Source organism: Quercus lobata, chromosome 3 (genome assembly GCF_001633185.2).
Source record: "Quercus lobata isolate SW786 chromosome 3, ValleyOak3.0 Primary Assembly, whole genome shotgun sequence".
Taxonomy (NCBI): Eukaryota; Viridiplantae; Streptophyta; class Magnoliopsida; order Fagales; family Fagaceae; genus Quercus; species Quercus lobata.
The window spans coordinates 25,551,469-25,623,557 of NC_044906.1; the positions used below are offsets into that span (position 1 = coordinate 25,551,469).

Sequence of the window (72,089 nt, forward strand, 5' to 3'; positions counted from 1 at the left end):
ATGCATTGTGCGAGGCTTATTTTCTTACATGTAACCATATCATAATTTTTTTTCTTACATGTAGTTTGGTCAAGATTTTTTACATCATTAATAGGTACTATGTGTTGTTTTAAGCCTTTTTTTGTGATAAATAATTATTTTATTAATTGTTCATTTTGTACAGTTTGAATAGATTTGCATCTTAGAGTTCCCTTATTTTTTCTACGTTATCTCAAGCTGGTTCTTGTATGTTCTACTTTCTCCTTTTTTTATGTGATCCTCATATTTCCAAGCCTTTTTAAAATTTGTATTTTTATTTTTTTTAATGGCAAATCTAATTTAGACCCCTATGTTGTTGATGTATTATCCAAAAAAAAATTCATTTCAAGAGCTTTTATATAGTGCTTCATGACTCATTAGAGATTAGACTAATTCAATAAAAAAAAAAATTTGAAGACATTTCAATAGGCTTGTTCAGTGTTTTCCCCAATGCATTGTGTGAAAGATTATTTTTTTATGTGTAAGTGTAACCATATAATAAATATTTTCCTTACGTGCAGTTTCGTAAGCTTTTACATCATTAATAAGTACTCTTTGTTGTTTTAAGTCTTTTTCATGTGACAAATATTTATTTTATTGATTGTTCATTTTGTTTAATTTGAATAGGTTTGTGTCGAAGAGTTCCCATATCTTTTCTGCATTATCTCAAATGCTGGTTCTGGTGTGTTCTACTTTTTCCTTTATCAAGTGATTTATTTCTAAGCATTTTTTCAATTGCTTTATGACAAATCTGATTTGTACCCCTATATTGTTGTAGCAGTATTGTCTCTCCAAAATCTTATTCAGGAGGTCTAGGTCTATGCTTATAGCCTTAGTGGAATCTTCATTGGCTGGGGTTTCAGAATTAAAATCTTCTAGTGTTAAGATATCCTCATTTACCACATCAAGATATAATTCCAGATTGTTGGCGGTAAAAGTATCAATAACTTGCATAACATCATGCCAACCCAACTCTATTGTCAACTTTAACATGACATTTTTGTATGTACAAGTATAAACCTTGGATTAACTAAAATGGCATGTCTAGCTTTATTGAATCATTAACTAGCAAACAATGATGGAGGTGAAATGTTCAGATAACCAAATAATTTGTTTTCCCAATAAATTTACCCACATGTAGCAACAATTTCAACAAATTAAGTATACTTGGTGGAGATATGTAATTGAGGATAGTATAAGGACTGTTGCAACTTAAAATCTCCAACTCTTCGCTACTAAATGCTCCACGCAAACTTTGACACAATCTATATGCCTTGTGATGAGTCATTGTCTAAAAGCATAACCCTATGCATTGTAATTATATTATCATTCCTTTTGCCACAGATATATTTGTTATGCTATCTATTTGAGATTGCTATATTTATTTTAGGAAAAAATGCCAAACTCACCCTCTAAATTTCACCAATTTTCATTTCAGTCCTATAAGTTTAAGTTCTGTCATTCTAGTCCTCTAAGTTTCATTCCTTCTCAATTAAGTCATCCATTAATGTGCAGTTAGTTTTTGCCGTTAACTTTTATTTTTTTAAATTTATTTATTTTTATTTATTTCTTAATTTTAGAAAAACGTTAATTAAAAAAAAAAACTGATTATATGAACGTTATGAGAAACCAAGAATGAGAAAGAGGGGGAAAGAGAAAGAGAGAGTGAGAGGTTGAGAGGGGGAAAGATGGAGACGAAGAGGCCTCCAACACTGCCTTGACAAAGTCTCTGCCAAAACTTCATCCTTATCCCTCACCAAATCGATCCGATGACCTCCCAAGCTCAGCAGTGTCGCGGCTCTGATCTAATCCTTCTCTAGAGCCTGAACCCTAGCTCGGGGACGGGTCATCTACATTGTAACCCAAGCCCATCGCTAATATCCTAGTGGCTTTGTTAGGATTGCCATTGGCTTGGTGGAAGACAGAAACGGCGTTGTTAAGAGAAACCAAAGAAAAGGCCTCCGCGAAGGCTTTGAAGATCTTACTTTATTCATCTTCTTTGCCAGTCAGAACAACGCCACCTTTGTTGCCGGCAATGGGATTGGAGACTTGAGGCCTCCTCTTCTTCTTCAAGCATTTTGTATTCAGCCACCAAAAAGTGCTTCCTCAGATGGGTCTCTCCATTTGTCAATTCTGCAAAGTGAAAATCAATCATTTTATGCTTCACTATGGTAGATATAGATAGATAGAGACAGTGACTTACACCCAAACGTAACGAAGGTCAAAAAGAAGGCTTTGGATGGTCATTTTTATAGGATTCTGCCATTGAAATAGCATTAACCTCAACACTCCAAGTGCTTTTGTCATTCACTTTGTTGCTGACGTGTTTCCTTGATTTTATTTGGCCTTTTTTTTTTTTTTAATCTTTATTCCTAAAATTAAGAAATTAATTAAAAAAAATAAAAGTTAACAGTGAAACTAACAGCACATTAGCTGAGAACTTAATTGGGAAGGAATAAACTTAGAGGACTTAAATGACAAAACCCAAACTTATAGTACTGAAATGAAAAATGGTGAAATTTAGAGGGTGATTTTGGATTTTAGCCTTTATTTTAAGTTGTGTACTGAAATGTAACTAGTAATGTTGATAACTTTCATTTATGTAATCCACTATGTAGAGTTGCATCCTTTAGGCATAGACAATATGTACTAATCATATGACAAAAATAGGGTTGCAATGGTATTGTAACTGATGCCATCTATAAGTGTACTGGTTAATTGTGTAACATGTTTACTGTTTGAATTATAGTTCCAAATGCTCAAATTCTGGATAAATAAGATTTTCTAGTGAGCTATACTTGGCATATTGTTGGAGGATTATTAATGTCATTAAGGGGTTGATGCAGATGTTTTCATCAGTGTGTCTCAATCCACACTATATCCTACTTCTTGCTAACTTAAAGGACAAAGCATTTGACTTTTGGATTCTATACCGTCAATGGTACATTAGGCTGGGATGTAGTTGGCACATATTATTACTACACTAGACACACCTACACCCATAGAACATGCACTAATGCATGCCATATACGCTCTATAGTAGTCATACAGATAAAGTATGCAACAAGTAATTTATGGTTAAGTCACGATGTTCACTTCTTTCACATGTTTGTATGAGGTTCAACATACTCAATGATACCATATGTTGATAAACTACTTTTTCCTTCTCCTTTTCATTTGTTTATCGGGTTTTACAGATCAAATCCTTATTAAAAGTAGTCAACTTTGCATATTTCAAATATAGACATGGAAGATCAAATTTCTATTTGAACTTACCTCCATAAACCTAGGCAACAAGAAAAGTTTGAGTGTTATAGGTAGGCTATTGTACTTAGTTTTTCCAAGTCACAGCTACACGAACAATGAAGTAAAGAGTTGATACAAATGAATCCTGCATTTTCTAGTTGGCTTTTGTAAAATCTAGAATGTATCAATGTTAACATTGACAGTGTAGATGTGCATATATACTAATACAAGTTTGGTCATGTACAGGAAGTCATTGATATTGGTTTGCATGAAACAATATTTGGAACATGAAGATGCCAAGAATTGGAGCTCATTTCCATGGATACACTTCCAATACAAGATAAATACATTTAAGGTGCATAACCCACTTAATTCACATATGTTTATGTATTATTTATTTGGGCCGAGGTGATTGTGGTATATTTATGATAATATATATTTTGTTTCTCTTATTATTTGAAACATTGTTGTGCCCTTCCAAACTGAAAGTAATCTAAATCTCCAATGTTGTGTAAATTTCATTTGGGTTTAATTAGATCTGAATCTAATCTTAATATACCACAGGTGCTTGCAGCTTTTACATGTTTTGATCTCTTTATGTTATTGGAACTTGACACTATGGTTCATATTAACAATTCCCTTCTTTGTTCAAATTTATTTTTGATCTAAATTTCTTCTTTTTTTTATTTTTATTTATTTTTTAAAAAAACTATCTCTATTTCTTTGATGATTGGAATTTAGTTTGAAAAGCATGGAGTTCCCCATAAAATTTGTGATTTCTCTTTTGTTGAATGCTTTTATGATATATAGGTTTTATTCTTTAGGTGGAGAACTATATTTCAAATCTGAATTAAGGGTTAATTTTTTTTATCAGCATGTGAAATTTGACTTGTTTATCTATGAAGTTGTAGTTTGAGATATGGGTTTTTATCCTATTGGATTAGTTTAAGGAACATTGGGAAAGATTTGAGAAAGACCCAAGTTGAATAAGTGACTACAAAATTTTTTAGTAATAAGCAAAATTTCTGTAGTTTAAAATGAGACAAAGATTGTAAATATTGAAAATGAGATATAGATTGAAGATAGTTCTCTTTTCTAGTGCTCATTTCTGACCCAAAATGGGTTGGGTAAAACAAGTTATCTGAATAAGTCATTTTATTGCCAACCTAGGTGGTCATTTCTTAGGTTGTTAGAAGCTTGGATGCATTAAGAAACTTACTTGATTTTAAGAAATAAGAAAGCAGTTTTGGGGTACGAACATAGGTTATTTGATCTCTCTCTCTCTCTCTCTCTCTCTCTCTTATCATGAGTCAATAACATTTCTTAGATGGCTTTCTTTTTCTTGACCATTTAATATTATGTTAGCCTATTGGTTTGCTTCTTTGACCTACTTGATATGCCATCTCCTGGCCTTTCCACTTTAACATCTAATCTGGGTTTAACTTTGATTAAATGATATAATAATATGGTGTCTAATATGGCCAGAGTGGCAGGATGTTTTGCAGAGAGCTCATTAACCATGGAGACCATGATTCAATAGTCAAATATGAAGAGTTGGGTTAAACGGGTTAATTCTGATCCACCTTCAACCATATTGCACCTGGTGGGTGCAATGTTGGGAACTTGAGGTAACCCTTCTTTCTACACTTTCTTTCAAGTGGAAAGTTGGACGTCTTCTCAACAAGATAGTGAGAGCTTCTTTAATGCATGATCATGTGATGTAGCTTAGCTTGGTTACCAGAAGAAGAATAAAATTTGAAGTTGACTTGGAATAAATGTCCACATCGTGATCATCATGTAGTTCTTCTATGATCAACTTGTTGTGAGCAATCCTCTAATCAAGGGTAGGATTAGGTGCAATGTAGTGGTTTGTTCTCAAGATCATGTAAATAATAATTTCCCCAAAAAATATAGGATTTATTTTTGCTTATTTTTAATGATTAAATGTGATTATTGAAGAAAAAAGAATGGTGGGGACATTAGACATAGTTGGGTTTAATTAGGAGTTTCCATACTATGTAGAGTGGGGACGCAGTTGGATTTATATCAGATGATCAGCTTCTTATTTCAAAATTATTTATGGTTAAGATCTACTTGGCAGTCGCAGCCTGGCTTTGGCAGACAACTTTTGCTATGTCAAGATTGGTAGTTTCCTATCCTAGTTGAAGGGTGTGGCAAATAAAAATCTACTTGGCATGGCACTTGTTTTATTTGTAAATAGAGAGATTGGTACAAGGTTCTTGCTGGTTGTTAGAATTGGCTTACTACTACTGATAGGCCAAAAACATATTGACCCCTTGTGATGAATTAATTGATTAATTAGCCAAGTATATTAATTAATCAAATTAACATGCAATGTACGTGGTAGCACAAATAAATCACCAATTAAACTAAGTATGCAGCGGAAATTAAATTGACATGGTTATTTGTTTACGAATGGGAAAAACCTACACGGCAAAAACCCCACCAAGTGATTTTAAGGTCACCACTCCCGAGAATCCACTATTATCAAAACAAGTGGTTACAAGTAAAGGAATCCCAGTACCTTATACCAACTTACAGTTGAACCCTTACCCCAATACCCAATTGGACTTATTTTGTAGTGACAATCTCTCCTTTCAATGCACGGCTCCCAATACATGACTAACCAATTGCGCAGATCCCAATACGCGACTTAAATCACCAACTAGAGAAGGTTGCTGGCTGAAAAGTTCTTCAATTCATCTAGATGATGAAGATCATGAAGTTGCTTGGTCACAAAACCCTATGGTGTAAAAACACAGCAGCTTCTTCAAGAACTAGGGCAAATTAGGTTTTCGGTCACACTCTTCTTCACTCTTGTAAAATTTGCTCTTGTACAACTTGTGTCACCTTCAATGGCCCTTAAAATAATCCTTATATATGTTTAGGGTTGTGAGAAAAGAAAGCCCAAACATACATTCATGAATTGGATGAAAAACAGTCTTGAAAAATTGAAATTCATAAACCTCGATAGATAGCCATCTATCGAGCTAGCTGTCGAGCTTTAATGAACAACACTTTCTGACTTGGTTCTTGGACAAACTTGTATGACTTTAACACTTGAACTTGAAATCTTGTTTCTTGAAGCATTAAACACATCTTAGATCTACCCAATTACAAGTAAAATGTGTTTTGTCAAAAGATTATCCAATTACATAAAATAGTGACATATGTTTCTAACATGTGAAACACATATGTCCTAACAACTACTGCTATTATTCTTTCCATTAAGGAGGCCTTTTTTAAATCTGGTGCAAAGAGGGTGCTGGTGATTTTGGTCTTGACAAGTAGCACAACTATATCAAAATTAATGATCAGTAAGGAATGTAATGGTTGGAATAAAAAAAAAAAAAATGTTCATTAGAAGCAGCAGGAAAAGTTTTTGCATCAAACAGGAGGATAGGAAGTTGTCTCTTGAGCAGCAGTGACATAAAGATGAAAGATTGATTGCTTTTTTTCCCCCCTAGTTTTGGATGTATTGATGTATAGATACTTAGATTTTCCAATGACGTAGTTTTTGTTTGATGTACCCAAAAAAAAAAAAAAGCACTATTTTACTTCTTTGATATACTGACTATAGATTTGCTTCTTTAGTGCTTGGTTGGCTCTAAAGATATTTATAGTCTTTGGTGTATTGTCTGTTTCTTTTCATAATACCTACTCCAGAGAAATCCAAATTTTATCTTCTTAAATCTGTGTTGCACTTCTGATAATTTGTGGTGATTGAAGTCAAATGAATTTTAAGTAATGACTCAACCATGTGTACATAGAACTTTTCAATTGGCAAGAATTCTCAAGTGTTTTGTAACGATAAAAGAGAGACTATGCAATGAGCTGACTTGAGAGTAGGGATTTTACAAGGAAACTAAAGAGCAAAACAAGGAAAGTGATTGCACTAGGCCACATGATCCAAGGGCTAAGCTTAATTTTGACTTAGTGGCAATATGTTGTGCAATAAAGAGCCCATAACCAGTCAAAATAGGCCCAAAAAAAACCTCACAAAAATGGGCTCTGTTCAGTGAACTAAAGAAGTAATACTATCCCAGGCCCAGCCCTTTGTAACTTATTGAAGATTCAGTTGAGCGTTATAATTATATACCTTATGGTGCTCTCTAACTCATGAATATATTCTCTTCAGCATTGTGATATTCTTCTTTATTAGACTATTTCCTTCTCTCTTTTCTCATCTTTGTACAAGACCTCAATTGGCAGGGAGTTCAAATTCCAGATTGTTGGATGCAAGGGTATCAATAACTTGTCAACTCTAACATTGCATATTTTGTATAAACAAGTACAAACCTTGTATTATTGTAATAACTTCAAGGGCATCTTAAGCCTTATTGAATCATTAATTGGTAAACAATGATGAGGTGAATTGTTCAATAACAAAATAAATGTACCCACATATGCAACAATTTCGATAGATTAAGTATACAAGGCAGAGATATGTAATTGCGGTTAGTATTAGGACCATTGAGACTGAAAATCCCTAATTTATGTTAACATTGAATCAACCACTGTACATTCATACCTCATCTACACTAAATGCTTTCTGCATTATGAATTTGACTTGTAGTATTGCTTTCAAATCTTTGTTGGTGAGATTGGATATATGGTATTGTTGGCATCTCTTCTGTTGTCAGTATTGAAACTGTTAGAACATGATTTGTTACTGTCATGAACCATTTAGGCAATATCAGAATTCATAAGCATCCATATTTTCTGTTTTTAATCCTTAGGTCACATCCTTCTTGTATCTGCCTCTATCCATAGTTTTGTATCCCTAAAAAGATAAATTTAGAAAATAAATATGGATACCATCTGAAGCTTTCAACTTGTTCTGCCATAATGATTCATATTTGATCTTTCCCTTACTCATCTAGTTTTTTGACAATTTCAATCTATTATTTCGAAATGACCTACAAAGTTGATGACTGATTGAAATAGTGAAACACCAATAGTTACGAGAGAAAAACATACTAAAGTGATATATCTAACCTTGATAAGCAAAATGTAAATAGTTTTGATTTTTATCCAACAGGCTTTCATTTTACATTTTTTTTACCATTAGTGAAATTAAGGTTTTGTAATTCGTCCAAAAAAAAGAACAAAGGATATGTTGCAGCTTTTTCACAGTTTATTACATTCCCTAGGGGCTGTTTCTTAGTTTGCTATATTATCACTTATCTGGAAAGAGAGAGATCATTTCATTGTCCCCTGAATCCATTACTGCTTACTTGTAAGTTTTTATTGTAAATGTCTAATTTTGTATACAAAGATATTACCACTTTTTAGCAACTTAAATGTCATTAATTTTAGGAAGACAATGACACATGGAAAAGTTGAACCCATAGTTCCTTTGAATTTTTAACAAGCTAATGTAAGAAAGAAAAAAAAAATTGACAAATTGATTGATATGCCACAGCAAAGAGGATTTGGACACAAACCATGCCACATTGTGTTAGTCATGGTCTTCATTTTTCATTTTTTTCTTAACTTGATATACATACTATTGGCTCAATTCATTATAGTTTAACTCAGAAACTATTTTGTAATTTGATATTACAGTGAAAATCTTTATAACTATAAGATCTTAGATTTTGAGACGTTGATAGATTTAAATATATAATCCCATGTCAAGATAAAGTTCAGATTGAACAGCAATAGTAGCCAAGGTGTCAAAGAAAATGATGAAAGCATTGTTACTTTCCATAGGAATCAAATGAGAGGTGGTTAACATTAAGAAAGAGATATGTTCACCAATCCGTCCATGACCAAAACACTAAGTTCTTTACAACCTTGACATCACTATCGTCCCCCAACATATCTTTGCTCTCTTGCCCTATCACCACTGCCACCACTACTTGTTAACAATATCTTGATGTAGAACTAAAATGCGCACATCAACAATTGATTTTATCAGATTTATTCTAATGCATCTCAAAATATATTGGATCTATGCAGTTCCTTTGTTTCAAAATCTCTATTTTCCCCCTTTCCCAGAGACTATATATGGTTAAGAAATTAGATAACTAGAATACCTGTGGCTTTCAAATGTCAACATGACAAATCAAAATCTTTCAGGGAATGTGCCCATTGTTCAGGAGTAAAACATTTTTATGCTTGAAATCCCTGTAAAATACCCTTGCAAGGAAATCATTCTAGATTCAGTAAAAGCATGAAGATGTAAGTCTGTATTATTCCACTTTTTACATTACTGATGCTTGTGCTACCAAACATTGAAATTGAATCTAAAATATGCTGGCAAATTTTAAGCAGAAGAAATTGCAGTATTTAGAATATTTTGGCTATCTGAGGTATGATTATGCATGTACGAGGACCACTCTTCCAAAGTTGTGAAAGAAAAGTTCACACAACAATCAGTGACATCAAGTTGACACAGGCTCATCTGGAGAAGCAAAATACTGTGGCATAATGGGATTTGTAAACTATTAGATAAAGTATTATATTAGTCAAGTTGTCTAGGAAAAGGTTCCTTCAACAAATCAATTATTAACTTAGAATATGTTTTGAATTCTCACTTATGAAATTCATCACTTTAGACATCATCAAGATTAGATTACCTTGATGGTGAAGGTACTCCAATGCAATTCTTACTTTAGGTCAGTTGGAAATTTGGAATAAAACTTAGCAACAATTCACAAGGAAAATAAGACCGTGATAGATTGAAAAAAAATATGTTTGCAATATATTGTATCTATTTGCTTGCACAAAAAAATTCTTTAAGTGTTCTGACGTTTGTAAAAGGAAATTATCAAAACAATTAATTGCAACCTATAAGACAGTACTAATAAAAATCTTCTTGAATAATTTTTTGGCTCAATTTTAAATCATGATCAGGCTCAGAACATGACTATGTAATTTTGCCTATCAAGATAATCACAAGCAATTATTTTCTACAGAGGTTTCGGATGAAAGAGTGAATATAGGCAAGCATTTTTGTTTTTTTTCCAAGTACATAATCATGATCTATAATCTTCAATCTTAATACAGCAGGCCCTTATCCATTTGCAACCTCAAGACTCTAATGAATAAGTTTGGGGGCAGCGTTATGTTCAAGCCAGGGGGTTCAAATGAACCCCCTGACTTGTCAATTTTTTTTTATATATATAATTTTTTTAACTTTTATTTTGACCCCCCCAAAATAAAAATTTGAATACCTTGATCCTAAATTTTATTTAAACCCAACTAAAATAAATTTGAATATGATCATCTTAATTCTATTTTCACAATAAATGTTATATGGCAAGTTGTAAGTGGTTTTTATTTGAACTCATAATTAACATCAATTTTTACCTACCATTAACAACTTGCCACCTAGATTTTGTTATAAATTTTTTGTGAAAGTATTGTGTATTGAATATTATTAAAAAAAAACTTTCATTTTTGCTCCTTTGTTAAAAATATATATGTATATTCTCTACAGGACTCTGGCTTATTTTACTGTTGACAGCAAAATGAAGCTGTTTTTTCATGCACTTTTTTTCTCCATAAGCAAAAAATTACATAATGTTACAACCAATATATCGCTATCTACATTTGTGGTTCTTTCCCATTCTCTTTATCTCTCTTTCTCTCTTCTGTATTTTCTTAGTTTTTCTCTTTATTTGATCAAATTTTCTGATAAATACTCTATAAATTTTCAAGTCCAAGAAGTTTTTTAGTGCTTGCTTAAATTCCAAGAGAGCAATCACATGTATGATTAAAAAGCCATACATGATTCTAAAAAAAGAAAACCATACACTTCAAAAGCAAAAGCTTATATTAGTTACTATTTTTTTCCTTTGTTTCACATTACTCTTAGTTCTACTCTTAGGTGTGTTAGTATTCTTCTTTATCATATATTTTTATTTAATTGATAATACATATTAATATAATAAGTTATTATTAATTTGAAAAAATGTATGATTAATTATTTATTTATATTTGTTGTCTTACTGATCTTTAAACTATTAATAACTTTTTTTTGTATTATTGTACAATATAGTTGTATTATATACTGAATTATATTTAGAATACTATTTTAGATTATTGTATATAATATGGAAGTTGTATGTACAGAAAAACAAAATATCATTTTATTTTTTATTTACTCCCATGACAAATTTCTTGCTCTATTATTGTTGAATCCCCTAGAAAAAAAAATCCTAGAGTCGCCACTGAATAAATTTACACAAAATACAACATGACTGTGTCAAATCATTGAATAAAAATCATACATTGAAGGCATGGAATCGTTAATTTTACCCTCTAAGATAAAAATATTAAGTGGATTTTTTTTTTTTTGGTTAAAAAATGTTGAGTGATCTTACAGCCCTTTTTTCTTGTGGTCTCTAAAGTTACCCTTTTTTTTTTTAATCTACTTTTGTTTGTAGAATTTAGATGATTTCATCTAAACACAAAAAACTCTTTATTTGGATTTAATATCATCCGATGCTTTAAGGTCTTCACAACTTTAATTTGTCTAAACTCAAGTCATGGGCAGTTGAAAAATATGTTATATTCTTGAATTTTACCTCATTTGTCTAAACTCGTTGATTTGACACCATCATAGTACACACAAAACAAACACACAAAACCAATTCCCATGCTGATCAAATCAGATTGGCGACAAATTAACAACAAATATGCATAGAATCAAACAGCTGACATGCACTTGACTAAAGTAAAGTTGAATAGGCAACGTTTCAGATTGGATAAAATTTAACTACAAAATTGGTTGTAACTTTACTTAATATCTTCTAATTAAAGGTGAATTTTGACAAATCCACTATTGCATTACATCTTCTTCTTATATTCTCTATGCTTACAAAATTTTTATGTCATTAATAAATTGTTTAAATTGCAAGTTTTTGTAATTAAAAATTATGCATAAAATATAAGTTTATAAATCATATAGTAAATAATATCCGATTGATACAAATATTGACATATATATTAAGAGCATAAAGATCATGCAATTTAATGGTTAGATTCTCAAAATATGTAGCAATGTTTATTTTATTAAGTGTGCGTTTGGGAACCTGTTAGGTTCTAAGACTTTAGGAACTAAATGTATTAGAACTTCAATTTGTAGTGTGTTGGTAAACAATGATCAAAACATTGAGTCTAGGTTTAAGCTTGCTCAAAGTGTGTTTATTTGTAAAATTGGAATCGAGTGATTGCAAGATTTATTGGTCTAAATCTGAAAGACTCGATTGATTGAAAATTAGACTCGATCAATCGAATCTCGTGTAGATTTAATTTTCTGCAAAATTTCCAATTCAGCTGAAGCTTATTTGACATGTAGGGTTTTATGTTTTACTCCAAGTATAAAAAGAAAAATCCTAGCTACGTTTTAGATGTCTTTGATGTGCTGTATGTTGAATCTCTTGTGAGATCTAGAGGTGTTTACCTTCATACACACCTAGGGTTATCAAGATCAAGATTCACATCAAGAACTTGGTGATCACTTCAGTTGCTGCATAAAGAATTTAAAGAAGATCTGAAACCTTTGAGTGGAGTCTTAAAGTCACAAGTGGGAGTACTTATGGTTGCAGTGGAACAAGGAAAGAAGTAGTCCGTGGACTCAGAGCTGTCACGTGGTCATGGTAGTAAGTTTTCTACTCGAGGTAGCAATATGATGTTTTTAGTCTAAGCCTTATTGTACAAACTTCAATTCTTTCATAATGGATCTGTTTTATCTTAAGGATAACTAGGTTAAATCCTCCCCAAGTTTTTTACCGGTTTAATTTTTCTAGGTTATCATAACGTGTGTTCTCTATATTTCCGCATTACTTACATGATATGATTTGAATATGTTAACCTAGATCTGAATAATTTATCTAAGTAATCACTTGACTAAATAACTAGGTTAAACAACTTGTGTTTTAAGGGGTCTAAAAACATACAAGTAGTATTAGAGCGGGTTAGCTCTTGTGTTTTAGATCTTTTGATCTAAGAATTGATCTTTGACCCCTGTTGTCATGGAACACAGTCACGCTCTTGTGATCCCACCTCACTTTGATGGGAACAACTATGCCTACTGGAAAGTAAAGATGAAAGCATTCCTGAAATCTATTGATGAAAGAGTTTGGAACTCCGTTAACTACGGATGTGAGAAATCGACTACTCCTATAAGTGAGTGGTCAACTTCTCAGAAAGAAGCAGCTGCTTTTAATAGCAAAGCCATGAATGCTATTTTTAATGCTGTTTCGATGGAGGAATTCAAGAGAATCTCTAATGTTGAGGTTACTCATACTACATGGAATATTCTCCAAACTGTGTATGAAGGCACAAAGGCAGTTAAGATTAATAAATTGCAGTAGTTAACTACCAGATTTAAGTATTAGAATGTCTGATAATGAATGTTTTGATGAATTTTATGCTAAATTGAATGATATTGTTAATTCTGCTTCTAATTTGGGTGAAATTTATGATCAACCTAATATTGTTAGGAAGATACTTAGATCCTTCACTAGGGACTTTAGACCCAAAGTGACTGTCATTATTGAAAGCAAGGTTGTGAATTTCATCCCTGTTGATGAGCTTGTAGGATCTCTTCAGTCCTATGAGCTAGACCTACCTAAGACAAACAAATCCAAATCAATGGCTCTTAAGTCAGTTGATGATGTTGATGGGAATAGATTTGATGATGACCTCTCTTCTACAGAGATTGCATATCTTGCCAAGAACTTTAGAAACTTTCTTAGGAACAACAACAAAAGGGCAAGAGGTAAAAACAATGTTGAACCTAGGAATTTTAAGAGGAATGAACCCACTAAAGTGAACAATACTAATAAATCTAAAGAGAATGTAGGTCAAACCTCTAATAATTCTTTGGGTTAACAATGTTTTGGTTGTCAAGGGTATGGTCATGTGAAATCAAAATGTCCTACATTCTTGAGATCAAAGGGTAAAGCTATGGCTGTAACCCTTAGTGATGATGAAGTTTCTGATCATGAGTCTGGTAGTGATGAGGATGGAAATTTCATTGCTTTCACAGCTACTGCTGTAGTTGATGAAAGTGTTTTGGTTAAAGAGAACCCTTCTGATGGGGAACTTTCTGAGAGTGCTGATTTACAAGAAGCTTATAATAAACTTTGCTAAGTTGCTGCAAAGGATGCAATGAATGTTGATTTAGGTTTAAAGAAAATTGCTTCCCTTGAGCTTGATAAGAAAAATTTATTGTTGAAATTTTTTGATGCAAATGAATTGATTGATAGGGTGAAGACTGAAAATATGGTGTTACTTGATAAGATAAAGAACTTAGAACTAGAACTATCTATTGCTAGAGAACAAACTAATAGGTCTGTTAGTTCTAAACGTGATCACATGTTAAGTATTCAGAAGTCTCCCTTAGACAAAATTGGTTTAGGTTTTGCAGATAGCATCTCTGTGTTTGAAACTCATTCCATAAATTTTGTTTCTTCTTCTGAACCCTCCAAGAGTGAGATTGTCAAACCAGTTGAAGTCACACCACCTCCTAGAAAGATTAGGGTTGATTTTAAAGAGTCTAAGCCTAAGAATCCTACCCTCCCTAAGGATAAATTGCATGATAGACCTTTATGGGTTTGTCATTTTTGTGGAAAGACTGGGCATATTCACCCAAACTGTTTCAAGTTGCAAGCTGCTAAGCGAGAAAATAAGCCAAAAGTACATGTGCCTCAAGCATAAGATCCTATGGTACTTATTGGTGAATTGGTAAAAGTTTTAAACCTTTATACCAATCCTAGAGTTGTTCATCATTCTAATATTAATAATAACTCCAATGCAAGAGTTGCATCTAAAAAGTTTTGGATGCAAAAGGCTCAATCTAATTGAGTCTTTCTGACATAATTCTTGTGCTTCATCTCAATATTCTTTGTGAATATTCTTCTTTTGCTTTTTTTTTTTTTTTTTTTTTTTTTTTTTTTGCTTTTAGGATTTGCATTGCATAACATTCATGCATTTCATGATAGTTTTTTTTTTTCTTAAAAAAAAAAAAAAAAAAAAAAAAAAAAAGGAAGGAAGGAAGGAAGGAAGGAAAAATGTGTTTTGTATTATTTTTCTTGGACTTGTAATTAAGGTTGGCCATATTATCTTTACATAACATGCTTGTGTACCTTGTTTAGCTTGGATGAGCTTATTTTACTACACTTTACTAGTTTTAGCTATATAGTGCATGTTGTGTGGGAGTTGTTTATAGTTTTTGATCACTTGATCTTGATTTTGACGTCACATGCTTTTTATTGTTAAGACTTGAACTTAATGAGAAATGCATAAATAACCATCTCACCACTATTTACTAGCCAATCCTGAACACCTTAGTGCATATCATAAGATTTTGTACTCGAGAAAGTGTAGCACATGCACAAAAAGAAAATAAGGTGTAGCCTTGGATTAAAACTAGAATTGGTGTGTACATTATTGGGCTATAATAAATTCAAAATGAAATAAAATTGGTATGTATATTATCTGGCAAATCAAATACTTTCACATTGGAATAAAATTGGTGTGTACATTATGAGGCAAAACAAGAAACTTACATGATTGCTAGCTTGTTTTCAAGGAGATGTGAGAGTTATATGATGTAACTCTTTTGGTGATAGTCTCTTCTAAAATTATGTGATGAATTTTGTATAAATTGTGATTGATTACTATCTACATATCACCTCATATGTATCTCAAGCTATTGCTAGTTGCACACACTACACAAGTTATTATTTGCTTAACTTAGTACATGATATTGTGTGTGATTTTGTTGTGGCCATCCAAGATTATATGTTCCTTGATTTTAATGCAAAATATGTTTAATGTTTGAGTTTTGAGGACAAATTGATTGAAAAACTTGAACTTTTAATCTCATACTCATGCATTTCATTCATGAAACACTATGCTTTGAGGAGTTTTTGCATAAAATTTCTCTGTATTTCAAAATTTTCATTTTTCCATATTTTCGATCGATTGAATCTATTGCTTGACCGACCGAAAATGCGATAAAAACTTTGGTTTGAATCTGCCTGGCTCGATTGGTGCTTGATTGATGCTTGATTGATCGAAGCTAATTTTCGACTAATCGAAAATCGGTTAGTGAGTGTTTTAAAAATAAGTTTCTCACGTGTTCTTCATACTTTTCAAACTTTTTCAAACACTCCTCTCACTGTTTTTTCTCAACGGATCCAATCTAAATCATTTTTGTTGTTTTCTTCCTCAAATTTCTCAAGGGTTTTTGTCTTCAAGCTTGAGTAAGTCTCTTTTACCCTTTCTTTTTCATTTAAATCACATTTTTCATGCATATCATGCATTTTCATTGAAAATTTCGAACAAAGCATTTTTTTTTTTTATTTGAGATCATTTTAGTTGTTTTTAATCAAAATAAATCAATGGGTTTTTGTTCTTAGATGATATTAACATGATTCCCATGCATTAATTTGATTAATTTTGTGATTTGTGGAAAATTGAAATTTCTAGGTATTGAAACTTAGTGAAATTGAGGATTTTGTACAATTAGGTTAAAATTGTTGAAATTGACTTGTGTTATTGATTGATTATATCATTATATGATGCTTTCTAACTAATGTAATGATTAATTAATCAATTTGGTTTAATTTTTGGAATTGGGCTTTTCAAAATTTGGGGTTTTTGAAATAAAACTCTATGTTCAAGTCAATTGATGGTTTATAAAGTAAAATTGAACAAATTTCAATGCATTAGAGCATGCATCATATGTGCATTCATTTCATGCATCATATAGATTGTTATTTTCTATATTTTTTTGTGCTCTAACCCTCTCTAATGCAGTTTGCCCTTGGTTTTTTGTTTCCTTTCTTTGTTTTCTATTTCTGTCTTTCCTTTCCAACCCTTAGCATCATGGTTAGAAATACTAGAGCGAAGAAAACCACCACCCCCTCTACCCTGACTTTTGAGAGTGATAGGTTTAGAACTGAGAAAAATCAAGAAACCCATGAGAAGCTAAACATTTTTAGGTCAGTCTAGGCTGAGCGTAAGGTCATATTAGATGAGTTAGATCCAGAGATACATATGAACTTTGAGCGTAGGGGCTAGTTGCCACTCTTAGACGTCAAGCATTCTCCTCCGGCTGCTTTGATTAAAGAGTTCTATTCGAACCTCTATGTCCATTCCAATGATTCCAACATTGTATGTGAGGAGTTGGATAAGGGGTGAAGAGTATGTCATTACTCCAACAATAGTGGCCTCTGCTCTTGGTGTACCTTTGGTACAGCAGCCTGTGTACCCATAGACTGAGACCCCTCCTCTTGATGAGACTATGTCTTTCATCACTAGTACTACCATCAGTTGGGGTACTGATCCTCGTGTCACTTCCCATGAGCTTACTGAGCTCAATTATTTGTTTTCTCCTATTTCTTGTCATTCTATTTGGCCTATCTCTCATCTTCATACTATTCCCATTGATAGATATGCATTTTTGTATGCTCTAGTTACCGATGCTCCTATGAGTTTTCCTACTCTTTTCATTCGATCTCTTGTTGAGGTTCAAAGGAGTAGTGCAAAATCTCATGGTCTTTTCTTTCCTGTTTTTATTCATAGGATTCTTTTAGATTTAGGTTTAGAGGATTTTCTTACATCTGAGCCTATACATATCATAGCTCCTATAGGTGCTACCTTTCTTTAGCAAAGAGCAGCTCAGTTGAAAGCTAGCTCTAAACACCCTAGAGTTGAGTCTTCTACAAGTTTATCTAGGCCTCCTACATCTGGTGACCCCACTGCTGAGGAGTTTGTAGACCCTACAGCTGTTGTTGAGCCTCCTGCTTCTTCATCAAGCGATTCTCCAATACGAAGTATGCTGGACATTGTCATGACCATTTAGGCAGTGCATGGTCTGCTTCTTTTGGATGTGCTCACTGAGCTTCAGGCTTTACAAGCAAATTTGGTGAGTACTAGAGGATCTACTCCGCAGCCTCCAACTTTTGATGATGAGTCATGATTGCCCTTTGGCAATTCGTCACAAAAAGGGGGAGTACATATGCATGTTGATAGGAGGAGTTTTTGTTGATGGGGGGAGTTTTTGTTTTGGAGCTAGATTGTATCTAGGAGCTTGATGTACGTTGTTTTGGCTTTTGATGTATTTCGTTGTATTTATCATTTATGGGTTGTATATGTTAGAAGGAGACACTATGTTTTTTATTTCTTTTATTGTTTCTTGTTTCACATATGATACATTGGTTATTGATTTATATTATGAGGTTATTCATGGTATATGTCTTATTTTATGTTATGTGAAATCAAGAATTTATTTTGGTTTACTTGTATTTTCCACACATGTGTTTATGTGTTTGTTGAGTGTTTCAAGAATTTACAGGTTAATTCAGTCGTGGCTACTCTCTACACTGGCAATTGACAGATTGTAGTTAGGTGAATTGTATTTGGGCATTTTAAATTTGAATGGCTGTTTGTAACTTTGAGCATTTCATTTTTGTGATGTGTTTTATCACGGATTGCCAAAGGGGGAGTTTGTTAGGTTCTAAGACTTTAGGAACTAAATGTATTGGAATTTCAATTTGTAATGTGTTGGCAAACCATGATCAAAACATTGAGTCTTGGATTAGGCTTGCTCAAAGTGTGTTTATTTGTAAAATTGGAATCAAGTGATTGCAGGATTTATTTTTCTGCAAAATTTCCAATTCAGCCCAAGTCCGTTTGATGTGTAAGCTTTTATGTTTTACTCCAAGTATAAAAAGAAAAACCCTAGCCACGTTTTAGATGTCTTTGATATGCTGTGTGTTGAATCTCTTATGAGATCTAAAGGTGTTTACCTTCATACACACTCAGGGTTATCAAGATCAAGATTCACGTCAAGAATTTGGTGATCGCTTCAGTTGCTGCATAAAGAATTTAAAGAAGGTCTGAAACCTTTGAGTGGAGTCTCAAAGTCATAAGTGGGAGTACTTGTGGTTGCAGTGGATCAAGGAAAGAAGTAGTCTATGGGCTCAGAGCTGTCACGTGGTTGCGGTAGTAAGTTTCTACTTGAGGTAGCAATAGGATGATAGTGGTCTAAGTCTTATTGTACAAACTTCAATTCTTTCATAATGGATCTGTTTTACCTTGAGGATAGCTAGGTTAAATCCTCCCAGATTTTTTATCGGTTTGGTTTTCTTGGGTTATCATATCGTGTATTCTTTATATTTCTACATTACTTACATGATATGATTTGAATGTGTTAACCTAGATCTAAATAATTTATTTAAGTAATCACTTGGCTAAATAACTAGGATAAACAACTTGTGTTTTAAGCAGAGGTGTCAAATGGGTAGGTTTGTGGTGGGCATAATTGGGTTGGGTATATAAAAATCATTTACCCATTAAAACCCATTTCACTAATTGCTTCTAACCTAAATCCAACCCAACCCAATTATTATGGGTAAACCCCAACCCACCTAATTATTATTTCATGAAGAAAAAAGAAATCGCTTCTAACCCAAATCCATCTCTCTCACTTCAAAACCCTAAATTTTTTATTTTAAAAAAAAAAAGCTTCGAATCTCTACTCCAATGGCTACCAACCCTAAGGTCTTCTTCAACATGACCATCGGTGGCCAACATGTTGGTCGTATCATCATAGAGCTCTATGCCGACATGGTTCCCCACACCGCCGAGAACTTCCGAGCTCTCTGGACCAGCGAGAAGCGCGCCGGCCGCTCCGGCAGGCCACTCCACTACAAGGGCTCATCATTCCACTGCGTGATCACTAGGTTTATGTGCCAGGGAGGTGACTTCACCACAAGAAACGGCACTGGAGGTGAGTCGATCTATGGCGCCAAGTTTGCTGACGAGAACTTCCTGAAGAAGCACACCAGCCCTAGAGTCCTCTCCATGGCCAATGCTAGTCCCGAAACCAACAGATCTCAATTCTTCATCAGCACCGCCAAGACCAGGTGGCTCAACGGAAAGCACATCTTGTTCAGCCAGATCATCGAGGACATGGACCCTGAAACATCTGAGGGCTGGGTTTCTTTTTTCTTTTTCTTTTTCTTTTTTTTTTTTTTTTTACGGGAAGGGCTGGGTTGAATTTGGGTATATTGTTTTTGGGTTAAATGGAGTTCAATAGTTTTTTAGTTAAAACCCAATAATCACTTGGTCTAATTGGGTTGATGCCCATTTAAACCAACTAATAATTGGGTGGGTTTGGGCAGGCAAATGAGATTGGGCTTACTTTGCCACCCCTAGTTTTAAGGGATTTAAAAACGTACAGAACAGATTAAAAATAAAAATTATTTTACTATTCAGTTTATTTTTGCTACTATCAATGGGCACCACTACACTTTTTGGTACTATTCATGGGCCCCATTATACTATTTCAACTAACTTTTAACTTTATCTACAGTACTTTCTACAATAAGTTTTCAGTTTCTGCAAAATAAGCGGTCTCCAAACACATCCTAAGTAAAATTTTGTAGTCAAACTTTGTCCTTTCAGAATTCGGATTAAGAAAGAAAATTTAGCCCCGAAACAGTTTTAATGTCATTTTCTATTCAAACGTGTGTTTTGGTCCACAAAGTAAATGACATGAAATGGGAGAAAGAGGCTCCGAGATTTTCGCAATTACCAAGTCTACTACAAATAATAATAACTATAAATAGCTTCATGAATAAATATATATGCTATAATTGATTGGTTAATTAACATTAACATCGATCGAAATAGTTTTATAATGGAAGTGGATCACGGATTTCAGACCCATCCAACACGTTTTCAATTTAAAGGCACACAACATATTCTTGTTTTAACTCTCATTTAGCTTTTTCTTTTTTTTTTGATGAATAACTCTCATGTAGGTGATGTATCATGCCTGGAAGAATTGCATAAGTTATAATTGATTGATTAATTAATATTTATTATATATTTTTCTTTTGGTAGATGGAGATATTTTTTTGAAAAGATGGAGATAGATTAAAATGGAAATGGATACACTTTTTTCAATTCTAGGCCCACATCATTCAGCTTATTTTTTACTACTATTTATGGGCCCCACTACACTTTTTGGTTCTATTCATTGACACTACTGTACTATTTTAACTAACTTTTACATTTATCTACAATACTTTCTGCAATAAGTTTTTAGTTTATGCAAAATAAACGGTCTCCAAACATACCCTAAGTAAGTTTTTGTAGTCAAACTTTGTCCTTTCAAAATTCATATTAAGAAAGAAAATTTAGCCTTGAAACAGTTTTAGTGTCATTTTCTTTTCAAACGTGTGTTTTGGTCCACAAAGTAAATGAAATGAAATGGGAGAAAGAGGCTCCAAGGTTTTCGCAATTACCAAGTCTACTACAAATAATAATAACTATAAATAGCTTCATGAATAAATATATATGCTATAATTGATTGGTTAATTAACATTAACATTGATCGAAATAGTTTTATAATGGAAGTGGATCACTGATTTCAAACCCATCCAACACGTTTTCAATTTCAAGGCACACAAGATATTCTTCTTTTAACTCTCACGTAGCTTTTTCTTTTCTTTGATGAATAACTCTCATGTAGGTGATGTATCATGCCTAGAAGAATTGCATAAGTTATAATTGATTGATTAATTAATATTTAATATATAATTTTCTTTTGGTAGATGGTGATATTTTTTTGAAAAGATGGAGATAGATTAAAATGGAAATGGATACACATTTTTCAATTCTAGGCCCACATCATTTATGTATTTTTGTTTGTCATATTAGTCTTGCTAATATGTTTCAATTCTAGGCCCACATCATTTTTATAATTGATTGATTAATTAATATTTAATATATATTTTTCTTTTGGTAGATGGAGATATTTTTTTGAAAAGATGGAGATAGATTAAAATGGAAATGGATACACTTTTTTCAATTCTAAGCCCACATCATTCAGCTTATTTTTGCTATTATTTATGGGTCCCATTGCACTTTTTGGTACTATTTATGGGCATCACTGTACTATTTCAACTAACTTTTACCTTTATCTATAGTACTTTCAGCAATAAATTTTCAGTTTCAACAAAATAAGCAGTATCCAAACACATCCTAAGTAAGATTTTGTAGTCAAACTTTGTCCTTTCAGAATTCAGATTAAGAAAGAAAATTTAGCCCCGAAACAGTTTTAATGTCATTTTCTATTCAAACGTGTGTTTTGGTCAGCAAAGTAAATGACATGAAATGGGAGAAAGAGGCTCCAAGGTTTTCGCAATTACCAAGTCTACTACAAATAATAATAACTATAAATAGCTTCATGAATAAATATATATGCTATAATTGATTGGTTAATTAACATTAACATCGATCAAAATAGTTTTATAATGGAAGTGGATCACTGATTTCAGACCCATCCAATACGTTTTCAATTTAAAGGCACACAACATATTCTTGTTTTAACTCTCATTTAGCTTTTTCTTTTTTTGATGAATAACTCTCATGTAGGTGCTGTATCATGCCTGGAAAAATTGCATAAGTTATAATTGATTGATTAATTAATATTTAATATATATTTTTCTTTTGGTAGATGGAGATATTTTTTGAAAAGATGGAGATAGATTAAAATGGAAATGGATACACATTTTTCAATTCTAGACCCACATCATTCAGCTTATTTTTACTACTATTTATGGGTCCCACTGCACTTTTTGGTTCTATTCATTGGCACCACTGTACTATTTTAACTAACTTTTACATTTATCTACAGTACTTTCTGCAATAAGTTTTTAGTTTATGCAAAAAAAGCGGTCTCCAAACATACGCTAAGTAAGATTTTGTAGTCAAACTTTGTCCTTTCAAAATTCATATGAAGAAAGAAAATTTAGCCTTGAAACAGTTTTAATGTCATTTTCTTTTCAAACGTGTGTTTTGGTCCGCAAAGTAAATGACATGAAATGGGAGAAAGAGACTCCAAGGTTTTGGCAATTACCAAGTCTACTACAAATAATAATAACTATAAATAGCGTCATGAATAAATATATATGCTATAATTGATTGGTTAATTAACATTAACATTGATCGAAATAGTTTTATAATGGAAGTGGATCACTGATTTCAAACCCATCCAACACGTTTTCAATTTTAAGGCACACAAGATATTCTTCTTTTAACTCTCATGTAGCTTTTTCTTTTCTTTGATGAATAACTCTCATGTAGGTGATGTATCATGCCTGGAAGAATTGCATAAGTTATAATTGATTGATTAATTAATATTTAATATATATTTTTCTTTTGGTAGATGGTGCTATTTTTTTCAAAAGATGGAGATAGATTAATATGGAAATGGATACACATTTTTCAATTCTAGGCCCACATCATTTTTGTATTTTTGTTTGTCATATTAGTCTTGCTAATATGTTTCAATTCTAGGCCCACTTTATTTTTATAATTGATTGATTAATTAATATTTAATATATATTTTTCTTTTGGTAGATGGGGACATTTTTTTGAAAAGATGGAGATAGATTAAAATGGAAATGGATACACTTTTTTCAATTCTAAGCCCACATCATTTAGCTTATTTTTGCTATTATTTATGGGTTTCACTGCACTTTTTGGTACTATTTATGGGCATCACTGTACTATTTCAACTAACTTTTACCTTTATCTACATTACTTTCAGCAATAAATTTTCAGTTTCAGCAAAATAAGCGGTATCCAAACACATCCTAAGTAAGATTTTATAGTCAAACTTTGTCCTTTCAGAATTCAGATTAAGAAAGAAAATTTAGCCCCGAGACGGTTTTAATGTCATTTTCTATTCAAACATGTGTTTTGGTCCGCAAAGTAAATGACATGAAATGGGAGAAAGAGGCTCCAAGGTTTTCGCAATTACCAAGTCTACTACAAATAATAATAACTATAAATAGCTTCATGAATAAATATATATGCTATAATTGATTGGTTAATTAACATTAACATCGATTAAAATAGTTTTATAATGGAAGTGGACCACTGATTTCAGACCCATCCAACACGTTTTCAATTAAAAGGCACACAACATATTCTTGTTTTAACTCTCATTTAGCTTTTTCTTTTTTTTCATGAATAACTCTCATGTAGGTGATGCATCATGTCTGGAAGAATTGCATAAGTCATAATTGATTGATTAATTAATATTTAATATATATTTTTCTTTTGGTAGATGGAGATATTTTTTTGAAAAGATGGAGATAGATTAAAATGGAAATGGATACACTTTTTTCAATTCTAGGCTCACATCATTCAGCTTATTTTTACTACTATTTATTGGCCCTACTGCACTTTTTGGTTCTATTCATCGGCACCACTGTACTATTTTAACTAACTTTTACATTTATCTACAATACTTTCTGCAATAAGTTTTTAGTTTATGCAAAATAAGCGGTCTCCAAACATACCCTAAGTAAGTTTTTGTAGTCAAACTTTGTCCTTTCAAAATTCATATTAAGAAAGAAAATTTAGCCTTGAAACAGTTTTAATGTCATTTTCTTTTCAAACGTGTGTTTTGGTCCGCAAAGTAAATGAAATGAAATGGGAGAAAGAGACTCCAAGGTTTTCGCAATTACCAAGTCTACTACAAATAATAATAACTATAAATAGCTTCATGAATAAATATATATGCTATAATTGATTGGTTAATTAACATTAACATTGATCGAAATAGTTTTATAATGGAAGTGGATCACTGATTTCAAACCCATCCAACACGTTTTCAATTTCAAGGCACACAAGATATTCTTCTTTTAACTCTCACGTAGCTTTTTATTTTCTTTGATGAATAACTCTTATGTAGGTGATGTATCATGCCTGGAAGAATTGCATAAGTTATAATTGATTGATTAATTAATATTTAATATATAATTTTCTTTTGGTAGATGGTGATATTTTTTTGAAAAGATGGAGATAGATTAAAATGGAAATGGATACACATTTTTCAATTCTAGGCCCACATCATTTATGTATTTTTGTTTGTCATATTAGTCTTGCTAATATGTTTCAATTCTAGGCCCACATCATTTTTATAATTGATTGATTAATTAATATTTAATATATATTTTTCTTTTGGTAGATGGAGATATTTTTTTGAAAAGATGGAGATAGATTAAAATGGAAATGGATACACTTTTTTCAATTCTAAGCCCACTTCATTCAGCTTATTTTTGCTACTATTTATGAGTCTCACTGCACTTTTTGGTACTATTCATGGGCATCACTGTACTATTTCAACTAACTTTTACCTTTATCTACAGTACTTTCAGCAATAAATTTTCAGTTTCAGCAAAATAAGCAGTATCCAAACACATCCTAAGTAAGATTTTGTAGTCAAACTTTGTCCTTTCAAAATTCAGATTAAGAAAGAAAATTTAGCCCTGAAACAGTTTTAATGTCATTTTCTCTTCAAACGTGTGTTTTGGTCAGCAAAGTAAATGACATGAAATGGGAGAAAGAGGCTCCAAGGTTTTCGCAATTACCAAGTCTACTACAAATAATAATAACTATAAATAGCTTCATGGATAAATATATATGCCATAATTGATTGGTTAATTAACATTAACATCGATCGAAATAGTTTTATAATGGAAGTGGATCACTAATTTCAAACCCATCCAACACGTTTTCAATTTAAAGGCACACAAGCCAAAGGCCTTGTAGCTAAATTGGCACATTCCCATATAGAAAGTGCTTAGAAGTTTAGGGGAGAAAATGTTCAAACTGCGGGGTTAGTAGCATGTTGTAATTATCTCTAAAAATAAAAAATAAAAAAGACACAAGATATTCTTGTTTTAACTCTCATGTAGCTTTTTCTTTTTCTTTTTTTGATGAATAACTCTCATGTAGGTGATGTGTCGTGCCTGGAAGAATTGCATAAGTTACGATTGATTGATTAATTAATATTTAATATTTTTTTTTCTTTTGGTAGATGGAGATTTTTTTTTTTTGAAAAGATGGAGATAGATTAAAATGGAAATGGATACACTTTTTTCAATTCTAGGCCCACATCATTTATGTTTTTTCGTTTGTCATATTAGTCTTGCTAATATATTTCAATTCTAGGCCCACATCATTTTTATAATTGATTGATTAATTAATATTTAATATATTTTTTTCTTTTGGTAGATGGAGATATTTTTTTGAAAAGATGGAGATAGATTAAAATGGAAATGGATACACTTTTTTCAATTCTAGGTCCACATCATTTAGCTTATTTTTGCTACAATTTATGGGCCTCACTCTACTTTTTGGTACTATTCATGGGCATCACTATACTATTTCAACTAACTTTTACCATTATTTACAGTACTTTCAGCAATAAGTTTTCAATTTCTGCAAAATAAGCGGTCTCCAAACACACCCTAAGTAAGATTTTGTAGTCAAACTTTGACCTTTCAAAATTTAGATTAAGAAAGAAAATTTAGCCCCGAAACAGTTTTAATGTCATTTTCTATTCAAATGTGTGTTTTGGTCCGCAAAGTAAATGACATTAAATGGGAGAAAGAGGCTCCAAGGTTTTCACAATTGCCAAGTCTACGACAAATAATAATAACTATAAATAGCTTCATGAATAAATATATATGCTATAATTGATTGGTTAATTAATATTAACATGGCACAAATAATTTAGGACACATGGCACAAAATTGATACTCTAATTTGAAATTCTAATTTAAGTTTCTCTTAGCTTCACCTACTATTATTATTATTATTATTATTATTATTATTATATATAGATTACGCATTTGGACCACCAACTATTTTTAATATGCATTAATGATTTCGTGGATAGTAGTACGCTACTACTATAATTTCACATTTGACTTTCTCGGTATTCTTCACCTCACAACTATCTGAATCTAACATTCATTTCCTTTGCTCCGCCATTCCCATTCTTTCTCAAACCCATTGAGAAATCTTTTCTTCATAATTTTCATTCTTTTTGCTTTCTTAAACTCTTAAAACATTTTCAATTTTGTCACCTCTTTTTTTCTCCTCTTTCCTTTAGATCTTCTCAACTGTCTGTATATCCAAATTACAATGGCTCTTCTAACTAATAAACGAGCCTCCTCTTCGTCTTTCACCCAACGATCTAAATATGATGTGTTCTTGAGTTTCAGAGGAGAAGATACCCGCAATGATTTTACTAGCAATTTGAATGGTATTTTGCGTCATAATGGTATTAACACCTTCATGGACGATGAGCTCCAAAGAGGGGAGAAAATTTCTATTGAACTTTTCGAAGCTATTGAAAGTTCAAAGATTTCGATAATTGTATTCTCAAAAAACTATGCAACTTCCACTTGGTGTTTGGATGAACTTGTCAAAATTCTTGAGTGTAAAAAGAGTGGCCAAGTGGTGTTTCCTGTTTTTTACAAGATAGATCCGTCAGAAGTACGTAGCCAAAAGGGAAAGTTTGGAGAAGCATTGGCAAAACATGAAGCAAATTTCATGTATGACACGAACAAGGTGCAAAGATGGAGGGCCGCCCTAAATGAAGCTGGCAATTTATCTGGTTGGCATTACAAAAATGAGTATGTATTTAGTCACTACTCTATTATCACCACAAAATTTTACTATTAAAAAACAACTCCTAGAAGCTATATTGTTTGTTTTTAATTTTTAATTTTATTTTATGAAACTATTATATTTTGATCATATCTTTCATTACGGAGCTAGTTAAACTACAATGGTTAATGATAGCAAGAGAAGAATATATTGTAGAGAGGGAAAATTCCCGACCTATCACAAGTTGACACATCACATTACCAAGTCCACAAAATACAGCCAATTACAAAGCACCACGTACTGCTACTAGGTTTTGCTATCACTATTCAGAAGCCAACGGAAATTTGTCAAGGGTCATGCAAAAACCAATCACACATCAGCACACGTGTAAGCGATGACACAAGCAGCCTCGCATGTGTAAGCGATGACACAAGCAGTCCAGTACGTGTAAGCGATGACATAAGCGGACCAATCAGGCTGTGACATGTGTCACCAATCAGACTCCGTCACGTGTTGCTCACCCACCTCCAAACTCCTATAAATTGAAGCCTTCCTAAGACATTTAGGAGGACCAAGATTCAGAAGTGAAAAAGCTCTGCTGGAATCAAGCCCTGAAGCCTCCAGGAACTTCAAGAACTTCAACCCCAAAATCGGAGAACATTCGAAGCAGAATCATCCAAACCATCTGCCTAGATCCAAAAGTTTACGGGAATCAAGCTCAAAGGTCCGAAAACATCAACAAATCACAAATAGGTGAAGCTCTACGAATTCAAGCCTCCAAAGCCCCGAAGAACTTCCACCACAAACCCTCAAATACGAAGAACATTTGAAGAGGAATAATCGAAATCATCTTCTTAGATCTCAAAGTTCATTGGAATCAAGCTCAAAAGCCTCTAGAAACCTCAAACAACCACAAATCAATGAAGCTCCACCGATTCAAGCCTCTAAAGCCCCAAAGAACTTCCACCACAAACCTTCGAAGATGACGAACGCACGAAGAACACGAAGAACAAAGAATTTCTAACAAGCTCATAGCCAGAGATTCATTGTAATTTTATTTCAGAGATCTTCAATCCATTCCTCAACCAAATTGAAGGATATCTTGTGTGCAAAACAAAATCACATTATCACAATCCCAATCAACAAATCTTTCAAGGAAATCGAATCAGAGGATCAATCTTTTGTAATCACAGAGAATTGTACCACACAATCATCAATACAAATTCACATTTGTGAAACTATTTCACTTGTTTGACTTATTTCCAACCGAGAAATTTAGTCGTCTACAAATTCTGGCACGCTCGGTGGGACATCTCTGCCTCTCATCTCATTCTCCTTCAACGAAAGAAATCTTCACCATCTTGCTGCCTACTTCAATGGCTTCTAGCAAGAACATTCAAGTTTCAACAATAGCTACTTCAACCAAACTTGGTATGGCTAACACCAACAACTGCATTGGTGCAATCAATTGTAGCCAACCTAAAGCTCATAATCAACTTCAATCTCAATCAACCAAGGAAGCCAAGGTCCAGAAAATCATCTCCTTAGACCCTCTTACAAGAAACAAGGTCATCAACAAGGACATCTCCACCTTGGAACACCTCAAGTATGGGGGCAAATCCCCCTCTTCCTTCACAAGGAGTTGGTCGCACAATTTCTCTCCCACCGAAGGGAACCCAAAAGATGAGATTTCATGTGCTCACTTCAATTCACTTCCTTCTCCATCATCTTGGGAGGTTGTGTCAGTTATAATGACTAACACCTCTACCATGGAAGAAAAGATGGCTGAAATGGAACAAAGAGTTGTCCTTCTCACAAAAGCACTTGAAGATAAGGACCTCCAAATTGCAACTTTAATGAACAAACTTGAAGTACAAGATCTTGGTGAATCAAGCCATGGTCATAAATTCACATCTGAAAAGGATGACGAAGGGAGAGAAATTGAAAACACTCCCCGACGAGAACAATCTACTTCAGTTGCTTCATTGTCAGTCCAACAATTATAAGACATGATAACAAATACCATCCGAGCACAATGTGGAGGTTCTTCTACAAGTTCTCTCACGTATTCAAAATCCTACACAAAGCGCATCGACAACATGAGAATGCCAAATGGGTATCAACCCCCCAAGTTCTTACAGTTTGATGGCAAAGGAAATCCTAAGCAACACATTTCTCACTTTATAGAAACTTGTGAGAATGCAGGGACTCAAGGAGGTCTCCTTGTAAAGCAATTTGTTCGTTCGCTCAAGGGAAATGCCTTTGATTGGTATACAGACTTAGAACCTGAGTCAATCGACAGTTGGGAACAACTAGAAAGAGAGTTTCTCAATCGATTCTACAGCACACGGCGTATGGTAGGCATGATGGAGCTTACCAATACTAAACAGTGGCAGGATGAGCCCGTCGTTGATTATATCAATCAGTGGCGTTCTTTGAGTCTAGATTGCAAGGATAGACTTTCTGAAATATCTGCTATAGAGATGTGCATCCAAGGCATGCATTAGGGACTTCTTTACATCCTTCAAGGGATAAAGCCTCGAACATTTGAAGAGTTAGCAACTCGTGCCCATGACATGGAGTTGAGCATTGCTAGCCGCGGAAGTACAAACCCTCCCATACTTGAGGAAAGCATAAAGGAAGTAAGGAGGAATGACAGGAATGCAAAAGTCGGCCTCAAAGACCCAATGGTTGTTAAAACTGCTGAAATCAAGGTTCCAAGAAGAGGATCAAATTCAAATGAAAAATAGCTTGAAGGATGGCAAAAGAACGAAGTGCGTCGCCTGACTTTTAAGGAACGTGAGCAAAAAGTATATATGTTCCCCGATGAAGATGTGCCAAACATCTTAGAACAACTATTGCAATTGAAGCTAATTGAATTGCCAGAATGCAAGCGACCAGAAGACATGGGGAAAGTTGATGACCCTAACTACTGCAAATATCATCGCATCATTGGCCACCCAATACAAAAATGCTTCGTCTTCAAAGAACAAATCATGAAGCTTGCCAAAGAAAACAAGATTGATCTAGACTTCAATGAAGTTGTCGAGTCAAACCATGTGACCATTACTTATGATGTACTTCCAACTCTCAAGTAGGGGCCAAACACTAACCAAGCTCACAAGTTGATCAACAATGATGATGCAAGGATCGGCCCCATCAATGGGAAGTTCCTTAAACACTTCTATGCTTGAACATCAAGGGTTGCTCCTTGGTAAGAGTTTAAACTGCCCACTGTAGCGCTACAAGAGTACATGATGTCTTCCTATTACCCTTCAAAGCGTACCAATAAGGAGAAATTAATCCTACTCCATGTCACCAATTGCGAGTGTGGTATAGCGGTTGGACGCCCGTGTCTCCCTTGAGGCCAAGGTCTCGGGTTCGATTAGTGATGATACCCACTATTACACACTACGCCCCCCTTTTTGCAAAAGCACATAAGAAAAAAAAAAAACAAAAATCTTTTGAACTACTTGATGACTTGATCCCTCTTTGGGGTACGTAAGCAACTTAGTACTTGTCACTAAGTTCAGTCATATGAAAAGAAGAAGGATGGCTAGTCTAACTTGAGGAGTTTTCCAACAGTCATAAATTCTCTTTTAAGGTCCCTTTGGTTGGCAAGCTTAAAGATATACGATTGTTCAATAGGATGATCAAAGATCGTTGTAGTAGAAAAGGAAGACTGTAAGGAGTTGACGTTGCTTAACTTTCTTTGAAATGATGATGAACATAAGTTGATGCTTGGTTGTGGAGTAAAATAAAATCTCCAACCTCTTTTGCAAGAAATGAAGTCTTCATGGCATTGCTCATCTTCTGTGGACATCCTCTCACATCTCTGAAGTATACTTTGCATCACTTATCTCCTGAGGGCATCTCCTTATACCTTTCAAGTCTAGGCTACATCGTCTCTCTTCTAGGTTGTGCCACTTCATAGCTCTGAAATTAGAACCACATCATCTCCCTTCTGAGTGGTGTCATTTCACATCATGTCTCTGAAATCTGGATGACGTCAACTTCCTCCAGAATGATGATAAATTATATATCTGAAGTCGGTGTGGCATCATCTCTCCTCTATGGGCATGTTCGTGCAATGTCAAAATTCTTGGTAGCATGTTTCAACATCTTCAAAATCTTGGTAGCATGCTCTGGCGTCTTCAAATGTTATACATCCTTGATGTCTGAGCTATGTTGCCTCTAAAAATTTGGTGCGACTTCAATGCAAGTACAAGTGCTAATGTAGAGTGTTGTTGTGGCTTCATGGCAAAGATGAACGTTGGCACAGCTTCGGCGAAAATGGAGTGTTGACATGGCTTCATGGCTTCGACATAAATGAAGTGTTGTCGTGGCTTCATGGCAAGGATGAACGTTGGTACGGCTTCGGCATAAATGAAGTGTTGTCGTGGCTTCATGGCAAGGATGAACATTGGCACAGATCGGCGAAAATGGAATGTTGACGTGGCTTCATGGCTTCGGCACAGATGAAATGTTGACATAGCTTCATGGCAAAAATGAATGATGACATAGCTTCGGTGCAAATGAAGTGTTGACGTAGTTTCATGGCAAGAATGAATGTTGTCACGGCTTCAGTGCAAATGATGGTATGACTTCAAAACGAGTGCAGGTGCGAATGAAGTGTTGACATTGCTTTATGGCAAAAATGAGTGTTGACACAGCTTCGGCATGAATGAGGTGTAGATCATGGTTTTGAAATCCGGACCGGACCGTACGGTCCGACCGAAAAAACCGTGAACCTCCCACCATCACGGTTCTTTAAGCTTAAAAACTCGTCTATGTCAAAAAAGCAGGGAACCGTTCGATCCGCAGTTCAACCGCACGGTTCTAAGAACCGTGATCAGACCGCTTCTCACGGTTCCCTTTGAATCTGAACTTAAAAATAAAAATAAAAAATAAAAAAAAAACGTAGAAAAACAAAAGAAAAAGAAACACAACTGTTGGGAAGAACAAGCCGATCTAACTTTGCTTCAATCTCAAAAAACATCTCAAATAATCCAAACACAAAACAAAATCCAATTCTTACAATGAAGTTGAATCAGAACAAGAAAAAAAAAAAAAAAAAGCCGATCTGACCCAGTCTAGTGGTGGGGAGGAGGACGAACGGCAGTGGAGTGGCGGACGAGGTAGTATTGGTGAACGCTTCATCCTCTGGTGCTGTTTCTCCTTCTTCTTCTTCTTTTCTTATTCTTTCTTCTTTTTCTCCTTCTCTTTCTTTTGTCCGTCTGCACTTTCTCTCTTTTAACTCCACTCATTAGTTTTTGTATTATTTTTTTTATTTGTGTTTTTCCAAAGCCCTCCACGTGATTACATTGGAAAGGTAAGAAGAGTTTCAGCCATCCATTTTTTTCACCTTCCCAACATGATGTGACAACTCTCTTAATTGTTAAGTACTTCTAATTAATATTTACAATTTTTTTTAAAGAAAAAATCTAATACCGAAATTTGTCTTAGAATTTTTTGGTTGTTAGCTTTTTTTTTTGGTTGTAATTCTGATGGGATAGAGAGTAGGCAGTAGAGGAAAAATAATGGGTTTATATATATTTGATAGGTATTCAAATTTACAATTGTGCCCAAAAAAATATAAAATTGTGTGATTCTAAAATTATTTTAATTTAAGATTATTAAATAATTTAAAACTTTTATTTTATTTAATATAATATAAGTGTCCTTCTAATTAGTATATTATTATTGCTATCACAAGTTTAACTAATCAACATATAAATAAATAAAGAATACCATATCTACCTTTACTTAGTATTTAATATTTCTTATTTGTTTTGGGAAAGTTATGATATAAAAAATATATTTGAAAGATAGATTTTTATATTTAATTAAATTATTTTAGTTAATTTTTATATTTATACTAATTTAATATAATTATTTATATTTAAATAATTATTAAATTAATTATGACGTCATCACGGTTCGATCCCGGTTCAACCTCGGTCCAACCTCAAAAACTTTGAACCTCTCTCTTTTACGGCTCATTGAACGGTTCAGGTTTCAAAACCTTGGTGTAGATGTGGCCTCAATCCAAATAAAATGTTGAGGCAACTTTATGGCAAAAGAAGAGTGCTAGTGCAGCTTCATTACAAAGGCAAATGATGGTGCGATTTTATAGTAGATGCAAGTGCAAATATTGCTTCATGACAAAAATGAATGTTGGCATGGCTTCAATACAAGGATAAACGCTGGCACCACTTCATGGTAAAGACTCTTGGCACAGCTACGTTGTAAAGACTCTTAAGATGACTGCATTGAAAAGACGAGTGTTGGTGCAGCTTAATTATCGAGGGAAGCATACTGCATAACAAAAACAAACAACAAAAAAAAATTTGTCAGGGAAAAGATCTCATAGCACGTAAGAAGAAAAAAAAAATCTTGAAAACATGAGGAGAAAGCTGAAGGTGGAGCATGTATCTCAGTGATGAAGGAAGGCAATAGCATGCCTTTATATAGAAAATTTCTGAGACAACAGACCAGAAAAATGAAGAAAGTTAGCAAACCATTAAGTGCCCGTTTGTTTCCACATTTTGAGCCCAAAAAGTGCTTTTTGAAAAAAGTCAGGCCTAAAATTGCATTTGGTTAAGCCAAAACGCAACTTTTTGATAAAAGTTGTGTTTTGGGCATAGGCCAAAAACGCGGACTGAACGTAGAAATTTTATGGACCTCTGAGGGTCCATAAATGAAAACGCACACTGCGCGTTTTGATGGGTTACCATTGCTAATGATGAAATTACAGGAATACCCATAAGCAAACACAGAACAAACACTACAAATCATAACAATAAACAATCTTTCTCTCAAACATCTCTAAACTCAAGCATAATCAGATTACCAGAATACAAACTCAAAAACACAGTTTTAAAATTAATCAAATCATAACAATAAAAGAAAAAAAAAAGAAAAAAAAAAAGACAAAGGACAGAAGCCAGCTGACCCATCTGGACTGGGTTGGGGACGAAGATGAGCAACAGCACGAAGATGAGAGCTCCCTGGAATGTTCTTGAATGAAGGAGAAAAGGAAAATTTTCTTATCACAAGAGAGTTTTGGAATCAAGAAAAAAAAAAAAGAAAAAAAAAGAGGGAGCTGGAGAAAGAAAGAGCTCCTGGAACGTTCTGATGAATGAGGGAGAATGAGGGAGAAAAGTAGAGTAAAAAGAGGGGTAAGGACTGTGGAGGAGAAAAAAAAGAAAAAGAAATAAAACTAAAATGTATGGTTGAAAGTGAAATGGAAAAAGAAAAAATAATATAAAAAATAAAAAATCCTAATTGAGAAATGCTACTGTAATATTTTCACAATAAATTTTAAGTAACAGATTATTATTAGTTAATATTGGTTAGTAAAAAAATAATTTCAGTTGTGGGTTCAAATTAGAACAGTAACAACTTTTCACATAAATTTTGTTGTGAAAATATTGCGAAAAATGTTGTGAACGTAACACTTCTCATAATAAATTTTACACAGTAATTTGTTATTAGTTCTCATTTGAACCTACTAATGACATTATTATTTTTCTTATCTACCATTAACAACTTGTCATATAGACTTTATTGTGAAATTTTTGTAAAAATATTGTGTCCATAACTTGCATTAAGAGAGATAATTAAAACAAAAAATTTACTTATATATATATATATATATATATATCTTGTCATTTTTGGTAATTTATAACTCAAACCTCCACTTTTATAAGTGCAAGCCAAACACTTAGTTTTTTCAAAAAGCACTTTTTAACAGTTTTTACCAAACACTCAGTTTTTTAGAAATGCACTTTTTTATTATGCACTTTTTGAAAATTTCATTTTTTCATTATGCACTTTTACAAAAAACTGAACCAAACTCACCCTAAATGGTTCCACCAACCGGCCAATGACAAAAAAAAAGAAAAAAAGAATTGCATTCACATTTCAGAAATGTGAAAGCAATTAGAGCTCAAAGTCAGATTTTGCAAACTCAAATGCACTAAAAGCCAGGGTAGTCTGCACCTAATTTTCAAATGAACGAGGATATTTAGCCATGGAGATAGAAGCTGATGGCTCATTACCTACTCGCAAGTCTGAATCCTGGCACCATCCTGTTAGGGCGGCCACCACAAAATTAGACCAAAAGGCCATACTCCAACAAAAACCCGTGGCTTTCCCTTTCAGATTTGTGAAAATCCAGACCTTATTTCACAAAACTGACCCCACAGGGACCTTAAACGGGCTTCGATTTACAAAACCCTGAAAAATCAAGCTCACCGGAGGAAACACGCGCATCCACGCGCGGCCATAAGCTTCGGAAACCGCAGCCTAGTCTTTCAAATCTGTGCAAATCTGCCCACGATTTCAGAAAAAAGACCATACCAGGAGATTCTACGGCCTCCGATCTAAAAAACCAAAGAATTTCGGGAACAAAAGAGATCCCACGCGCTGCCACGCGCCACCAGAAACCCGGTAATCTCCAGGGTCGGTTCACGCGCTTACACGCGCCGGCAACACTGCACGCGCGTTGCACGCGCCAGACGCTTAACGTGACGTCACCAATGACGTCATCCTACACTGGTCTGACCCGTTTGTCCAAACGACCCGGTTTGACCCGAACCGACCCGCAAATCTGACCCATTCCGAACTGCCTGCAAAAAAAGAAAGAAAGAAAGAAAAGAGTGAGAGAAAATGCTTTGACCAATTGGACTTTGACCTTGACCAAAAAGTCAAAATTTTCAAAATGGACTTATCCCACTCAGTTTTTCGAGTACATTCCAATTTTGGGATTCGTTTCTTCATTCGAAACTCGAAAATCATGCAAACGTCCAATTTCCAGAAAGTTGACTTTTGCACAAATCCAAACCAAAAGTCAAAATTTTCAAGTAGAACCTGTCTTGCCCAATTTTTCGCGTAGATTCCAATTTTGGGGTCTATTTCTTCATTTGAGAATCCAAAATTGCTCAAATAGTGTGATTCTGCAACTATTAGCTTTAAAGTGAACTTTGACCAAGAATCAAGATGTTCAAGCAAAGCTTGTCCTATTCTGACTTTCACATAGATTCTGGTTTTGAAATCCACTTATTTGTTTTGGACTTGGAAATCACCAATCAAACTCACATCTTTGAAGTACTGACGGTGTCCAAAACTTAAGCTCCTGAGATCAAAATTTGAGATTCATCCATTTAATTGGGATCCCCTCAGGGTTATTCTCCAGACTTCATCAAGACCTCCCTTTCAAAGTACAAATGAACTCTCACAAGTGTGTTGAAACTTGAAATTACACTAGGTCATTAATTCAACTTACCATTCCTGTTCGGTGCCTACCAGTCTTCAACCTACCATTCCTGTTTGGTGCCTACCGTTCCTATCTACCGTTTTCATCTACTGTTCTCACCAAAAATTCTCAACCGCCATTCTCAACTACCTATCTACCATTCCTCGTCTCTCTACTATAAATAGAAGGGCCAGGTTCATCAAAAACTCATAAAAAAAAAAAAAAAAAAAAACACTGAATCATGAAATGAGGATTTGCTTCTTTCAAATTTTCAAGCCCTCCTTTTGACAGCCATGGCCTTATCATTCTCAACACCTAACAACCGATATTGATTCATAATCGGTTTGAGATCAACCCTCTCATGGTTCGGCCGAAACCCTCTTTACAACATCATTGTAGTTTTGAGATCCAAACAAACTTTGTTTCTCCACTTAACGACTACATTTGTCTATAAAATTTCTCATAACATAGCCTGTATCATTGTTCCTTGTAGTCTCAGATCTACCTAATCAGGAGATCTAAGGCCAACTGAATCTCTCGTACCCTAGCTCAAGGAGCTTCCTAACTGCTTTGGGAACTCCATAGTCCTTCTCAAGTTGTTTGGTCTTACAGCAAAGGTAGAGGTTCGGAACAAACAGCAACTTGTTTGGTTTCCAAAACAGGTTCACAAGTTAGCTCCATCTTTCATTTTTTATGTGCTTTTCCAATAAGTGGCAGTAGGTGAAGATGGTAAAAAATGTTGGGGTATCCTACAAATTGTTTTCCATCCAACACTTGAAACAACCTCCAAGGCACTAGCTCATCAGAATTCAACCTTTTGGTGCCGGTAAATGGTCACCAAAGCCTTATTCCATGTCCTCACCACCATGGGACCCAAAGGTCATCGTTGCTGGTACCTTAAAACTCACTTTCTAGAATTACTCCAACTTAAAATCAGCTTGAAGAATTTCAGAAGGTACTCTTTTGAAATTACTTCAACATAACGTCCGTCGGCATGGTCCCATCACACAGGCACATTCTATAACTCGCCGCCGGACCTCATTCAGCATGCAGTCAGTCCCATATCCAAAGGTGTACTTCCCATAAACATCTACACCAGAAGGGCCCCAACATACAGAGCCAGCACCGTGGTGGCGTATGTTTCACCCATTCGCTTTGCTTCATCCCCATCTTCTCCACCACCAACATCAGCATCCCCAGAATCCATAAGCTTCTGAAATTACCTCAACTTAACCTGGGTGAAACAATTACACACGCACATTCAACCACTTTCCCACATGTCCTCACAGTAATTCAAGGTATATTCTTCAGAAATTACTTCGCCTGGACTTCTTAAAAACACGAGGTTAGCCTCATGACTCTGCATGCTGTACCCAGCCATCATTCTCTCATCTTCCCCATCTTCTACACCCTGTGATCGCCGCCAACAATCCAAAATACTCTCCTGAAATTACTTCAACTTAACCTCTGCTGAGAAGGCTCCATCACGCAAGTACGTTCAAATACTTGCAGACCCCTTTTCAGTCTCATCAAAGCCTTTCATATGGGTGGGTCTACTCTTCAGAAATTATCTCATCCTTCTAAAAGCTCCACCACCTTCAACTACTTCACTTAAAGAGTCAAGTACCAAAAATCCATTTTTCGAAACTCATTCCCACACCACACTCCGAGACTGTGTGCGTGAATGAGTCTCGAGGGGGCATTTGTAGAGAGGGAAAATTTCCGACCTATCACAAGCTGACACGTTACATTACCAAGTCCACAAAATACAGCCAATTACAAAGCACCACGTATTACTACTAGGTTTTGCTATCACTATTCAGAAGCCAACGGAAATTTGCCAAGTGTTATGCAAAAACCAATCACGCATCAGCACACGTGTAAGCGATGACACAAGCAGCCTTGTACGTGTAAGCGATGACACAAGCAGTCCAGCACATGTAACCGATGACATAAGCGGACCAATCAGGTTGTGACATGTTTCACCAATCGGACTCCGCCATGTGTTGCTCACCCACCTCCAAACTCCTATAAATAGAAGCCTTCCTAAGACATTTAGGAGGACCAAGATTCAAAAGTGAAAAAGCTCTACTGGAATCAAGCCCTGAAGCCTCCAGGAACTTCAAGAACTTCAACCCCAAAATCGGAGAACATTCGAAGCAGAATCATCCAAACCATTTGCCTAGATCCAAAAGTTTATGGGAATCAAGCTCAAAGGTCCAAAAACATCAACAAATCACAAATCAGTGAAGCTCTACGAATTCAAGCCTCTAAAGCCCCGAAGAACTTCCACCACAAACCCTCAAATACGAAAAACATTCGAAGAGGAATCATCCAAATCATCTTCTTAGATCTCAAAGTTCACTGGAATCAAGCTCAAAAGCCTCTAGAAAGCTCAAACAACCACAAATCAGTGAAGCTCCACGGATTCAAGCCTCTAAAGCCCCGAAGAACTTCCACCATAAACCTTCAAAGATGATGAACGCACGAAGAACACGAAGAACAAAGAATTTCTAACAAGCTCATAGCCAGAGATTCATTGTAATTTTGTTTCAGAAATCTTCAATCCATTCCTCAACCAAATTGAAGGATATCTTGTGTTCAAAACAAAATCACATTATCACAATCCCAATCAACAAATCTTTCAAGGAGATCGAATCAGAGGATCAATCTTTTGTAATCACAGAGAATTGTACCACACAATCATCAATACAAATTCACATTTGTGAAACTATTTCACTTGTTTGACTTATTTCCAACCGAGAAATTTAGTCGTCTACATATATAATTGATACTTATCAATTAATTAGAAGCTTCTCTCACATAATCTTTTGAAAATCTTCTTTTCCAAAGAAGATTTTCCATACATATTTGTGCAAAAAGACTAATATTGATATCCTAGCTGAACAATAAATAAAAAAAGTATTTGTATTGACAGTTTAGATCTATGAATTATGTGCCATTTAATTTAATTAACAAAATTTCAGTTGTAGTTCAGAAGCTAAACAAAATTAACAATTTTGAATTCAATTTAGGATAATATTTCTATTTCTAACAGTTTTTTTTAATGCTTTGTGATTGGCAGCCTCCCTCAATTTACGTTTATCCAAGAAATTTTTGAAGAGATCTCAAGTGCTAAATTAAATTGTTCGCAAGTATTTGTTGTTAAATACCCAGTTGGAATAGACACTCGCGTAAAGGAAATAAGTTGGTGCTTAGATATTAAGTCAAATGATGTTCGCATGTTAGTGATCCATGGTCTTCCTGGAATAGGAAAGACAACAATTGCAAAAGCTATTTTTAACTTAATTGCATATCGTTTTGAAGGAAGTTGCTTTCTAGAGGATGTTAGAGAAAGCTCAAAAACAAATGATGGTGTGCTCCAACTACAAGAGGCACTTTATTATGAGATCTTAGGGGGTAGAAATTTGAAAGTGCATGGTGTATCTAAAAGAATCAATGTGGTAATGGAAAAGCTTCGCCACAAAAAAATTCTTTTAATTCTAGATGATGTGGACAAATTAGTCCAAGTAGAAAATTTGCTTGGAAAATGCAATTGGTTTGCTTCTGGAAGTAGAATTATTATCACAACAAAAGAGAAAAAGTTGCTATCCACTCTACGAGAAGATTGTCATTTAATTTACTATAAGGTTAAGGAATTAGATGAGCATGAATCTCATGAACTCTTTTGTCAACATGCATTCAAAAGAAACAAGCCTACAGAAGATTATTTGGAGCTCGTACACCAATTTATAGGTTATGCCAAAGGACTTCCACTAGTTCTAAAAATAATAGGTGATGATTTATTTGACAAAAATTTACAATGTTGGAAAAGTGCATTAGATAAGTACAAAAGAATTCCTAAATCGGATATTCAAGAAGTACTTAAAATAAGCTACGATGGATTGGACCAAATTCAACGGGATATTTTCCTTGATATTGCATGTTTTCTTAAAGGATTCTACAAGAATTTGGTTGTAGATATATTACAAAGTAGCAATTTTCATGACCCATACTATGATATTGAAAAACTTATCGATAGATCTCTCATAGTTGTTGCAAAAGATGACAAATTATTGATGCATGACTTGATACAACAAATGGGTTTGGAAATAGCTCGACAAGAATCGGAAGTGTCAAAACATAGAAGGCTATTGTGTTATGAGGATGCTCATGAAGTACTAAATAGAGATACGGTATAATTCCTTTTGATTTACCTTTTCCATTTTCTCACAAATACTCATTGTGTTTGATTTATCATTTTAATGTTGAAGATAATTTTGTTTTAAATTTAATAATCATATGTTCTGTTGTCTAATGTGATTCATGTGATTCTTTGTCCAATTAGGGATTAGATGAAATTCGAGGCATAACATTGTCCTTGCCACAACCAAGAAAGATGCAATTGAATCTTGGAAAGATGAAAAATCTCAAATATTTAACAATTCGTAATGTAATTTGTGAAGACCTTAAATCTTTTCCCAATGGGTTAAGGTTACTTGATTGGAATGAATTTCCTTTATCATCCTTGTCGTCCACCTTTGAACCTACAAAACTCGTTGTACTTAACATGCAAGGGAGCCACATTGAATTGGACAAGCATTTCGAGGTATAATCATAGCATTTATAAATTCTTATTAGGTTTTTTTTTTTTTTTTTTTTTTTTTTTTTTTTTTTTTTTTTTGGCTAAAACCAATCCATGCATTTATTACTATATAAAATAAAATTTCTATAATTTTTTTTTTAATAAATAAGACCAAACTGTTCACAAATATTTTAAAATGTACACATAACCATAAAGAATTTATGGTACAAATCAATGAACTATTGACAAATGTTTTTTTTATTTTTTTTTTAAAAAAGAGTAATGCTATAGATATTGCAAGTTTTACTATATTGAACATACAAATTAATGTGTCACGAATTATAAAGAGACAATTCAAATATTTATTTTGAGGTGGTTGAAGCCTACTAATCGCATTTATTGTCACATTAATTTGTAAGTTTTATGTTTATAAAATTGTAGTACCTTTAGCATTTTTATTTTAGAAGTGTGTATTATAATTCATAATTGAACAGATATTATTTCTTAATATATACTCTTAACTTTTTTTCTTTCTTTTTTATTTTTTTAAATGAGCTCGTAGCCTTATTTTGTTTTCTTTTTACTAATAAATTTTTTAAAAAAAATTGTTCTTTTGCAGAGGTGTCGATTCGAAACATTGAAATATATAGATTTCGCATATTGTAAAAATATTACAAAAGTACCCGATTTATCAGTGATTGCCCCAAACATAAAGAAGTTGGAGCTTTATAGATGCAAGAATTTAGTCAAGGTTCATCAGTCCGTTGGACTTCTTGAAAATCTTGAATTCTGGGATCTCAATGAATGCCGAAATCTTAGAATTTTACCGAGAAAGCTCCAATTGAAATCTCTTAAATACCTTTATCTCTTTGGCTCTGAAAGTCTTGAGCAAGGAACAGAAAGATTTTCATCAATAGGTTATCTCACTGGCCTTCGCGAGTTAGCAATAAGTTTAAAAAATGTAAAAGATGTTCCAAGTAACATCTCTGATTTACAAAATCTTAGGAAGCTCTATATGTATGATTGTGAAGAATTTCCAAAAGTCATGGATACCCCTGGCTGCTTCCCCAATTTAGAATGTCTCATTATCTTTTACAGCAATGTTACTACCCTCCCTGAAATTGCTATCTTATTTCCCCAATTAAAGATTCTAGGGCTTAACTGTTTCTGGAACCTTTTGAAAATTCCAAGACTTCCACATTGTATACATGTTGTAAATGCAATAGGGTGTGATTCGTTGAATTCACAATCAAAAAGAAGATTATTGAATCAGGTCTCTCTTTCTTTCTCTCAAAGTATTAGAATTTTTTTTTAATTGAAGATTATTACTAGATTTGCTAAACTGAAGTTTCTTAATTTTGTTAATGGCAAGCAGTTTGGAGAATCTATAGGGCTTCAACAAAATTTCGTATGTGCAAAGGGAATATGGCATCAGGATTCTGATTCTGAAACAAACTTTGAATCAGAATCAGAATTTGATTTCGATGAAGCTACAACTGGAATGGACTCTTCATTTGAAATGAACTCGAATCTTGAAGCGGGCAATGAATCTGCATCAAAATTTGAACTTGATGAAGCTACATCTGAAACAGACTCAACAAGGAAACTTTATGATTATTATTCACTTACACTTCCAGGAAGTAAGATTCCAAAGTGGTGGTTCAACCATGAAAGTGTTGGAAGTTCTGTATCATTCTCGGTCGGTCGGAAACTTCCATCAATTGCTTTCTGTGTTGCTCTAAAAGTTGAACTTGATGTGCCATTTGAATTCGAATTTGATAAGTTTACCGGTTTTATCTACATGTACATCAATGGTTTTGAAAGATGTCTTGTGGATACTAAATTTCTGTTAAATCCATCATCTTTTATGTGGTTCCACTATATAAGAGATAGGTCTTTGGAAGACATAATTCTAGGGGATTGGAATGACATTGAGATTCTATTTAAATGTTCAAATTATGATCCTAAAATAGCAAAAATTACAATAGAAAGGTGTGGAGTCCATGTATCATGCATTTGTCCTCCATGCAACTCCGCAGCAAATAAGGTGGCCCAAATAAGAATTCATGAAAGACTCAAACCTTCTTTTGATGAAAGATTAAAAATGTTTTTATGTAGAGTTGCTGCCGAAGTCCTCCCCTTTGAGAAAAAGCTCGTCAGGTGCTCAAAAACCCAAGATGCCCATTGCCCTCTTTGTGAAACAGGAGAAGATTCTCTTTTACATCTATTTCAAACCTGTCCCTATGCCAAAGGAGTATGGTATGGTGGTGGATTGGGTTTTCGAGTCGAAATGATCCAAGCTCAGTCTGTTATGGAATTTGTTGAACATATAATTGACACCCCAAGTGAGTTACTTGCAGAAAGAATTACCAAAGATGAGTTCACACTATATGCAGTAGTGGCAATGAAAATCCTTTGGATGGCACGAGAGGAAGCTCTGTTTTCAAACAATAAAGCCAGCATAAACCAGTTAGCTTATCGTCTGAATAAACAATATGAGTTTCACTTGAGATCACTCACCAAAGAGCAAGACAGGGGAAGTGCTTGGACCAAACCACTTGATCAATTCGTAAAGCTTAATTTTGATGCATCATGTGATCAAAACAATGTAGGCTTGGCTGTGGTTCTCAAAGATCAAGACGGGAATGGGAGAGTTATCAGACGTGGCATAAACATCAATGGCAAGATGGGAACACCATTGGCTAAAGAGGAGTGCAAATTGTGGTAGAGAGTACAAAGGTAAGCATTCTGTGTATTTGATAAAATGTTTTTATGGGCTGAATGAATGAACTCACTCTCTTTCTTTACTAGAGAGGAGTTTCAATATATATATATATAAATATATATATGTAATGGTAAAATATGTTTAAAAGATTAAACAAATGGATTACTATTTCTCTTTCTTTTTTGTAGTCGGATGAATCTGCTCTAGAGATACTTATTATTTTGATAGCTTGTTGTCGACTATTTATCTTTTGGATTTTTCTATTTGAATTGCAGCAAACTTCATTTTAAAACTAGCTTGCAAGCCAAATTTTGCTTTGGCTTTGGCTTCTTCTTCATTTGGAAATCTGGTTAGATCAAGAACATTTGGTGCTTTTTCTTAGGAAGTACATTCTCTCATTGCTTCTTACCAAGCCAAATTCTGTTAGCTTCATCTAATGTGCCGTCAGGTGCCTGTTTTGTGACTGTAGATTTTTTGTGGCTGAGTCTGTTGTGTCATAAGCAAAAGGTCCCCAGACTAGGGTGTGATCAACGATCAAGTACTTCGTAGAATATGCCAAATGTCAAAGTAACTACTAGAGGCAGACCTTCTGGAATTGCCACTACCAATTGCGACTGCTGCAGTGACATGCATGATCAGCCATCCTGCACTTCACCTCTTACACTTTGAGTTCAAAATATGTCTATGAGTAAGAAGATTTAGAGTATCAAAGCAACAAATGTTTTCTCATTTCATCTATTAAAAATTGCATGCTACGGTTTTTTTAATTAATTTTCTTTCAACAAATGTCTATGATTTCAACCAAAATTAATGGATAGTGGATAGCTTAAAAAAACTATTGTTGCTTTAGGTCATGCTTAAGTATGATCAAGCTGCTTATTTTGTGCTGTTACTCTCAAAGTTAGGGGCTGCATCTTGTTCGTAGTAGAGAAGATGTGATTGGTCAAATTTATAATTCTCATGATGATGTTTCAATCTCCAACTCTTTTTCATTGTAACTGCATACATTTATGAAATTTAGTAGTCATAAATTAGTGAGTTACATATGATTTCTTTTATTCTTTTTTCATCTTTTGTTACAACATTTGCAACGATTATTCTTTGGTTTTGCCTTTTGTGGAGATCCCTTAGAAGATTGGCTTTTAGTGTCTCTTGAAAGGTTCCTAAGTCCCTACATGCAGCCCATGTAGTTGAGTCAATTTGCTGTCATTTACTTTCTGTTTAGCTGTGTATGCCGTTTTCAACATTCTTTACCTATACAAGGACTGTGTTGTCAACTTTATGAGTTACAATGAGTAAATGGGAAATATGTTAAATTTTAAATGGTTTTATTTTCTTGTGATGTAATACTTCAATGTAGAATGTATTTAATTTTTAGGGCATTTTTATATTGCAATTGTAGAAATTGACCCTACTTACATGTGCTATAAGGCTGTTGGTGGGTGCTTGTACATTTGGAAGAATCACTATAGTGATATCTTGACCACATTGTCTAATAAACAAAATCATGTAGAAAATGCATATGTATTTTGAAATATATTAAATGACCAAATAGAAAGGAATATATTTCAAGAAGTTAGGATTTGGGTTTCGATAATCTGCTTCAGTGTTTTGAATAACTGAAAATTACAAAACTTGAAAGAAAATATTTAACAAGGACAAGGCTGATAAGGTAAACTATTAACTTTATATCATGATGTTTTTATTTGTGTGAAGCAGCTTAATGCTTAAGAAAAATGCAAACTTGTTTGCAGAAAAAATGAATGCTCTTAACAAGTGAGTGAAAAGGCAAAGACAAAGTTGCAATTTCAATTCAAGTATCTGATTGCCCTCACTCCAACTTCTTAGTATTGGCTATGACCATTGAGGTATGTTCATGAGTATAGTATGTTACTCTTCTTGGGATATTCTTGAATTAAACAAATGAAACTCTACAATTATAATTTGCCTTCTAGCAATTTGAACTAAAACTTATTTTGAGCTTTAGGTTGATAAAACAGTCACCTTACACAAGCCCTATCAAAGGTGATTTGTCCACAAATTGGCTTGCAAGTGGCCTGGATGGAACTATATGTAGCTTGGTCACGAGATTTTTAGTGCATGGGCTAAGGCATGTATATCTTAGTGGTAGCCAAGGCACCCAAAATTTAAGGCACTAGCTTGTAAATGTCACCAAATTAATTAACTTCTTTATATCTATAGTGGAATATGTTTATAAAAGGTTGATGATACATTCTTAAATTACTCTCTTCTTCCTTAGCTGCCTTATTGAGGCCAATTTTATGTATATTGCCTGCCTCTCTAATGAACAAACTTTTGTTTTTGTTTTTGTTCATAATATAATTTGGGGTCGTTTTTTTTTTTTTTTTTTTTTTTTTCATTGGGAGACAATAATTTCTTTATTTGAAGGAAAATATATGTATATTTTAAATAAGGTATGTGTAAAAATATATTTTATAGGGAAAGTAAAAATTCTCTAATAAAGACCAATAATTTTTTTGTTGCATTATTGATATTATGTTAATACCATAAAAAAACTGTGGCTTTTGAAAGGGATTCAATGTTTATGATATCTGCAAAAACTAATGGGACCCTTGTATTAAATTAGAAGAATTGGGGCATACAACACAAAGGATTATCTTTATACAAATAAGAAATATATATATATATATATATATATATATATATATATATATAAAATGAATCTCATGGGAGGCAACAGCCACCTTGGCCTCCCTTTGCTTTGACTTTAATCATGGTCTGCTTAACATTTACTGCCCCTGCCGCCTCATATGAGGTGTTCAGGAAGGGACATGTATAATTTCAAAATTTTTTTTTTAATATCATACATAGGTAGAAATAAATCATCTTCCTTTTGGGGTATTGTTGTTCTCTTGCCAGATACTATTCTACCTATATGTAATATGACCTAAGCATTGTTACAAAACCTTGGGAACTAAGAACTCTGATAATTTCATTTTGCTAAAGCAAATTAAATTTATAATTTGGTTTATTGACAATCAATCATCTTTTTATACCAATTATGCTGTTGAAAAGGAGAAAGTATACCATGTTTCAGTAATACCAACTCAACATCTGTTTTGGTATTTCCTACCCAATAAATGAGTGATACTTGTTTCAAAAAACCACATCAGACTACTTCAATAAATGATTAATTTATCTTCCCGATAGTATAAAAAACCACATCAGACTACTCCATTGTAGTGACCCAAAAAGGGAGGTCTTGCATTCCATGAAATCCCATATCGCTTAGGGAAGCACATGGAAATGTGTTTATAAGGAATGACCTCCCTTCAATGTGTAGGGGCCTTTTTCCCCATTGTTGTGTGCTTTGAGGGAGAACAAAACCGTGAGGGGTATGGGCTCCAAAGCAAAAAATATCTACATAGTTGGGGCGGGGTCGTTACAGATGGTATCAGAATCATGCCCTAGCCAGAAGTGTGGGCCCCATACGCGAGGATGCATGTGCCCGTAAGGGGGGTGGATTGTAGTGACCCAAAAAGGGGGGGTCTTGCATTCCATGGAATCTCACATCGCCTAGGGAAGCACATGGAAATGTGTTTATAAGGAATGACCTCCCTTCAATGTGTAGAGGTCTTTTCCACCACTGCAGTGTGCTTTGAGAGAGAACAAAACTGTGAGGGGTATGGGCCCCAAAGCGGACAATATCTACATAGTTGGGGTGGGGTCATTATAGATGGTATCAGAGCCATGCCCTAGCCGGAACTGTGGGCCCCATACATGAGGACGCGTGTGCCTGTAAGGGGGGTGGATTGTAGTGACCCAAAAAGGGGGGTCTTGCATTCCATGGAATCCCACATCGCCTAGGAAAGCACATGAAAATGTGTTTATAAGGAATGACCTCCTTTCAATGTGTAGAGGTCTTTTCCCCCACTGCTGTGTGCTTTGAGGGAGAACAAAACCGTGAAGGGTATGGGTCTCAAAGCGGAAAATATCTACATAATTGGGGTGGGGTCGTTACAGATGGTATCAGAGCCATGCCCTAACCGGAAGTGTGAGACCCACAAGCGAGGACGCGTGTGCCCATAAGGGGGGTGGATTGTAGTGACCCAAAAAGGGGGGTCTTGCATTCCATAGAATCCCACATCGCCTATAGAAGCATATGGAAATGTGTTTATAAGGAATGACCTCCTTTCAATGTGTAAAGGTCTTTTCCCTCACTATTGTGTGCTTTGAGGGAGAACAAAACCGTGAGGGGTATGGACCCCAAAGCAGACAATATCTACATAGTTGGGGCAGGGTCGTTACAGATGGTATCAGAGCCATGCATGCGAGGACGCGTGTGCCCGTAAGGTGGGTGGATTGTAGTGACCCAAAAAAAGGGGTCTTACATTCTATGGAATCCCACATCGCTTAAGGAAGCACATGAGAATGTATTTATAAGAAATGACATCCCTTCAATGTGTAGAGGCCTTTTCCCCCACTGTTGTGTGCTTTGGGGGAGAACAAAATCATGAGGGGTATGGGCCCCAAAGCGGACAATATCTACATAATTGGGGCGGGGTCGTCACAGCCGGAGCGTCGAAATTGACATCCACAGCAACGATTCAATTTGGAAGCTCGTTGTCGGCGCCGGGAACAGCTCCGTTGGAAGCTCGTTTTTGATCTGGAAGCTTTTTTTTTTTTGGTGGTGTATCATAAATAAGTATGAATGGAGTTTTGAATTTGGGGTGATGAGCTGCTTTAGGTAGTGTTAAATTGTTGAGAGTTTTTGTTGTTTGTACTTCTTTGGTTAAACTGTGAATGGAGTTTTTTTGTTAAACCGTGACTGTGGTGGTGGCAAAATGAAATGTGCAGTGAAGAAAATGGTGGGAGATGAGGGTTTGGCGGGTAAGCTAATAGTAGTCACTACCATTGCTCAGGTATGGGTCCCACAAAAAGCAAAAAAATTTGAGTGATGAAAAGTTGAAAATATGTGCCAAATGGGTGGAATCAAGAAATTGGAGTATTTTGAGTGATGAGTGATGGGTGATGGGTGATGAAAACTGAGTGATGAGTGACCATTTTTTTAAAACCAAACAAGCTTATAACCACTTTAAAGAAAAATAAAATTCATTTGAGGTATTATTCACATCTAAAATTTGCTTAAGAAAAAGACTTGGGGTGTTACACTGCCCATCCCTCAATACGTCCACCCCAGTGTCTCTACTCGTTGAGAGAGCTTCTCAAATTGCCTGGATTGCTTGAAATTACAGACAGCAGAAACAGCAACAACCAGAATAACAGCAACAATAATACTCCCACTATGATACGACCCATCTTTTCGACCATGCTGTTTGATACTAAAGGCAGAGAGAGAATAGCGCAGGTCGAAAGTAAAATAACAGTGGTGTCCTCGATCGCTTCCAAGACATGACTGAGGAGCTTTTTGCAGGTGCCTTTTGGTACTTACTGGCGACAAAAACATTCTTTCTATGAATAGGATCAGTCATATTATCACTAATGTCTCCCTTTATGTCTATTTCAAGAATCACAGTCAGTGCTTTTACTCTACCAGAGTAACTCAAAGCCTCAGAGTTCTCATTCCTCACAGTGTCACAGACCCTTTTCAGATCAACAACGAGAAAGGAAACAGGTTTTTCATTCAAGGAACCCTCATCGTCAGGATGCACATCAATGGTCTTGGTCAATTGGTGCTGTATATATGCAAGGGCAGTTGTAAATCAGTAGACCATCTTTGGTTCATTGCTTAGTAGGTCATTATTGTGGTCCATTGTTCTGTTCCTTTTGGGGCACATTGGTTGATGCCAAGAAGGTGATAGATGCCTATTCTTGCTAGAAAGGTACGCATAGTCATTACATAAATATCGTCATTAGGCTGGTAGTTCCTCACTTTCTTATGTGGACAATTTGGAGGGACTGTAATTACCGAACCTTTGAAGGTGTGAAGAAATCAGTTATAAAGATCAAATATACTTTCCTACATCTGCAATTTGAATGTTGTACTGTGATTCTTTTGGGAATAAATACATTTATGACTGTAATTCTTTAAGAGCTCTACATTTTGAGCACCCCACTTTAAGAAAATTCATTAGTACTTTTAAAAAAAGTGTTTGATTGTTCACTTCCTTGGGCTACTCATTTATATCTCTGTTAAGATTGATAATCAGTATGGTCAACGGTTTTTGTACCAAAGGGCTTCTCCTTTGCCTCTCAGAAACAAGGGATGGATGCTGAAGTCATGGGTTTAATCTGAAATGTGAAAACAATTAGTATTTACCAATCAAAACAGCAATGTGATTGCTGAATTCTGTTTATGAAGCAAGGGCTATGGAAACTAGATAGGGATCTTTGTGTTATGATGGCTACTTCTTATGATGTTTAGCCCTAGGCTGACACTGTTCTGGGCAAGTTAACAAGATTTTTAGTTTGGGCCTCTCTTTATATGTTCTTTCATTTTTTTGGCCATATGCAGACCTTTATTTGATATCCTACTTTGGAAGAATTTAAACTGTGGATTGTGCTACTGTGTCTTTGGTTATTTTCAGGTCATCTGGATACTTTTGTACCATATTAATGTTGTTCTTATCTAATGCTTGATCCTGTTTGAAAATAGGCTATAAAGGAATGTTAATAACCATTTATTTGTAAACTTTGAAGAAAAAGAGAAAGTGCCCCCTTATGGCTCGAGTCAATGAACTCTTAATCATACCTTTTTTAGATATCAAATTAATAGCGTACTATTGTAAAACTTGATCCTAAATAAACATGGCTTCTAAAATTAATTGTGTGCTACTGTAAAACTTGATCCTAAATAGAAATGGCTCATAAAATTATTTTCTTCTTCTTGACGTTTAAAAGAAAAGAAGGAATTACAGAATCTGGATTTGGTGAGTAACAACTTCTTAATGATGGAAATTGATTTTTTGGACAGAAATGAAATCAATGAGGGAATTTGACAGTACCAGTTCACTCCTAACAACTTATTTGCCCAAGTACGCATTTGGTTGAATTTTTAATGTGGGCCCTTTTTCAAGATGATTGAGGGAGCTAGGCATCATGCTTGTTTCAAAACCAAGGAAGGGCTGCAGGATCTTCATGGATTGCAGCATTCCTTATGCAGCTTGTTGCATTGTTGGTCTGTTGATACCTAAAGTGTAAAAGAGGTTGCTCCATTTGTAGATTCACCTATTTTTCTGTCTTGTGGGTTTCTGAAAGAATCATAATCATCAGATTGTGCTCCGAATTGGTTGTTGAGGTGTCTTATACTTCAATGAATGCTATTATATGTTTGACTATGTGGTTGGAGGAAAATGAATAATTTTTTAGGCATGTATTATGAATAAATACTAGGTTATGTGTGCAGGTTTGGTACTCCAAATGTGGCCCAGATTAATGCACCATGGTTTGGATTAATATTCAATGAAAGCTAAAGCAAGTTGTTTGACTCATCTTTTGCCAGACTGCTATGATAGTTGGGTTGAGCTTCTCCTCAGTCTTTGGGAAATCAAGACCATCTGTCACAAATTTTTACCAGGCAAGCAGATTTTCCTCTGGCTTATGCAAAATGATAATCAAATGTAGTTTGCTATAGTTTTCTTTATAGCCTTGGCAATAAATATGTGGAATATGAATTATTGCACATCGATTACAGTAACCCTGCAAGTTCATATTACAAAATGCTGAAGATAACCGTGCAATACTGTTAGTTAGCTTTTAGCTCAAGAGTAGGGAACTAACAACGAAATTTAAGAAAAAGAAATCATAATGTATGACTATGATCTTTGAAGAGGAAGCTTAAAAATGGATATCCTGTTAGATTTGCAATTTTGTTATAAAGTATTTAATGGTGCCCAAGATGGCTTGTTTATTTGGAAGGAATCTAAACACCATTTGCAACCAAATCACTGAATTGTTTCTTCAGCATCAACTGATTTTCCTGTTTTCCATCTAATACATTGCTTTTATACAGTTGCTATGAGAGTAGTGTGGCAGGGAGCACACTTGACAGGAGATGGACACAGGAGATAGAGAGAGAGGGAGAGGCAAGCCCCTAATTCAAAATAAGTGTGAGGAGGTTTAGCTTGAACAGAATCTCATCTCCGGTGGAAAAGCAACAAAAAAAAAAAAAGTTATATAAGAACCCTCGCCTGCAGTCTCATCTTGAATTATCTTCACACAGTATGTGGCTTATCCATCCCCTTTCCCAGTTTCCCCTTTCCCTAATTCACACTAATGATGATTCTTTCTCCTCATTATGTTTAAGGTTATCAAGTTCACCCTGGTTTTATCATTCTTCCCTCCTTGGTGTGTTTAAAGCTTATATTAGAGGCTAACTGGAAGCTTCTAGTCAAATAATTAGCACTATATCTGCACGTATTAAAGAAAGAAAAGAAAAGAAAAGAAAAAGATAACCATTACAAAAGGTAGATTCTGGTTAGATCTTAGCAATTACTTTATCTCAAGTTTAAGACCATCATGAATACCGAAATGAAAACAATAGCAACGAACCATAGACATCTTTAACGTATATATCTTTTTATAATTTACTATTCAAGAAATTACAATTCATGACATGAACTGGTAATATGCAGTAACTAAATTGATATTTACATAACTAAAATTAAGAAACTATTGAGAGGGATGCATGATGAATAGTAGAGTGCCTAAAAATTTTCTGGCACTTATATTAAACAAAGGAAGATATGAAAAGTATGTCTTGGTAAGAGCTGATCATGGCTAGTCGTTCAGGATGGAGAAGCTCTTTTGTTTGCCAACTTCTTGCCTGAAACTGGGATGCACTTTATAAGCCAACCAATCGGCCAAGACAAAGCTGCAAGTCCAATGCAAGCACCCCATTGCCCCCAATCAAGTCTCTCAGTATTGGCAAACCTATTCAGAAATTCCACCATCACCAGTTGAAGAACTATGGTGATCCCAACAATTGATAAAAACAGCTTATTCTTAAGTATCCCTTTGAATATATTCTTCTTATCCAATTTTCTTGCATTAAATTCATTGAAAACTTGGCAAAGGACAAAAGTATTGAAAATGAGGGTGTTCTTAACGTTCTCATTTACACCAAAGATGGATTTTCCCCTAAATTGTAAAACCAATAAGGTGGTTACCTGATACACAGCCTGTGCCATGAGATTCCTCCACATGATTTTGGTTATAAGTGGCTTTGATCGACCAACAGGCGGCTTTGACATAAGATCATTAGTAGGTTTCTCAGTAGCCAAGGCTAAAGCTCCTAATGTGTCCATTATTAGATTCACCCATAATAGTTGAACTGCAGTTAGTGGGACCTTACCTGAAGAAATAGCTGCAACAAAGTTGATGACAAGGGCAGCAACATTCACTGTGAGCTGAAACTGAAGAAATTTTTGAATGTTGTTATATACAACCCTTCCCCACCTCAATACTGTAACCACAGTGGTAAAATTATCATCCAAGATGACTATATCTGAGCTTTCTTTTGCCACTTCAGTTCCCTGGATCCCCATGGAAAGCCCAATGTCTGCTTCCTTTAAAGCAGGAGCATCATTGGTTCCATCACCTGTGACTGCAACCACATGACCTTTCTGCTTCAAGCACTGTACCATCAGAAGCTTGTCAATAGGGGATGACCTGGCCATTACATGGATTTTATCGACTTTTTCCACTCTTTCTTCAGGTGAGTAATTCCTGAATTGTTCCCCTTCTACTACAGCTTCATCACCTAAATCCTCATTAGGATTGAGAATCTTGCATTCAAAAGCTATTGCCTTTGCTGTGTGCACATTGTCACCAGCTTCCTTTAAAGCAGGAGCATCATTGGTTCCATCACCTGTGACTGCAACCACATGACCTTTCTGCTTCAAGCACTGTACCATCAGAAGCTTGTCAATAGGGGATGACCTGGCCATTACATGGATTTTATCGACTTTTTCCACTCTTTCTTCAGGTGAGTAATTCCTGAATTGTTCCCCTTCTACTACAGCTTCATCACCTAAATCCTCATTAGGATTGAGAATCTTGCATTCAAAAGCTATTGCCTTTGCTGTGTGCACATTGTCACCAGTGATCATTTTGACATTCACCCCAGCAGCTTTACAAGACTCCACAGCTGTACTAACTCCTGGTCGACATGGATCTTTCATGCCAACTAACGCTAATAATGTTAGCCCATTTTCTTCAAGCTTCTCAATTGGTTGTCCACTTTCTTCTGTAACTTCTTTATGGGCAAAGCCAATGCATCGTAAGCTTTTTTGTGCCATATTCTTGATAATAGTCTCAAGTTGTAACCTTTCTTCTTCATCCATTACTTTTAGCACCCCTGCTCTATCATAATAAGCTGAACACATAGCCAATATCATTTCAGCAGCTCCCTTCCAATGAGTATGAATGGTCTTCTCATTGGTATTCCTCACCAAAACTCCACTTCTCTTTTTCGCAGAATTGAATGTCTCTACATGGATTATGTGATAATCTTGCTTTACTTCTTCAATATTCATACCCAAATTAAATACAGCCCAAGAAAGAATGGCTTTCTCAGTTGGGCTGCCAGAAACCTCAGGAACTGATGTAGAATTTGGTTTGTAAACCGTACCAGTTGTGTTTAAGCCAACTGCATGTTGTAGTAGTTTGAGTATATTACCTGCCAAATTAGAATAATTGTCATCTTCCATGGCCTCCTTTCCAAGCCAAAATTCTGTAACTTTCATTTCATTTAGTGTAAGAGTGCCTGTTTTATCTGTGCAAATTATTGTGGCCGAGCCCATTGTCTCACAAGAAGATAGTTTTCTGACCATAGCATGATCAGCCATCATACATTTCATAGAATACGCCAGAGTTAGAGTAACAGCCAAAGGCAAGCCTTCAGGAATAGCCACCACAATGATAGTAACAGCAGCAGACACAATGCTCAGTACTGCATTCATCACATCATCAAACTTGGTCTTGCTACCATTGAATTCCTTGTTTCCCTTGTCATCTTTGGTGTTCCCTGTGAAATAGCGAATGAGCATAACAACAAGGACAAGTGCAGCCACCACCAGCCCAACTTTCCCAATATAAGAAGCTAACTTGTTGAGGCGTGCTTGCAATGGTGTCTCCTCATTCAATTCACGGTTTATTGAACTCATCATCTCACCCCACGCGGTGTTCATGCCTACAGAAGTGACAAGCATGAAGCCAAAGCCATCCGTGATCTTTGTGCCTGATAACATAAAGGGATTCCTTTCATCAATCTGAATAGGATCGCTTTCACCAGTCATGCTAGACTCATCCACCTTCAAGGAATGTCCTTCCAAGAACAACCCATCCGCAGGAATCTGTTCACCAATCTTTAAGCATACAATATCACCCACAACGACATCAAATATCGATACAGGTTGGCGCCTCCCATCTCTGACAACTTCCCCTCTTATATCACTGCTCTTAGTTGAGAGTTTCTGAAATTCCCTTGATTGCTTATAGTCACTCCCTGTTGAGACAGCAACGACCAAGAACACAGCAACAATGATACTCCCACCATCATACCAACCATCTTTCCAGCCATGTTGCTTGATTCCAAAGGCAAGAGAGAGCATAGCACATGCCAAAAGTATTAAAATTGTTGTATCTTTAAGTGCCTCATACACAAATCTGAGAAACTTTTTAGCTGGTGGTTTTGGGTATTTATTGGCACCAAAAATATTCTGTCTCTGAATAAGATCAGCCTCATCACCCTTAATACCATTTTTTACATTAGTTTGAAGAATGAAAGCAAGTTCTTTAACTCCACCAAACTTACTCAAAGTCTCAAAGTTTTTGTTCCTTACCATGTCACCGAGCTTTTTTGGATCAACACCGAGCAAGGAAGGAACGGATTTGTCCTGCACGTCTATAGAAACATAAGAAAGAGTGCGCAACAGAGGGCCATCTTTGTCAAGAACTTTCTTGGTCAAAGAAACAAGAACCGTGGTGAAGTATATGACAGTGATAGCCAACCGCCATCTCCGCTTGGGGATATTATTGGAGACCGACCAGACTTCATCACATATGACAATCTCGTCGGATTTTGGCAACCCCAAAGTAGACATGACAATGGAGGTTAATAAGTGCACAGAGAAAGAGGGGGAGGCTAAAATGTAGAAAGATAGCTTAGTTGAAAAAATAATAATAAGAGTGCAATGACAGAATCAGTGTCTTTTCTTTTGGGAGGAAGGTATAGGAAATCATGAGTAACGCTAAGAGCAATTGGAGAACTTTGTCTTTGTAGATATTGTAGATTGTAGCTACAACCTCTTGTATATATTGTTTTAAAAAAAATTTGATAAGAAGTTGCATGGCAACTTCCTTTTTTTGTTTTTTTGTTTTTTCCTTTTGCAAAGTTACTATAAGTGATAGTGAAGATTTGCACCCAGGTCCCAAGATTTTGTGGCAGAGAAAACGGAATAATTCCACTGAATTATAAAGCTCAGTGCAACTTCTTAATAATTAGTATAAAGTTTCTATTTTATTTTGACAAATTAATTGGAACTTTCATAGAATTTACAAGATTACGCGGTGTAACTCTTTATTATTCATTAATAAAAAAAAGTAATAACTTAATATTATTGCCTTTTATGTTTTGGTAATACACATAAATATATTCTAAATTGAAACTTTTGTTTTGGAATACCAGCATCGTTCTTTTCTAAGTTGTGTGAAACCTTTAACACGTATAGGGAAGTTATAACACGCGACCTTTTATTTTATTTATTTTATTTTTTATGTTGATTTGCCCTTATACTTATGATATACTACCCCTTTTGTCTTTAGAAGAAAAAAAAACACACACACACACACAAACAAAAGGGACAAGGAAATGGATTTTAATACAAGAAAACCACAAACTTCCCTCACATGATATTTATTTTTCCAATCCATAGATCAAATTTTAATGGACGATTAATAACTCATTTGATTGTGAATTGTTGAAGTTTTTCCTTTTTGAGTTTCACTCAATTCATATAATTCTATTTTTTTTTCAATCCAAATAATAATAATAATAGATTTATTTTTTAGAATTCTTTTCTCATTTTACTTTTTTAGAACTATAATGACTTTGTTTCTCAAAAAAAAAAAAAATACATATATATATATATATATATAATGACTTTGATGACCCTTTTTTTTTCTTTTTTCTTTTTTGTTTCTTTTGCTACATTTAGATACTACCTAGTTCTTCAAATTCGAACATATCTTGGTATAAATTAATTTTGAAATTGAATTAAATTTGTCTAATGAGATCCAACCTAATTTACTGGCATTAAACTATTAGTTCTTGTCAATTTAAATAAACAAAATTTAACACCATTTGTAATTCCAAAAACCACACAAATTAACATACACATATAAACGTCGAAATATACGAAATTTAAAAAGATTACGCAGTCACATTAAAATAATTCAATAAAAAGGTGAAAACTTTGCTGTTATGGGGAAAAATGTAAGAGACTTTCACTCCTAAGACCTAATGGAGTTAGTGTGCTAATTTTTACGGAAATATGGCGTGGTCTCACTTTGAGAAATTTGAATTTTCTTTTTATTAATTTATTAATTGTTTTTTTATTATTGTTAATTTAATGTTAAAAACGTCTTAGAGTACTTTGGAGAGTACAAAAAAATAAACACCCAATAATCCTATTCCAATGATATAATATATATATATATATATATGTGTGTGTGTGTGTGTGTGAAGACTATGTATTACTCCTATATATTATAAGTAAGAGATCATATAAATATATTATAATAAGGTGCTACCCAATTAATTGGATATAAAGTATCATTAATTTTTATATAGGAATTATTGTTGAAAATATAAACTTGATGCTTCTTTCATATACAAGGTACATATTGGTTAGTTTCTCAAAAAAAAAAAAAAGGTACATATTGGTTATATATATATATTATAAACCCAGTTTGAAATACTAGTATTACTATTTTCATGTATGTTCTAATAAATATTACTGATTATTAAAAAAAAAAAAATACAAGATACATATTGGATCATTTTCAATTTACTAGTTTTTTTTTTTTTTTGAGAATGTTAAATTTACTAGTTTGACTCCATAATTTGTTTTTTGCAAATATATGTAGGGGTGTCAATTCAGGTTAGCGTGTTGGGTTCATGTCGTATCAAGATAGGGGTATTCAACTAAATGACTCAACCCAAACTCGACCTATTTAATAATTGTGTCATGATCCTTCAATCCTAACCCGGCATGTTAATAAAGTGGGTTGACTTGATTCAACCCACTTGACACGCTTAATAAACGGGTCGTGTTGGATTGACATGAATGTGATCTAACCCATTTCAACTTGCTTAATATTAAATATAACATCTATCTAGAAATAAATTATTTTTACATCCTAAAAGTAGTGTATATAATTCGAGTCTTCAACCCACATTCAAAATAATATAGTTCAACAAACATATAACATCCATCTAGCAATAAGTTCTTTACAAATATATAAGAAGGTTTAAGGATTTAGGATTTGTAGGGTTTAGGGATTTAGGGTTTGTAAAGTTTCAATTTCCAATTATATCCCTTATAAGTTTTTGTAATTACTTACTTTTCGTTTTAAGTTTAAAATATAGGTTGGATATAAAACGTATTTTAAAATTTTAAAATAAAATGAATATTTATTTGTTAAATGAGTTAAATAGGCTGTGTAAAATGGGTTATTTTAGCTTGACACAAATAAATTCGCATGTCAAACATGTCTATTGCGAGTCACACTGGTTGACCCGCTTATGACCTGTTTTTTATCGTGTTGTTTTCGGGTGACCCATTTATGACCTAAACCCGTTAAGACCCAACTCTAACCCGCAAAAACCCGTGTAAGGTTTTTATTTTTTATTTTTATGTCCCCTTATTTTCAATTAAATAGATTACTTCCATTTTTTTTATATGAATGAGTAGTAAATTTAATCTTATTATATTTATTTTATATAAATGTAAACTAACCCTCAAAATTAAATAAGATTTTTCTCCCTTTAGTATAATAGAAAAAAAAAAAAAAATGCTATCGTCTGTCCACTATGTGCCAAAGATAATCGAAATTGCGTTATTTTACTTAATGTTAATATTACATCCTAATATTAGTCATTTCGGGAAAAAAAAAAAAAAGCCTTAATATTAGTCTTTTGGTCTTTTTTAAGTATTAACTTATAATTTTGTTTCATATAAACTATACTTCTTTTTTTGTTAATAATTTGATAATTATAATGGGGAAGGAGAAATTTGAATCTTAAATGTTATGAATACACAAAAAATGTCAACCAGTTTAAAATTATATGTATATTTTAAATTTTTTCATATAGGGTAAACACAACACATTATTAAAGTAAATTATTAGTAATTTACTTTACATGGACCTCTATTATATTACTAATTTTTTTAATAAATTTTAAAAAAAAAATTCCTACATGAGACTCTATTATTAAAACTTTCATAAAATTTAATAGAAAGTTTCATTATTTTTTTTAAAAATATTTTTTTCGCTTTTTACTTTTAGAAACAATAACATATTATTCTTTCCTCATATGACTCTAGTAATAAAGTTTTTTAGATCCAACTTCGATGAATATTTGAAGAAGTTGAGAAGACTTTATGAGGAAGAAAAGAAGAATGATGTTTAGCATGTACGCAACACAGCTCATCAAACTACATAAGTCAAAGATATACCACGAGTGTCACTCCATTGGTGATACAAATGCAATCCCCAAAACCCACAGTGAGAGTTATTACCTTCTTTTTCATTCCAGTTCTTTCCCCGTCATGGTACCAAAATAATCCATTTTCAATATGTACTCCTAAGCCTTTCAAGTATGATGACTTGCATAATGTCCCGCATGGATTTTCAAAATATATATAGTCATATTAGATTCTTTAGTGGAGTTATAGTCATTGATCAGTTACAATTAAATTTGTTGCCAAATTCTGTCAATTTTTAAGATGTGTGTTTGAAATTGTTTTTTTTTTTTTTTAAAGAGTTTGAATGAATGTATTTGAAAAGAATACTAACTACAATTTAATTAAAATTTGATTTTTTAAATAAAATTTGACTAAAAAAATTAGGTCATTTTTCGTGTTGGAAAAGCAAAACATGTAAAGCTAGGATTTTTCCAAATTGATTTGAAAGCTAGAAATTAAAGAAGGGGTTTCTAATTATAACAATTTTAATTGACAACTAAGTTGAAATTCCACAATTAACCTAATTTAGAAAAGCGTGTGGAAGTTTTTTTTATTTGAGAAACACACACACACACATATATGGGAGAAGGGGGATGAGATAAGGGAATACACTCACACGCCAACACCAAAACTGCATGCAACAGTTAGTATCGCGGAGCAAGTGATAAACCCCTTCTCAATATTACACCTTATCGATATGGGATAACTCGACAATATATATATATATATATATATATATATATATATATAAAACAAGTCTCCCTATATTCTCAATAATTCATTTGTTAATTTAAAGATGAATAGTGAACACTAAGAGAGATTTTAATTTTAAATTTGGATAGACAATCTCAGGAATATAGTTAGTTCGTACAGTTTGATCTAAGAGAGTGGATGAATTTAGAGTAGGTCTTGATTAAAGATTTGTTAAAACTGTCAAGCATATAGTTCGTCGAGAATTCTATAAGTAATGAGCAAAATTTTATGGTGTTTCATGACTATGGTTGGAACTTAAATCAATTGATTGTCAAGCCGTAATGATATTATTTGTGTTTATGTATGTGATTCTAACCTCACATCTCTCCTCCCCCAATATCTACCAATTAAATAATAAATAAATAAAAGGGTGAACTTTATAGCAGTTGGCATGTACGTGTTTCACGAAAAAGAGTCAGGAAAGAATCAATTTTTTTGCAAGGAAGTGCATTATATGCAGAAGCTTATGATTCCTAACATCTTGATCAGATGGAATTAATATCTCAATTTTCCATGGTTAAAGAAATAGATTCCATATTTTATAGGTAATGATGTAGAATGGATTAGAATAACTATTTGATTCAAATGGTATCAATCAAATAAACTAAATGTGCTTGGAAGCAATTTTTTGTGTTTCATGCTACCTTACAAAATTAAAAACATTCTTCATAGTTAATTCCTAAGTGTAATGCATAATGTCTTTTTACTGCCAGTGGAGAGTGATGCATGAATCACAAACTTATGCATCACATTTCCTGCAATAGCATGGTTTTGGCAAGATGAAGTAACTTGCTTGAGAAAGGCAATTGCGCGGAATCTTTTATGGTCAAGTCTATGACTATGAGTGCACTCGAGATATGGAATTTTTTTTTACTATGAGTGTCTTGCACTCGAGATATGGAATTTTTTTTTTGTTTTTTTTGTTTTTTTTGTTTTTTTGTTTGTGCTTTGCTTTTGTTCCTTTCCCCTCTTTGGAGAAGTTACAAGTTATGGTGCAAGTAAGGTTATTCCTAGTTAGAACCAATGAAAAAAGCTTGGTTATTCACTTTTTAGTTGAGTTTGGAGGAGAAGAAATGTCTATGCTACCATATTAGGTTTAATTGTAAACGTAACTAATCTAGATGAGTACAAAGGTGCTTAATTAAGTTTGGTTATTTACTATTTTATTGAGTTTGAGTCAAATTTGAGCTAAAGACCGAACTCAAATTTTATGCATGCCTTTCCTTAATTTTTCAAGTGACCTTTAACTTCTTTCTAAAAAAAAAAATTAATAATAATAATAATAAAAGAAGATAATTTCTAACTTGTTCATTTTTGTTTGTCAGTTAATTACATAACTTAATACAAATTTGACTTAAGAAACCCATCTTTTTATTTATTTTTTTATTTTTTTATATAAGAAAATTGGTACAGTTTTGGCCATTTAACGAGACTATTTTACTATTTGTGTGGAAGGGTGGTCTCATATGATATCATCTCACCCAAAAAACAACTTTGAAATGCAATAGATCAATAGTGTAATGGATTGAACATGTGTAATGGATTGAACATGGAACTTCCGAGTTTATGCTAAATCCTAAACCAATGAACTGGCCGCCCAAATATTCCTTGGGGGTTAAGAATCCCATCTTTGTAAAACAAATCTATCATCAAGCTATATTCTACAGATTTTTTAATTAATTTATACTTTAATAGTTATGATTTTTATAAAACACTAAATAAATTGCATTAATGGAAACAATAATTTCCTTAAACATGTTTCTCCGTATCATACAAAGCACAGACCAGACAATAATAATGCTCTCTCCGTATGCTGATTACTTTAAAAGGACTTCCAATCTACAGTTGTTGGAAAGCTGGTAATGGTAGTGCTTAATATAAAATAATATGATGTGACCAAATTTTTAAAGGAAAAAAAATACATGTTTTCTATGATTTCACATTCCTTTGTACCAAATTTTATGTTTCCTCAAGGGATTCCATTTCTACTAGATTTTTTTTTTTTGATATTTTTTTGAGAATCGATAGACTATTATTTCAGTGAGACTCTTAATAATTAATCAAGCATATCTAGTTTAGATTCTATAAGAATAGTCCTCCTTATAAGAATTTGTAATTTAGGTGATCTGTAAACTGATGTGTTAATATAGATACTTTTTCTTGTGTCAAAATAGCATTTGTTTTAGCACCACTAATAGGGTGCTCTAATTAATTCATACTTTAATAGGTATGGTTTTTATAAAGAACCAAATAAAATGCATTAAAGGAAACAATAATTTTTCTTAACCATGTTTCTCCATGTCACACAAGCACAGATCTAACAATAATAATGCGCTCTCCGTATGCTGCTTTGTGCTTAATTACTTTAAAAGGACTTACTTTCTATAGTTGTCAAAGCTTGTACTGGTAGTGCTTACTATAAAAAAAATATGATGTGACCAAATTCTTAAAGGAAAAAAATATACATGTTACATGGCCAGTCATTATGATTCTGCCTTATTTCTTCGTCGCACTGACAAAGGCACTATTTTACTTCTCCTGTATGTGGATGATATGATCATAACTGGTGATGACCTCAGTGGCATTCAAAAACTCAAGGGTTTTCTCAGTCAGCAATTTGAGATGAAAGATCTTGGACATCTCAGCTACTTCTTGGGTCTTGAAATCACTCATTCTACAGATGGACTTTATCTTACTCAGACTAAGTATGCTTCTGAACTCTTGTCTCGAGCTGGACTCACTGATAGCAAGACTGTTGACACTCCAGTTGAACTTAATGCACATCTGACTCCCTCAGGGGGGAAACCATTGTCTAATCCCTCTCTTTACAGACGATTGGTTGGCAGCCTAGTTTATCTCACAGTTACTCGTCCAGACATCTCCTATGCTGTTCATCAGGTGAGCCAGTATCTGTCTGCTCCACGATCAACTCACTATGCTGCTGTTCTGCGCATTCTTCGATACCTGAAGGGCACCCTCTTTCATGGCCTTTTCTACTCAGCTCAGTCTCCTCTTGTACTCCGTGCATTCTCTGATGCTGATTGGGCAGGAGATCCCACTGATCGCAGGTCCACTACAGGTTATTGCTTTCTCCTTGGTTCTTCTTTGATTTCTTGGCGAAGTAAGAAACAAACCTTTGTGGCCCGCTCTAGTACTGAAGCAGAATATCGTGCCCTTGCTGATACCACATCTGAGCTCCTTTGGCTACGATGGCTTCTTAAGGATTTAGGTGTGTCCACATCCTCTGCTACTCCCCTTTATTGTGACAATCAGAGTGCCATTCATATTGCTCACAATGATGTCTTCCATGAACGGACTAAACACATCGAGATTGATTGTCATTTTATCCGTTATCATCTTGTCCATGGTGCTCTCAAGCTTTTCTCCGTCTCCTCCAAAGATCAACTTGCAGATATTTTCACCAAGTCACTTCCTAAGGGACGCACTCGTGATTTGGTTGACAACCTCAAGCTGGTCTCACATCCACCTTGAGTTTGAGGGGGGCTGTTAACGTATATTATGTTATGGGCTTTAGGCCCAACTAGGTTACTTTTATAGTACACTTGTACTTGTACTACACTTTACTTGTACCGCACACATAGGTCTCCTATATTAAGACACTGATGTATATTCTTTGATTAAGAAATACAATACATTCATTCAGTATTTCTAACAGGTATAAAGGAATGTGAAATCAAAGAAAACACAATCAAAATTTTTTGTAGACACTGAACCTAACAAACCTCTAGAAGCTAATTGTTGTACCCGAGAGGAAGATGCATGACCAAGTCGAGCATGCCAAAGTTCCTGCTCCTTTTTGGGGCGAAGCTGCTCTTCATGCTGTTCATGCTATTAATCGCATTCCGAGTCCGGTTATCCAAAATCAAACTCCATATGAGCGCCTTTTTGGGTCATCTCCAGACTATCACCACCTTCGCTCCTTTGGTTCTGCTTGTTTCGTTCTTCTTCAGCCACATGAGCATAACAAACTTGAGCCTCAGTCAAGGCTTTGTTGTTTTCTTGGCTATGGCGAAACTCAAAAGGGGTATCGGTGTTATGACCCTGTCTCTCATCGCCTTCGTGTTTCCCGCAATGTTGTCTTTTGGGAACATCGCCTCTTTGTCGAGCTCTCTCACTTTCGTGCCTCCCTATCTTCCTCCTCTGTTTTAGATCTTTTTCCAGATGAGGCACATATTCCTTCTGTAGCTGCTCCTGATCCTCCTGTAGTTGCTCCTGATTCTCTTGTAGACTTCTCTGTCCAACCACCAGATATCACTGATCCCTTTCCTAGTTCACCCTTTAATGAACAGGTGGAAGATGAACAGGTTGAAGACGAGCTACTCAACCCCAACCCTGAGCTTGGGTCCCCTGCTCCTGCTCCGCCTGAAGATCTTGCACAAGACATTCCACCTCGTCACTCAACTCGAGTAAGATCTATTCCTGCACATTTACTTGACTATCATTGTTACACTGCTCTTACTACACTACATGAGCCTCACACCTATCGTGAGGCTTCCACTGACCCTTTATGGCAGATTGCAATGAAAGAGGAACTTGATGCATTATCTAAAAATCATACTTGGGATTTGGTGACACTCCCTCCCGGGAAATCTGTGGTTGGTTGTAAGTGGATCTACAAGATTAAGACTCGCTCTGATGGGTCCATTAAGCGCTACAAAGCTCGTCTTGTTGCAAAAGGTTTTACACAGGAGTATGGGATTGATTATGAAGAGACCTTTGCTCCGGTTGCTCGTATCTCATCTGTCCGTGCCCTCTTAGCTGTTGCTGCTGCCCGTAAATGGGATTTTTTTTCAGATGGATGTCAAAAATGCATTCCTTAATGGGGAGTTAAATGAAGAAGTTTATATGCAACCTCCTCCTGGTCTCTCTGTTGACTCAAACAAGGTTTGTTACCTTCGACGTGCTCTTTATGGCCTTAAACAAGCTCCACGAGCTTGGTTTGCCAAATTCAGCTCTGATACCATGTTAGAAATACTGAATGAATGTATTGTATTTCTTAATCAAAGAATATACATCAGTGCCTTAATATAGGAGACCTATGTGTGCGGTACAAGTAAAGTGTAGTACAAGTACAAGTGTACTATACAAGTAACCTAGTTGGGCCTAAAGCCCATAACATAATATACGTTAACAATACCAAATCTTATATATGTTTCATTGGGTTCGAATTCTACGAACGACCAATCAGATATCTTTCTTTCCCCGCAAAACATATTCTCTCTTTCTTCTTTTTTTTTTTTTTGAGAATGAATAGACTATTATTTCATTGAGAGTTCAGTAATTAATCAGGCATATTCAGTCTAGATTCCAATGGTTCTGAATGAATAAACATATATTTTCATTTAAATCAAACCTTAGTCCATGTAAAAGGAATCCGTTAACAGGAAATATAAATTGATATTTGATAATATTAATTACCTTTACCAATTTTTTTTAAATATTTTAAATACACTTTCTTTCATTTTAAAGAAAATGTTTTGAAAAAATATAACATGTGCATGGGATAGAGAATGTAAGTTTGAGATTTTTGGAGTAGAAAATATAGCAGCATGTGCATGGGGTAGAGAATATAACATGTGAGGGTGAACTGTTTTGTTCTTTGTCCTTAATAAAGTTTTCGTCTTGCTTTCAAAAGAAAATAGTATCTTAACAAGAGAATTAACATTTTAAAGATAATTTATACTAGGAAGAATCCTGCAATAGGCCAAATCAATTGGAGGGTAATTTACAATCTAGTGATTTTTTCTAGGGACATTAAGGAAAATTAATGAGTCAAATTGAGTGAACTTTAAGCCTCTAGAACCAATTAGTTGAATTCAAACTACGAACTTGGCGTATTTAAAAATAAAGTATTATTTATCCTATATTTTTCACACTATATTTACATATATAACATAATGAAAAAGAGAGAATCATTTAAAATGCAAAGAAATATATGGGAATATTGGAGGCGAAAGAGCTCATGCAAATTCCTATAACATCTCGTTAATAAAAATAAATCAATAAATTTTGTTCAGAAGCAAGAGATATATTCCTTAACTCGTTTTAAAACATTCCATTAGTATATTTTCTCTTCTTTTCCATCGATCACGCTATCGTGTGATAATAATTTCGAAGAAGTTACTTCAAAGCATTAGGCCACTTTAGGGTGCATGGGAATCATTATTTACTTTCTATACAGGCAAATGTGAGTCACATCCTTTTTACTTCACGATCACTGGTTTAGGCTTGTTAGGCAAAAGGATTTATAATTGATATTTAGTGCAAAGTTTTAGTCAGTTCGTTGAAATTTAAGTTGTTGGAATAGACTAACGGTAGCTTGACTATACTTTTTGTTTTTAGTGGAATACTTTATGTTTGCCTTAGAGCTTGGGGTTTACAAAACTCAGACTATAATAATTCTTTTTTAGAATCATAAATACTTTGTTTAGGCATAAAGAAAAAAGAACAAATTTTTATGTTATATTTTGTTGTTTTCTTTTCACTTTTGGAAAAAATTTTCTGTAAAACATCTTTATTGATTTCACATTGTAATGCTCAAGTTTCTTTCTTTTATACCATACATTTCAAAAGAAGATACTTTATAACATTTTGCATGCGTATAGATATTCATATTTAATTCAAGATACTCTTCCTCATTGATGTTAACGTATAGATTGCTATTTTAAATCATGTGACAGTTTGTAAATATTTAGATATATAATGTTTAATTTAATTTCAATAATGAAGTCTATTTCAAATTAAGGTGATTATTTTCGGTCATTGTGTTATCCTATATTGCTACATGATAGACTAGTTAATCAAAATGTTTAGCTCGCATTGATCTCGTAAGATTTATTTATTTTTCAAGAGCCTAATAGTTTAGTTGACACATTTTTTTATGCATAAAGTACTTGAAGATTTAAGTATGAAATTATTCAATTTGCAGGGTTAATAGCATATTGTAACTTTCTAAAAAAAAAAAAAAAATTAATCTCAACCAATTAGGAAAATGTATTGCCAAAGTAAAGCTCATTATGCTGTCTCCTTTTTCTAAGGATGACATCGCAAAGGCAATCCGCCCCTCCTAGGGCTGTAATCGGTTCGGTTCGGTCGGTTTTTTTTTATCTAGCCAACCGAAACCGAAATTTTCGGTTTTTAGAAGTCTCATCCGAAACCGACCGAAATAGTTGAAAAACTGTCGGTTTCGGTTTGTTTCAGTTTCGGTTGGTTTTTCGGTCGGTTTCGGTTCCTTAACATTTATTTTCTAAGAAAGCAAACAAAGAAAAAAAACAAACCTAGAATATAAAAAAGAGAGAAGAAATTGAAAAAATAAACAACCAAGCACATGGGTTTTTTCAAAACCCTAACTTTCTTTGCACATAAAAATTGAAAAAAATAGCATTGATTCAATATTAAACAAACCCAAAATGGCAGAATATAAAAAAGAGAGAGGAAACTATGGAGAAATTAAAGAGAGAGAGGGGGTCACCGTGAATATGAAAAGATTAGCCGACGTTGGGAGCCCGGCGTGTGGAGACCAGTGTGTGGAGGCCGTGGAGGCTGGTGCAGGAAGGCCAATGTGTGGAGGCGGCATGTGGAGGCATGGAGCGATGAGAGAAGAGGAGGGGCTGAGGGCTGAACTCTTTGAAAGACAGAAAAAAAATTTGAGAGAAAGAGTTGAGGAAGGGGGGGCTGAACTGAAGAAAAGAAAAGAAAAGAATAAAAGAGGCGAGGGGTATTTTCGTCTTTATCTCATGCCCTAGGGTTTTTAAAAATTAAATAGCAAAAAAACACAAGCCCCCACGCGAAGGCTCGAACCTGGGATCACTAGCAAAACTACAACGTAGCATACCACTAAGCCACTAATCAGATACGTAATAGAGTTACATAAATATATATATATTCGGTCGGTTCGGTTCGGTTTCGGATGAAAAAATCCAACACCGAAACCAAAACCGAAAATTTCGGTTTTTAAAAAATGAAACCGAAACCGAACCGAACCGAAACCAAACCGAAAATTTGGCAACGATTCGGTCGGTTTGTTCGGTTCGTCGGTTTTTTGCACACCCCTAGCCCCTCCTTTCTCTCCTTTTGCAATTTAACTTGAACTCAAAGAAACATGCACGTAAAAGTTTGGATTTCAATTCAACCGAAAGTGATTTTTTTTTTTTTTTTTTTTAACTGAGCTAAAGGTTCTTAAGTGAAGTCTGAACTCAATGTATCCTTTCTTCGAGAAGGGTAGCTCTTTAATTTTTTTTGGTTGAAAAGACGAAACAAGGAATCCAAGATTATGCCAATAACTTGGGTCGATGAATTTGAACTCTAACATTAGTATGAAGCAACAAAACAAACACCAATAAAATAAACATGTCACTTTGAAAGGAGGCAAAATACATTATTTCTTTATATATAATGTAAATAGTGTAAGTATAGTTAATGAGAGTTGGTTTAGTTGGCAAGGCTCAAACACTTCGCCCAAAAGGCCTAGTTTCGAGTCCCTCTACTAGCAATCCAAAGGCCTAGTTTCGAGTCTCTCTACTAGCAATCCTCTTTGATGGGCGATTTATAAGTCTATCCTAGTATAGTATAGCCTTGCCTCACCCCTCACCTAATCTTTATCTTTCACCAAAAAAAATAGTGCAAGTACATAGTAGATAATTAACCGGCTTCTTTCATTGCCAATGTTTTTGCCACTAACACTGAAACAGCTATGATTTTGAGGACCTTGCCAGCCACCACTTCCCATTATGATCTTTAATAATTAATCACAGATGAAATTGCACCAATCTTTAATCTTAGTTTAGTTAGACTAAACTTAGTGGTATTTTCTTTTAGTGATGCTTAGATTAAATGGTATCCTTATACGTTATACGTTGTATTAAGAGCTGAACTATAGTACCGAGATTTGAAAGTTGAGTTGGATGTATTGGAAGCTCTACTCTGCAAATCGCATATAAAAAAGGAGGCTTAGGGCTTATGCTAGAACTCGCTTCAAGGGCTACACATGGGCCTTGAGTAGCCTGTCAATATTTTGGGCCAAAGAAGTCTAATAATGTCCACTAGAGACTTTGAATTTTGTTGGGTTTTGAGGCCCAAAATACCATGTGGCTAGTCTGCCATTCTTATCAAATCTTTAACCGAATGTGTATCATTTGGTCCCAAAAGTGTTATTGGATTTGGAGACCCAATGTTGTGCACTACTCTTGTCTATTATTGTTAATGAGTTTGGGCTTGGTAAAGCCACACAAATAGTACAGCAGTAATTCCCGTCTTCGGCTCCTCGTTTAAGACAATAAATTTTCAGTATGTGACAATTAGATTTTTTTTTTTTTTTTTTTTTTTGCTGATCATGAATCCAGTAATGACTAATGACGGTCTTTTTACCCCTCTGCAGTGTTGGGAAAAAATCATAATCCCTCAATGTCTATGTGTAAATTAAAATATATAACTACCAAGCAATAGCAATATTATGAAAAAAAAAAAAAAAAAAAAAATCAGCAAGTACCACATAAACACAATCACACAAGAATACCAAATCTTACGTGGAAAACCCTCTGGTATAGAGGGAAAAACTACGGGGCAACTCCAAAAAATATCCACTATGAAATAGAGATTACAACTATCAAGTTTATGATAAACTTGTGTCCACAATAAATTGGATATATAATAAATAAATCTAAAGAAGTAAATACAATCTCACCACAAAGCCAATAGTAAAATCTTCCTCTGAATACTCCAACTCTTCATGGTTGTAGCACTCAAAAACTCCATGAAAACTCCACCAATTTATCTTCCTTGTGTGTAACTTGAGCAAAGAAAAATATCTCCTTTTTATTTTTCACTCTCTCACACTCTCATTGTGTTTCTCTCTATCTCTTCATTCGGATTGCACCACTCAAGCTGAAACTCTCTTTCTCTTTTGTGTTTTGCTTTCTCTGGAACTCACACCAAAAAATGGCCGAATGGCTCTCTCTGCTTCAGCTCTTCTCTCAAGTGTGTTTCTTTGTCACACACATTGGCCGAATGGCCCTCTTTTCTTTCTTTTCTTCTTTTTCAGTTTCAGTGTGTCTCACACGCATAAGTCACTGCCCAAGGAATGGCATGCTAACTTTGGAAGCTTTGCATCACTTCTCATTAAATGGAAAGCTGAATTTGAAGACTCTTGGAACCAAGCTCATAAATGAGCTTTGACAAAGCATAGGCTGGACCCACACAATGCTTTGCACCCAACAATCTCCCCCTCCGGCCCGCTACGAAGGAGATCTTCAACCCAAGTCTTCAATCAGAGTTCATGCCAGCCAACCCGACACAAAACTTTAACTTCTCTCTAGACACAACCTTAGTTAACATGTCAGCTGGATTTTCATTTGTGTGAATCTTCTCTAATTCAAATGACTGTTGTTCAACAACTAGTCTTAACCAATTGTATCTCACCTCAATGTGCTACGAACGTGAATAGTACATAGAATTCTTGCTCAAGTCCATAGCACTCTAACTATCACAATTAACCACATACCCATCTTGCTTCAAACCCAATTCTTGGAGAAACTGTTTTAACCAAAGCATCTTTTTACCTGCTTCATTAGTTGCAATATACTCAGCTTCAATTGTAGATAAGGCAACACACTTCTGCAATCTTGACTGCCATGATATAGCTCCCTCTGCAAAAGTAAACAAATACCTCGATGTAGATTTCCTACCATCAAGGTCACCTACCCAATCTGCATTTACATAACCCTCCAAAATTGGTTAAGAATCACCAAAAGTCAAGCATAATTTAAAGCTACCTCTCAAGTACCTAAAGATCCACTTCACTGCTTCCTAGTGATCTTTACCAGGATTAACCATGAACCTACTAACAACACCAACTGCATGAGCAATGTATGGTCGTGTGCAAACCATAGCATACATCAAACTCCCAACTGCTGAGGAATAAATAGTTTATGCTATGTCTCCCTTCTCTTTCTTTGATGAAGAACAAGATCTCTTTCTTAACTTGAAATGAGAACCAAGAGTTGTACTGACTGGCTTGGCATGCTTCATATTGAACCTTTTAAGAATCCACTCAATATATTTCTCTTGTGATAACCATAGGTTCTTAGCTTTCTTGTCACATAGAATCTACATACCCAAAATTTGCCTTGCAAGACCCAAGTCTTTCATATCAAATGACTTGAACAAGTCCTTCTTTAAATTTCCAATCACACCTGCATCTTGTCCTATTATCAATATATCATCTACATATAGTAGAAGAATAACAAATTTACCATTGGGAAATTTTCTGACATACACACAATGATCTGCATTTGTCCTTGTGTACTCGTGACACACCATGAA

General features: G+C 34.4%; 3 protein-coding genes across 4 annotated transcripts; 2 read left to right on the plus strand and 1 right to left on the minus strand.

Moving 5' to 3' along the window:
* The first annotated feature begins 19,797 nt into the window (after positions 1-19,797).
* LOC115980638 (peptidyl-prolyl cis-trans isomerase 1-like) lies at positions 19,798-22,729 on the plus strand. The gene is made up of 3 exons (XM_031102868.1): positions 19,798-20,231; positions 21,505-21,552; positions 22,699-22,729. The coding sequence occupies exons 1-3, from the start codon at positions 19,798-19,800 to the stop codon at positions 22,727-22,729; spliced, it is 513 nt and encodes a 170-aa protein (XP_030958728.1).
* Positions 22,730-27,153: 4,424 nt separating this feature from the next.
* On the plus strand, positions 27,154-41,597 carry LOC115979716 (TMV resistance protein N-like). 2 transcript variants are annotated; one of them, XM_031101783.1, is made up of 2 exons: positions 27,154-27,761; positions 41,343-41,597. In XM_031101783.1, exons 1-2 carry the CDS (start codon positions 27,268-27,270, stop codon positions 41,347-41,349), a joined length of 501 nt encoding a protein of 166 aa, XP_030957643.1. In that variant the 5' UTR covers positions 27,154-27,267; the 3' UTR covers positions 41,350-41,597. The 2 variants fall into 2 exon arrangements, 1 of the variants encoding a protein (XP_030957643.1); XR_004089166.1 differs by lacking the exon at positions 27,154-27,761 and adding an exon at positions 41,143-41,190.
* An 11,240-nt stretch (positions 41,598-52,837) lies between these two features.
* LOC115979390 (putative calcium-transporting ATPase 13, plasma membrane-type) lies at positions 52,838-56,515 on the minus strand. Its single transcript, XM_031101417.1, has 2 exons — positions 54,278-56,515; positions 52,838-54,007 (listed from the first exon to the last, which is right to left on the minus strand). Exons 1-2 carry the CDS (start codon positions 56,349-56,351, stop codon positions 53,034-53,036), a joined length of 3,048 nt encoding a protein of 1,015 aa, XP_030957277.1. The 5' UTR covers positions 56,352-56,515; the 3' UTR covers positions 52,838-53,033.
* Between the last annotated feature and the right edge of the window lie 15,574 nt (positions 56,516-72,089).

What these genes read in the sequence shown, in the direction of transcription:
- LOC115979716 (XM_031101783.1), top strand. Translation starts at nt 27,268, where the DNA reads ATGGCTCTTCTAACTAATAAACGAGCCTCCTCTTCGTCTTTCACCCAA.
- LOC115979390 (XM_031101417.1), bottom strand. Translation starts at nt 56,351, where the DNA reads ATGTCTACTTTGGGGTTGCCAAAATCCGACGAGATTGTCATATGTGAT. An exon ending in CAATCCTAATGAGGATTTAG is followed by an intron (nt 54,008 to 54,277) that starts GTGATGAAGCTG and finishes ATGAGGATTTAG; the next exon opens with GTGATGAAGCTGTAGTAGAA.
- LOC115980638 (XM_031102868.1), top strand. Translation starts at nt 19,798, where the DNA reads ATGGCTACCAACCCTAAGGTCTTCTTCAACATGACCATCGGTGGCCAA. An exon ending in CAGATCATCGAGGACATGGA is followed by an intron (nt 20,232 to 21,504) that starts CCCTGAAACATC and finishes TCAAACGTGTGT; the next exon opens with TTTGGTCCACAAAGTAAATG. An exon ending in TGGGAGAAAGAGGCTCCAAG is followed by an intron (nt 21,553 to 22,698) that starts GTTTTCGCAATT and finishes ACTCTCATGTAG; the next exon opens with GTGCTGTATCATGCCTGGAA.